The sequence below is a fragment of the Heterodontus francisci genome, chromosome 25 (assembly GCF_036365525.1).
Source record: "Heterodontus francisci isolate sHetFra1 chromosome 25, sHetFra1.hap1, whole genome shotgun sequence".
In the NCBI taxonomy this organism is placed as follows: domain Eukaryota; kingdom Metazoa; phylum Chordata; class Chondrichthyes; order Heterodontiformes; family Heterodontidae; genus Heterodontus; species Heterodontus francisci.
The window spans coordinates 61,383,859-61,449,489 of record NC_090395.1 but is presented as its reverse complement, the minus strand read 5'-3'; the positions used below and the strand labels follow the sequence as shown (position 1 = coordinate 61,449,489).

At 42.5% G+C, this 65,631-nt stretch overlaps 1 protein-coding gene across 2 annotated transcripts; it reads right to left on the bottom strand.

Annotated features, from left to right (window-relative positions):
- Positions 1-19,353: 19,353 nt before the first annotated feature.
- On the bottom strand, positions 19,354-38,957 carry prelp (proline/arginine-rich end leucine-rich repeat protein). 2 transcript variants are annotated; one of them, XM_068057308.1, is made up of 4 exons: positions 38,461-38,957; positions 24,596-25,656; positions 22,577-22,765; positions 19,354-22,431 (listed from the first exon to the last, which is right to left on the bottom strand). In XM_068057308.1, the coding sequence occupies exons 2-3, from the start codon at positions 25,635-25,637 to the stop codon at positions 22,590-22,592; spliced, it is 1,218 nt and encodes a 405-aa protein (XP_067913409.1). In that variant the 5' UTR covers positions 25,638-25,656; positions 38,461-38,957; the 3' UTR covers positions 19,354-22,431; positions 22,577-22,589. The 2 variants fall into 2 exon arrangements, with proteins under 2 accessions (XP_067913409.1, XP_067913408.1); XM_068057307.1 differs by having other exon boundaries at positions 19,354-22,765; positions 38,461-38,956.
- Between the last annotated feature and the right edge of the window lie 26,674 nt (positions 38,958-65,631).

Below are 65,631 nucleotides of genomic sequence, written 5' to 3'. Positions count from 1 at the left end.
CGTGGGAACGGGTGTCCAACGTCATTGCACCGGCGCTGACATCATTTTTAAAGGGCTGCCAGCCCTTCAATGTTATTTAAATTTTTAAAGAAACCTGAAAGTAAAAAAGTGAACACAGTTAGCGTGACCTTCTCCCATCCCTCCCAATGACCTTAAAATTTATTACTGACCTTCTCCCCTGCCCCAAATTTAATAAGCTATGAACTTTACCCCTTCCCACCGACCCCTAGACCAATGTCATGCAGGCCCCCACCTGCCAAGAATGAGGCACACATTATTTCGCCACATGAACATTAAAACTTAAAATTGTTGCTGGGAAGAAAAGAGGGCCTATCACAAGGAATTGCCAGGCCCCTCGCCGGAAAGACCTTTGTAGCATACTTGCAGACAGTGTTGGAACAAAGGACCCAGTCCTTGCTTCTCCAATACACAGAAGACTTGGTCAGACCAGTTTAGTCATGTGACTAACTGGCAGTTGGAGGTTTTTGAATTTGAACTTGCCACAGAGTTTTTAAAACTCAGAAAGCTGTTTGCTCCTGGACTTTCCTGTCTGCTCCCATCACTTTCTCACAGAACTGAAGACACATGAAACCCAAGAGAGAAAAGTCACCTACAGTGAATAAGGTTTAAGAAGAATACTGGACCCTAATGTAAAGCAAGACTACTTACAAAAGGACTACAGTGAGCACGAAGCACAGTAAAAAGAAACTCTTCTGATTTTGCCTCAAACCGCTCTACTTTATTTTTCTTCTACTCTTTTCTGTCTCTATTTGTATGTGCTTATCGCGTATGCCTGCTAGCTTGGGGTGCTGCATGTATCCGTAGTTAGAGTTAGAGTTTAAGTTTAAGATTAAGTTTTAATAAATTTCACTTTTCTTCTCTAAACCTAAGAAGGCCAGTTTGTGCCTATTTCTTTGCCTTATAATTGGAAAACAGTGAACAAGGATTCACCAAGGGGAGCTCAAAACACAGTGTGTTTAAAAATTAAACCCTGTTACAATAAGACTAGGTGAAGACAGTAAAGACCCCTAGACACCTTTCTCACCTGGTCTTAACATCAATCAAAAATGTTTCACTGCGCTCAACCCATCCTGCCCTGAAAACTTATCTCCTCCCCCCTCCCTACCAGTGTCCTGCATCGGATCTCCAGACGGAGATCCGAAGGCGTGGGAGTCCTGGCAACTGGCCACAATATTGGAGCGAGATGGCCGATGGGAGCAGGTGAGTTATTAATTCATTACTTTGCATGAATTAACATATTTAAATTCTGCTCCTGTCGCCGAGCAGTGGGGGTGGGGGTAGGTGCCACAATCCCTCGCCGCTGCCAGCAATATGGGGTCAGGCCTTCCCAGCATCGAGGCCCATAGTGGGCCTCTCCGGGAGGCATCTACCGGGCCCTACGGCCACAACCCCTGACGTTGCGGTTCGGTAAAACGCAGCCCTATGATTCTATTCTGTGAACTTGACATTGACAAAATGGGCACTGCTTTGGCCTCAGTTCTGGCTTGAATGTACAAGGAAACTCCACACCTATAATTCATCCCTGACCACAAATAGTAAGTACAAGCCTCAGCAGCATTATGTTCTTCAGTACATTCAGTCCATCCATGTATGCACTGAACCTTCTTAGCCTTAGATCCTTCAACCCCATTCTTAACCAGTCAACTGGAACAGTCCCAAACTCATCATGGTTTGAATGCAAAATATATTGGTGCATAAAGGTCCACTTTGCATCACACGAGTTAATGATAACTAAATAAAATTTACCCCAGTTCCCCCATCTAAATTCGTGTATATGAGAATTGAGGCTAATTAGCGGAGAAAAAAATGACATATAGCTAAAAGCCAACCACTGATCCGGGTGTAAATTTAGCTATAATAATGTTTTATATCAATGAAGAACTAGAAGATAGATCTTTATCTGTTGGGGATTTGTATCATGTTCAACACAATGTGCATTAATGACCATATTAAAAGCAAGCTGACCATGAAAAATATTTAAATGTGGAAATTGGCTCATTAGTTTAGTTTAGTTTAGAGATACAGCACTGAAACAGGCCCTTCGGCCCACCGAGTCTGTGCCGACCATCAACCACCCATTTATACTAATCCTACACTAATCCCATATTCCTACCACATCCCCACCTGTCCCTATATTTCCCTACCACTTACCTATACTAGGGGCAATTTATAATGGCCAATTTACCTACCAACCTGCAAGTCTTTTGGCTTGTGGGAGGAAACCGGAGCACCCGGAGAAAACCCACGCAGACACAGGGAGAACTTGCAAACTCCACACAGGCAGTACCCAGAATTGAACCCGGGTCGCTGGAGCTGTGAGGCTGCGGTGCTAACCACTGCGCCACTGTGCTGCCCATTAATAATACAAAATGTGCATTAGGCCAAAATCTGATAGGCAGATATTTATGATTTTATTCCTGATTTGTTCATCTGAATTTGTGAATGAGGGGGTGAGGAGAAATTGAGCCCCTGATCTATTTTGCTATATGAATAACAAATTGACATATTAAAGCTTAATTTTGCAGTTACTGGAATGGATCAAAAAACAGAATTTAATGTACAGTTAGTTGGTTTAGAAGGGAATGCCACAACAATAATTAGTAGAAGATTTTATTGTGGTGAAATTTTAATAAATATGAGTGCTCATAACTATTAATTTGAGTGGCCCAAACAATTACATAGAATTTGTAGTAGACACATGCTATTCGGCCTATGCCAGAGTTTAATGCATCACACAATCTACCTCCTAGTCTATTTTCTTCACTTTGCCCTATCAAAATGCCAATGATTGCAACGTTATCTAAATGGAGACATAAATTATGGGTTTGTTAGGTATACAGAGGTTTTGAAGTTAGGCTAGGAAAGTTAAGGATTTAATCACCATGTGCTGTGCTTATTCACTTCAGTCTCAATTAGGATTAAAAGAAATGAATACTATTCAATTAGTTATAAATAAATAACTGTGGCATGAATTTTAATTAAACATTCAGACTTGTCCTTTTAAGATCTAAATTGTTGAAGAGCTAGCAGTCATTGCTAAGAACACATTCAATGTGTGTTATATATGTTGACTCATACTGTTACATAAAATTAGTTACACCCTTGAATCCCAATGAAAATAGAGGGCAGAAGGAGGTCAGAACTTTTTGGGAGAACTGGGAATTTAAGCAGATTCACCCCCCAATATATATCCCATAGTGTCTTCAGACTGGTTCTGCCACCAGTTTGTTAGTTAAAATTTATCTCTCTAAACTGTTCTTTGTAGCAGTTTATTACATACTTTTAATTAAATGGAGGAGGTAAAATGATGCCATAAAGTATAAGCAAAGATCGACCAACTTATAACCAACAGTTGGTCACCATGTGAGATTCACAGCCAACGAATCTCTACATGTTATCTTCTTGGCCTTGTTTTAGTTGGTAATGGCTTTCACAGCAGATCTCGACAACCACTGTGCCTCATATCACTGAAGTGTGATCACACTGAAGGGTTAATGTGTGTGAGACAATCACTAGCAAAATATTGAGTGATAACCCAGAATTTTTTAACCAGGAAGTAAAATGTCAGTTCCAATAATAAAAGGAATTTAATTTCATTTAATTTTCTAGATGAGTAAATGAGCCAAACTGTTCTTAAAACAGAGGAGTCCAACCATTGACATTAAATAAAATGTGCTAGTGGATCATCTATTCTTCTTTGGCCGCCTTATCTCGAGAGACAATGGGTAAGCGCCTGGAGGTGGTCAGTGGTGTGTGGAGCAGCGCCTGGAGTGGCTATAAAGGCCAATTCTAGAGTGACAGGCTCTTCCACAGGTGCTGCAGAAAAATTTGGGCTCTCCCCTTGCGCTTTTGTCTTTTTTCCTGCCAACTGCTAAGTCTCTTCGACTCGCCACACTTTAGCCCCGCCTTTATGGCTGCCCGCCAGCTCTGGCGAACGCTGGCAACTGACTCCCACGACTTGTGATCAATGTCACAGGACTTCATGTCGCGTTTGCAGACGTCTTTAAAGCGGAGACATGGATGGCCGGTGGGTTTGATACCAGTGGTGAGCTCGCTTTACAATGTGTCTTTGGGGATCCTGCCATCTTCCCTGCGGCTCACATGGCCAAGCCATCCCAAGCGCCGCTGACTCAGTAGTGTGTATAAACTGGGGATGTTGGCCGCCTCGAAAACTTCTGTGTTGGAGATACGGTCCTGCCACCTGATGCCAAGTATTCTCCGGAGGCAGCGAAGATGGAATGAATTGAGACATCGCTCTTGGCTGACATACGTTGTCCAGGCCTCGCTGCCATAGAGCAAGGTACTGAGGACACAGGCTTGATACACTCGGACTTTTGTGTTCCGTATCAGTGCGCCATTTTCCCACACTCTCTTGGCCAGTCTGTACATAGCAGTGGAAGCCTTTCCCATGCGCTTGTTGATTTCTGCATCTAGAGACAGGTTACTGGTGATAGTTGAGCCTAGGTAGGTGAACTCTTGAACCACTTCCAGAGCGTGGTCGCCAGTATTGATGGATGGAGCATTTCTGACATCCTGTCCCATGATGTTCGTTTTCTTGAGGATGATGGTTAGGCCTCTATGGCATTGAAATATTAGGTGGTTTTATCAGAGCAGCAGCAGTGTACCATATAATGCACAATGCATTACTCTGATGCAAAGGAAGTACCAATAAAGATACTATGTAGAAAGAAAAATGGCTTGTATTTATATAGATCCATTCCATAGGACATCACAAAGCACCTCACAGCCAATAAAGCACTTTCGAATTGCAGGCACTGCTGTAAAATAGAATACACAGCAGCCAATTTGAAAACTCACATAAGCTGCAATGTGATAAATGACCAAAACAATCTGTTTTAGTGATATTGTTTGGGAGAGATATGTTTGCTAGGACACCATGTGAATTCCGTGCTCCTTTCTGAAATAGTGCCAAGGGATCTTTAGTGTTCACCTGAAAGGGCAGCCGCTACCCAAATAACTCTACGCCAAGAAGATACCGTGGAGTGTTACTTTAGCTGTGAACCTCATATTTAGCGTCTCATGCGAAAGCACCCTTTGCATACTGCACTGAAGTGTCACCCTAGATTTTGTGTTCAAGTGTCTGGAGTGAGACTTGAATCCACTATATTCTGACATGCTGCTAGCACTTCGCCACTTCTGACACTTATATTTATAACAAGATGATATAAAACCCTTTAATGATATATATTGTTGACTAACCGACAACCGCTGGTTTATTTCTGTACCTCTACATGTCCCCTTAAAGTCACAAAGTGTAATTGCTGTAAATAAATTGAAAGTCAATTAGAATGCACGAGGGAAGTTGGCAGGTTGCCAGTTGCTTCTCAATTTCCAGCTCCAGGCCCATCTGTAAACTTCCTTCACCAGCAGCAAATAACTTCCACATTACCTCAACATGGAATGATTGTTCTTTTCTTTAACATACTTGATATTCTGAAGTGTGATAGCTGAAGTACAATGGACATCTTCAATTTCTCACTATTTTGCAGAGGAGGCTTTTTTTAAGGTATGGCCTAGCCTTTAAAATCAATAATGAAGGTAAACATCTGCCCACAATTCCTGATCTTCAAAAGAAGCTGAGTTCCTTCTGAAGAAACTGCAGTACAGAAAGATGAGAGCAGATCGTGTGGCAAGCAGGTTGGATAGGGATGTGACAGAATAGCATCGCCCACATGGGCTGGTGGTGTTCATGGTAAAAGGAGTAACTATGTGGGCTTTTTAAATCAACACCAACTTGGGTTGTTGGACTGCTTCACTAAAGGCATGATTTATGGGAATTTGGCCATAGGGCAAGACAGTTTGGAATGAACTTGGGAAAATACGCAAGGAATATAATGCCCTTTCTGTTCAATTCTGCAAGATTCACTTGATTTCACAGCGAAACTTCTACTGATACGAACATACATGCAAACATACGAATTAGGAGCAGAAGTTGACCATTCGGCCCCTCGAGCCTGCTCTGCCATTCAATAAGATCATGGCTGATCTGCTTGTGTTTCTAATTCCACACTCCCATCTACCCCGATGACCCTTGATTCCCTTTCCCAACAAGAATCAATCTACCTCCGCCTTAAAAATGATCAATGACCCCGCATCCACCTTCTGAGGCTGAGAGTTCCAAAGTTGCACAAATAATTCTCCTCATCTCTATTCTAAAAGGGTGACTCCTAATTTTAAAACAGTGCACACTGACCCACAAGAGGAAACATCCTCTCCACACCCACCTTGTCAAAACCGTTCAGGATCTTTTCAACTTCAATCAAGTCTCCCCTCACTCTTCTAAACTCCAGTGTGTTCTGCAGTGTGTACTCTATCTCCCAAAGTAGACATCTGCCAATGACTTGTAAAGTTCAAGGTCTTTTTGTTAAACTGTGTTTATTATTAGTATATCTCCCAAGCCATTGTTCACTGTATCCTGGTCTTGTAAAGAGAACAGTCTATTTCAGAGCAGAATGCAATAAGGAGCCAAGGAGCAGAACAGTTGGCAAAGTTGGAGCTGGAGCTTTGATGGCATAAGATATAAAGCAGACATCTAGCAGACGGAAAGTTGGAGATAGACTGAAGCATTCTTAGGGCTGATGTTGGGAGTAGAAGCATGACTGAGATTGAGGTCAGAAGTGGAGATCTTCGTGGGATTGAGGTCAAGAGTGTCGGCATTCCAAGTATTGATGCTGGGTATAGAGGTATTTCTGGTTTTGAGGCCTGACGTGGAGGTGTTTCGGGGGATCCATGGAGGTGGGCAGTTGATTTGCATAATTAAAGGCCCTAATAAGGGCCATTTTATGGTGCTGCTGGAATTTTGCCGATGGCGGGACAGCCCCTCTGCCACGTGCGGAAGCCGCCAGCTTCATGGAGGTGGCCTCCCTGCAGCAGCCTGGGGCACCGTTGGAGTCAGAGGCTCCATGGCGCAAAGAGGGGGCCACAGGCAGGAAACGCAGCCCCAGTGGCCCCAACAATCCTCCCTGAGGGATTTCCGCTCTGGCCCTCAGCCCCTTGAATATTTTATTTTTAATCCACTTAACTGGGCGCTCTTTGCCACCCTCTGATTGGGCCAGCAGCATCAGGAGCCAGTCCGCTGTCCTTAATCAGATGGTGGGTAAGCAGGTGGCCAGGAGGACTCTTGTGGTAATGTTGCTGAGCCTGACCCACTGCCAACAAGTGCAGGCTCAGCAACTGCATTTTGGCCCAATGTCGTGGTTCCAAAGCCCCCAGTAAAATGCAGCCATAGAGTCATTACTGCACAGAAGGCGGCCATTTGGCCTATTGGGTCCATGCTGGCTCTCTGTAGAGCAATCCAGTCAGTCGGTCTCATTCTCCCACCTCATCCCCACATGTTTAAGCCCTGAAGTGCCTGTCCAATTCCGTGATGAGATTTTGAAGTACCAATGGATGGTGTTTGATAAAGCTCATGTGAAGCACCTTGAGACATTTTATTATGTTAACGGCACTATATAACTGCAAGTTGCTGTTGGAATGTGCATGCTCCGCCCATTAGTACTTGGTGTTGAGTGTCCTAACCGCTCCATAAACCTCACAAGTTTTTCGATGATTAATGCTCCTTCTGGCTCCAGAAAGTCAATCCTCCCACGCCCGCTGCCTCCCTGAATAAACGTTCTGAGTGTTCTACATTTAGTGCAGTGTGTTTATTGCCCATGATCTAGGTTTTAATATTCATTCCTGGCATCAATGACAAGGTAAGAATTTATTGTTGATCCATAATTGACCTGAAAAGGTGCTGATACAACTGAGCCCCTTCAGAGTGAACCATCTTGGTTTGGACTGGAGTCACAGACCAGGTGAGCACAGCAGGTTTCCCTCCCGAAAGGACATTGATGAGCCACTTGGGTTTCTATAGCATTTACAAGAGCTTCCTGGACACTTTTACTGATATCAGTGGGATTTGAATTCACAGATTACTAGTCCAGTAACATAACCACTGCACTACCATACCACAGAATTGCAGAATCACAGAACTGTTACAGTGCAGAAGGTGAACATACAGCCCATCGTGTCCGCACAGGCTCTCTGAAAGAGAAATTTGCTCAGTTCCATTTCCCTGCCTTCTCCCCCTAATGCTGCACATTCTTCCTTTTCATATAACTGTCTAATTCCCTTTAGAATGCTTCAATTGAACCTGCCTCCACCACACTCTCAGGCAGCACATTCCAGACCTCAACCAGTCTCTGCATGAAAATGTTTTTCCTCATGACACTTTTGCTTCTTTTACCAAATACTTTAATTCTGTGCCCTTTCATTCTCAATCTTTTCATGAGTAGGAACAATTTCTCTCTATCTACTCTGTCCAGACCCCTCATGATTTTAAATACCTCTATCAAATCACCTCTCAACTTTCTCTTCTCCAAGGAAAACAGTCCTAACTTCTCCAATCTATCTTCATAACTGAAGTTCCTCATCCCTGGAACCATTCTCATGAATCTTTACTGCACTCTCTCCCATGTCCTCACGTCTTTCCTAAAGTGCGACGCCCAGAACTCGATGCAATACTCCAGCTGATGCCCAACTAGTGTCTCATACAAGTTCAACATAACATCCTTGTTCTTGTACTCTATGCCCCTATTAATAAAGCCCAGGATACTGTATGCTTTATTAACCTCTCTCTCAACCTGTCCTGCCACCTTCAATGACTTATGCACATATACACCTAGGTCCCTCTGTTCCTGCACCCTCTTCAGAATTGTACCCTTTATTTTATATTGTCTCTCTGTGTTCTTCATACCAAAATGAATCACTTCACATTTCTCTGCTTTGAATTTCATCTGCCACCTGTCTGCCCATTCCACCAACTTGTCTGTCTTTTTGGAGTTCTACACTATCCTCCTCACAGTTCACAATGCTTCCAGGTTTCATATTATCTGCAAACTTTGAAATTGTGCCCTGTACACCAAGGTCTAGATCATTAGTATATATCAGGAAAAGCAAGGTTCCCAACACTGACCCCTGGGGAACTCCACTATAAGCCTTCCTCCAGCCCGAAAAACATCTATTAACCACTACTCTTTGTTTCTTGTCACTCAGCCAATTCTGTCTCCATGTTGCTACCGTCCCTTTTATTCCATGAGCTATAACCTTGCTTACAAGTCTGTTGTGTGGCACTGTATTAAACACCTTTTGAAAGTCCATGTAGACCACATCAACAGCATTGCCCTCATCAACCCTCTCTGTTACCTCCTCAAATAACTCCATGATTTTCCCTTAAGAAATCCATGCTGGCTTTCCTTAAAATCACCCGCATTTGTACCCTCAATGTACAATACAAAATAATAACATAAACCAGGGATGTAAAGTAGTACCCCCTTGTGATCTGAATTAGACGCTCCTGTCTTTCTCCCCCTGCCCATCATGTCCTGCTACATGTTGGCCTTCCTCGGACTCAGAAGTGAGGCACCCCTAATTGCATTCAGGGAAGTGCATTGCACAGAATACTCACACAGAGAGACCCGGGTGCACGTCAGGATGTTTTATTTTGCTGCCTGGTTGAGCTACCTCATTCAGGATAGCTGATAGATGACAGCAAAAATAGTGATAGCTGTGGGAAATATCACGCATCAAAGTCCCAGGTGTGTATGTCTCAAAAAGCACGAGGGTAGCAAGTGTGTCGTTTTGAGGCTTCAAATTATTCTTTCCATGGTGGATGAGATACCCCTTCCCCCCACCCCCAATCCAGACTATGCAGACTTCAGCCAGACCTGCAGTGGGCAGATATCCAGATACATTCCGAGTGGCAGGTGCACTTACTGTTAGTAAATCCTGCGCTGACCCTCGACACATTTCAGAACTCATGCTGACATGTGCCCTGTTGTAGATTTTTGGGACCATTATGTTAGGCTTCAATATCTCTGGACCAAATATGAACATACATACAAACATATGACCATAGGAATTCAGAGCAGGAGTAGGCCACTCTGCCCCTCACGCCTGCTCTGCCATTCAATAAGATCATGGCTGATCTGATTGTAACCTCAACTCCACATTTCCACCTACCCCCGATAACCTTTCACCCCCTTACTTATCAAGAATCTATCTACCTCTGCCTTAAAAATATTTAATGACACTGCTTCCACTGTCATTTGAGGAAGAGAGTTCCAAAGACTCACGACCCTCTGAGAGGAAAAATTTCTTCTCATCTCTGTGTTAAGTGGACGACTCCTTATTTTTAAATAGTGACCCCTAGTTCTCGAGTCTCCTGAAAGGAGAAACATCCTTTCCACATCCACCATGTCAAGATCCCTTAAGATCTTACATGTGTTACGACCAGGTGAGGAAGGTATCTAGTGTTCCCTCTCAGCCTTCACCTGGTCTTACCGTAACAAGGGTTTATTTTTAAACACACCATGTTTTTAGCTCCCCCTTGGTGAATCCTTGTTCACTGCTTTCCAATTATAAGGCAAAGAAACCAGCACAAACAGGCTTTCTTAGGTTTAAAGAAGAAAGGTTGAAATTTATTAAACTTAAACTTAAACTCTAATTTGGTTAATGCCTACAGATCCACGACGCACCCACACTAGCATGAATACGCGATACACACATGCAGATAGATATAGAAAAGAGCTGAAGAAATAAAGCGGAAACGTTTGAGGCAATATCTGAAGAGGGTTTTTGTTACAGTTCTTCAAGCTCACTGTAGAGTCCTTGGTTGTAGGTAGATCTTGCTTTTTGTTGGGGCCCAGTATTCTTCTTAAACCTTTTTCACTGTAGGAGACTTTTCTCTCTTGGGGTTCATGTGTCTTCAGTGGATTTGGAGTTCCATGAGAAAGAGATGGGAGCACCAGACAGGAGAGGTCTTCTTCAGTCCAGGAGCATTTTGCAGTCTCTCTGTTCAAAAACTCTTTGTACAATTTAGAAAAACCAGGTTGCCAAGCAGGCTAGTCACGTGACCATGGTCTGACCATGTCTGTTTGTGGATTCGGCCATCCCAGCAGTCATCCTGAAATTTGAGCTCCCTCACCTTCAATGCCTGGTGTTCAAAGTCCATTGTGGGTTAAATTGGATAAAGGAAGTAACTCCTTAGTCTCCACAAGCACTGTCTGTTAATATGCAAATGTCTTTCCAGCCAAGAGCCTTGTGGTTTATTTTTTTAAAATGTCCTTTCTTCACTTCAGCAACAGTTTTCAAATCAATGTTCATGACAAAATTAATGTACCTCATTCTTGGCAGGTGGGGGTCTGCATGACACATGTTTCAATCAAGTCGCCTCTTACTCTTCTTAACTCCAGCAGATACTAACCTAGCCTGTCCAACCTTTCCTCATAAGACAACCCTCCCATTCCAGGTATTAGTGTAGTAAACCTTTTCTGAACTCTTTCCAAAGCATTTACATCCTTCCTTAAATAAGGAGACCAATACAGTACACAGTACTCCAGATGTGGTCTCAAAAATGCCCTGTAAAACTGAAGCATAACCTCCCTACATCTGTATTCAATTCCCCTCGCAATAAACAATAACATTCTATTGGCATTCCTAATTATTTGCTGAACCTGCATAATAACCTTTTGCAATTCATGTACTAGGACACCTAGATTCCTCTGCATCTCCGAGCTCTGTAATCTCTCACCATTTAGATAATATTTTATTCTTCCTGCCAAAATGCACTTTCACATTTTCCCCATTTGCCAGATCTTTTCTCACTCACTTAACCTATCTATATCCCTTTGTAGCCTCCTTATGTCCTCTTCACAGCTTACTTTCCTACCTATCTTTGAGTCATCAGCAAATTTAGCAACCGTACCTTCAGTCCCTTCATCTAAGTCATTTAGATAAATTGCAAAAAGTTGAGGCCTCAGCACTGATCCCTGCGGCACACCACTCGTTACATCTTGCCAACCGGAAAATGACCCATTTATGCTTACTCTCTGTTTCCTGTTAGCTAGCCAATTATGTTACCCTTACACCATGAGCTTTTATTTTCCGCAATTACCTTTGATGTGTCACCTTATCAAATGCCTTCTGGAAATCTAAGTATAGTACATTCACTGGTTCCCCTTTATCCATAGCATGTTACTTCTTCAAAGAACTCCAATAAATTAGTTAAACATGATTTCCCTTTCACAAAACCATGTTGACTCTGCCTGATTACCTTGAATTTTTCTAAATGCTATAACGTCTTTAATAATAGCCTCTAATATTTTCCCTAAGACAGAATTTAGGCTAACTGGCCTGTAGTTTCCTGCTTTCTGTCTCCCTCCCTTTTTGAATAAATAGGGTTAAAATCAGGCATGGTTCCTCCTTCCAGCTGTTTTACAGTGAATCCTGCTGGAAATACATGTGTGTTGATGTCAGGTGAGAATAAGGACTGGCTTATGATAACCATCCACCTTCCATCATATGCCGAATGACAAATTAGGTGAGATACCAACAGGTAGTCAGCACCATAGAACCATACTCCATCTCAAGTCAGCACCTTCAGGAGAGAAGGAGAGAAAATTTGAAGCAAATATTCAAAGATCAGTTTAAGAAGATGGTCACCTGTACAATCCTGTTCACTGTTTTTTCTCCACTATCACCAGTCCTTCCAAAATTATTTTTCATAGTGTACAGCAGGAGCCACAATTCTTTAATATCAACAGACTGAGGTTTGGCTCCTGTCATGCAGGCATGATGAAATACATCCACTTAATAGCCTTGTTTTCTTCAGAAGTACTGGCAGGCTACCTAGAATGTGTAAAGTTTTGGAAAAATATGGAAGCTTAAAAGTCACCAATTGTTTGGCCCATTGTGGCTATTTCATTTCCATGCTGTTAATGAAGACAGCTATTTCTCAAATATCTTTGCACCTATAACTCAAATTTATTTATTACTTAAGTGTTAAATTTGTTACAATCCCACCCATAGATTTAACCATTCTTGTATTACCTTTGATTACAACCTTTTGTTCCCTCCATTGATTAACATACTTTTAGAATGAATTTATAGTTTTAGCTTTCACTCTGCCAAATAACATACTGATCTATAATAATGATATAACAAATCATTCACATTGTATATTTAATTGTTGCACAAAAAAACACCCTCAAATTTTCTGCTGTTGTTTCCTGAAGGTGTGATTCACGCTGAAATCCAGTTACAGGAATGTGAGACTAGGAAGCTGATATGTTTACACTGGGTTGCTGGATGTATTATAGATCTGATTTATCTCAAAGCAATGCAGATATCACACTTGTATTGAATCAGCAACTGGTTGATTTACAGCATTTTAAACTATCTCAGCTCTTACAAGCTATCAGTACAATGTTTTCTCCAGAATGGTTACTGTTTAGTAGAACCTTTTATCTCTGTCTCTTCTTAGTTTCAGTTTCAACTTCTTAAGCTCCACCCATTGGCTTAAATCAAGCACAGTGAACACAGATCAGTGGACAGACTAATACAATCAAACCCAGAACAATCAAACACTACATAGAGGAAGTTAAGACTTATGGGGCTGGATTTTGTTCTCCCCCAGGTGTCAGGGTCTGTGGCGGGGCGGTGGGGGGTGGGGGCTGAAGATGCCTCCAGGACAGAGCCGCCATGCACCCCAACACCGGGAGGGCTCAGCCTGATATTACCAGTGGCGGCGAGGCCTTGTGGCGGTCCCTTGCCGCTCAGTGACGGGAACGCCATTTGAATACTTAAATAAATTTAAATTAATGATACTCACACCACCGTTGATCTCCTGCTGCAATCTTTGGCCTGGTGGCTGGCATTCCCATGGCTATGGAACCCCATCAGGGGAAATTAGGCACCACACTAGGGCGGGGGGAGAAGATAATTTTATTAGTGCAGGGGAGGGGGGGGGCGGTCAAAGTAATGTCATGGGTGTAGGGGATTATGGGAAGGTTACAGTTTGTGCAGTTTGGGGGGGAAGGTCAGATAGACAAGGTAAGTATTTTGGGGGAAGGAAAGGGCAAATAATTAATTTTATTGCTTTGCGGGGAGGGGATAGGAGAGGGGGAGAGGGGCAGAAGAATGTAATCATCTTTTAAAATTTACTGTACCTTTAAATATTTAAACTTCCTGGTAGGGCTGACAGTCCTTTAAATATAGCGTCAGCACCTGCGCACAGGCATCGGTGACAGGCACAGACTTTCAGCCCATGGAATCGACGACAAGATGTCTGAATGGATCAAGAATTGGCTTAATAACAGAAGCCAAGGTGGGGAAAATAAAAAAATGGTCTGTCTGGGAAAAAGTCATCAATGGTATTCCACAGATTTCTTCTGGGATCCTTGTCATTTGTAATATTTGTAAATGACATGCAACAAAGTGTTTGTAGTTGTATTATTACATTTACTGATACATAGAACTTATTGGGTAATGTGCAGAGAGGAGACTGAAAGCTTAGGTATGGAACAAAGCACAATTGCTCTTTCAAGCAGCCAGCACAAGCACAATGGGCCAAATGGCTTCCTTCTGTGCTGGCTGTTTCTGGGATTATCTTCTGGGAAATTGGACCAATTATGGAGTACGGTATGGAATATGGATTTTAATGTGGATAAATATAGGGTAAGTAGATACAAGATAGGTAACAGTAAACATGGGCATATCATTGAAATGGTCTCCATTGATAGAGGCTGAAACAGAAAAGGATTTAGGAGAGATCATTGATCATATTGCCAAGAAAACCTGCTATGCCAAAGGAGGATTTTCATTAATTCATTGACTGGACACACAAACATTAAACTTTTAATGAAACAAAAAGAGCTGGAATCCTACATTTAACTTTTAAAAAAAGTTGGCAGCTAAGATGGCGATGGCAATTTGCATGTGAACACATTGCGCATTCCATGGCATCAAAGACGAGACACGTGTCTGATGAACCTGTAGCCAAAACAATGGCTTGCTCTATTGATTGAACTACTGGAGAAGCCTTTCATTGGCAAGACATTCAAAGCCATCCTGGGCCATCAACATTGAAAGGGCCAATCCTTCCAGATGTAAACATTAACATCCTGAGGCCTTAGAGACTAAAATTCCTAAACTTGAATCTCAATAGAAGGTTCCAGAGAATACACTGAGGCAGTCATGTGACCATCTGTCCATCACTGAGAAAGCTGGGAGTTTCCCTTGGAAAAGGCAGACAAGCCAGTGACTCAAACTGGGCAGAAGCCAGAAGGCCTGTCTCTCTCTCTCTCCAGAAGGCCTGGTGGGGCCTGCAAAGCCTTGCTGCCAGTTACTAAATTGAAGGCCAAGACATTAGGGAAAGAAAGCCAACTTCAATTCTGCCTCCAAGAAAACCCTGAACCAGGTGGGCCAGCCACAAAGTGCTCTTCTACCAGCCAAAGACTTCAAGAACACAACTTCAGCCGGAAGACAACGGAATCACCCAGCTTTTATTCTGAACTCTAATCCAACCACAAATCTACTCCTCATCACCCTGTAATCTGTTTGTGTGTGTGTGTGATTCTCGTGTGAATGTGTTTGTGAATGTGCAGTGTAATTTTATTATTTTATTTCGTTCGGGTTTAGATTGTTAAGTATAATAAATTCACCTTATTCTTGTTTAAACTCAAGAAAACCTGATGGATTGGTTTATTCATGATCACAACAAAGGTCAAAGGTAAAACAATCGCTGAAGTGGTAAGCACATCCACTGTTTAAACAGGAATAAACCTTGTTGCGGTCAAATAAGAGGAAGGACAATAGGGGAGGATTGTAACCCCTCCTCGCCTGATCATAACAATATCCTGAAAGCTTTTGTCAACCTGATGCAATTGTCAATGTTGAAAATTGGATTTTGGGAGCATCTGGAAGACATTAGATCACAACAATTCATACTAACATTTTCCAGATCATTGGTGAGGTCAAATTCAGAATATGACATGTCATATTGGTCATCCTACCTCGAAGAGGATATAGCTGCATTAAGAAAATATTCTGAGAAGAGTGGTTGGACTGATTCCAGCCCTTAAGGAACCAAGACACGAAGGAAAGCTCAAGTGATGAAACTAATTTTTGATAGAGGAAAGAAGATCAAGTGGAGAGGTAATAGAGTCTTCTAAAGGTATAGATAACGCTGAAGTAAATATGCTATTTCACTTGGAAAATTAACATAGCACTAAAGAATTCACAAGCCTTGGGCAAGTTTAGAGGTTGGAAAAAGTTATTAGCTTACACAGGTTGGTGGATCAGACTCCTAGCAAAGGAAATTAACTCAAGGTTAATCAACACCTTTAGAAAGGAGTAGACCAAGATCTGTTGAGAACGGAGATTGAGGAAAATAAAGATATTAACAACATGGATTGGCTTTCCCAGAAGAGAAGTCACTGGCCCTAAAAGTAGTGAATCAGGTGGTGTTTGGGAGAGGATGGGACAAGTTTATGACAGAATAATCATACATGGAGACTTGGCGAGTTGACTCATCTGTTCTTGTTTCAGACTTTCTAATATTCAGCCCATTCATTATGAATGGGTGGTAAGTCTAACCCTACAATAGGCATCTTCCAACATGCCACTGTGGTAACCATTCTTCATGTATGAGTCTTGACAGGGGGCATCTGTAGACTATTGCATCATGGGAGCATCCCAGTTGACCCCAATTGTGTCTCGTCTTCATTTATGTCCTCATATGCATACTGTGCAGCAGAGGTCAGTACATAGCAATCAGAAGAGGGCACCCTCACTGATTTTTCCTTCCTACCCTAAAGTTTCTTAGACCAATTCTCCCACTCCAACTACGGTCCCTGCTGAGATGAACTAATTCAGCATAGACAAGGGAGTGAACCTGAGATCTTTCCACCGTGTATGGCTGTGTTGCACAACACTTAAAGCTGATGGATTACAAAGCATCTAGATTGATTATGCAATACAAGCCTTAGGTCTAAAAATTGTGGATTCAAGCCCTGCATAGGAGTTAGAACTTACAATCTTAATGATGCAGTGTTGTATTATTGGCAGTGCAGTCTTTTAAATGCAATGCTAAATTGATGCCTGTTCCAGTGGTCTGGGTGAATACTATTTCAAAAAAAGAATAGGGTTTTCTCCTGAGTTCTGCCTCAACAAATACGACCAAAAAAAAGTAGAATAACTGGTCATTTGCCTCATTGCTGTTTATTGGATCTTGATGTGCACTAAACACCTGGTGCAATTGTTTATATGTCATTCAGCTTGAGTCGGAGCCTTCAGAAAGGAAGAAAAATAAAAATTGTTGCACAACAGAATGTTCTTAGTGGCATTCATGCAACATCTGTTCTTTTTTAAAGCACTGGAATTCAGACCTGGGTTTGTAATAACTGGCAGACAATATATTCGGAGTAGCTTTTATTGAACTCAAGGTGCAGCAGTATACTTACTAACAATTCAGTTTTTCTTCAGATGGGGTGACGTCCATAAGGCCAGACCTGTCTCCAATTACAATTATACGTTGTCCCTCTTGAATCACTGTCCTGAAAAAGCACCCCATCGCAGCAAAAGACTTGACAGTGTATAACAAAATAGGGAAGGAAAAACCCAGCTGTCTCCAAATCATGCAAGTTCTCAAGAACATCTCTTTCTAGCTATCCTTACCGCTTTATAAAGTGATGAATGTTTGTCTGCATGGCCTGGTCTTAAGACAACAGTCCAGTAAGTCTAGATATATAAATCATCGGTGTATTTTCAGGAAACTAGAAATATCAAAGATTGCAGTTGTTGGTGATATGTGTTTTGCATCTGCTAAGGGTTGATTTAATTCACTGTGGCACACTTACGTGTGTGAAAGACCTGACATTGTTCAATTTTCACTGCGGATAGAAATTGTACCAGTTTTAAAATGGACGTATTGAGTGGGGCAGTGGGTAAAACACTCCGATATTGACCCCTGAGTTTGAGGATTCCGGTCTTGACTGAAACACACAATTTCTTCTTGGAGGACAAAACTGACCAAGTTCAGTCTATGGACCACCATAAAATACTAGGCATCATTTCCTTCCCACATCACTCAGTTACATTTCCTAGCATCACTACCAATAAGTCTTACTTCAAACATAATGCAAACTAAATAATTTTGATTAACGCTCTGAAGCATTGCACTAATACTGCTTGGGTTAGCAAGTAACATTCATATTTGAAGCTTTTAATTTCAAGGCAATAAAGAATCATTTCCAGTGACTCTCTATTAAAAATATTTAATGTATTGAAATAACATTCATTTATTGATGTGTAGGACAGCATCTTCACTGTTCTTTGAATCAAAAAGTACAGATCCTTTTCATTGATCTGTCATATCTGGGATTTAAATTTTAACATAAACCTATATATTTTCCTCTGGCCATTTTATAAAGCTGCAAAATGATTACAGCTTTATTAAAACGCGTTGGCAAAGATAGTTCTTTTTGGGTCAAAGGATTAAGGAAACATATGATTATTTTTGTGAAGTGTGGCGCATGTTAAAATTGGTCAGTATCATGACTGCTTGAACTACCAAATGGATTTGTTATCTTTAAAGAAAGAAAAAAAATACTTGCAATAAATATACCCTGTTTTGTCTTCAGGATATCACAAAACAGTTCACAGCCAATTAATTATTGTGACTTGCAGTCACTGTTATCTGGGCAAGCACGGCAACCGACTTCCACACAGCAAAATCCCACAAACCGCAATGATAGAAATAATCAGTTAACTTGCTTTTCATTCCAATGGTTGAGGGATGAATATTGACCAGCACGTTGGGAGAACTGCGCTACTCTTTGTTGAATAGTGTTATGACATCTCTCACATTTACCTGAACTGACATTTTGTGCTCAAGTACCTTCTACAAGACTGGTGAAAGATGAATTTGACGGAACATGTCCTTTTTTATATCTAGCAATTCCTATATTCCTACAAGAATACAAACATGATGACGTGTATAAAGGAGAATTTTGTATTAGTAAAAACCCAATAGCCCTATGGAAAAAAATCTTATAATAGTTAGAATCTATTCTGCAGAAACATATTAAATTTTTTACAAGCCAGTAAGAATTCTCTAGGATGTACAATATACTTATTGGATTGTGCATGATTTATCTATTGGCCTTTACTAGATTTTGTATGAGATGTTTTGTTAAAGATAATTGATCCAATGACTGAGATGTTGTTAATACGCATAAAACAACCATTTAAAATATTGAAATGATAAGTATTGGCAGCATTCTCGTATTGCTCAGGATCCCAGCTCACCTTTCAGGTTAAAATGTAAATGCTGCAGTAAAGTTTCTTTATTACTGAGAACTGCAGTGAGATACGTTTCCTGTTCTCCTTTCCATCGGTTCCACTGCATATGTTTAAATGGCTCCAAAACTGATCTCTTTTTGATCATTTTCCACATGGACCACACAAAACAAAAAGTTTCAAAAGATCCTTTACTGCTGAAGAACTGTAATTCCATTTATTTATTTTTATTAAACGTGAAGTAAGCAATGCCTACAAGATTTGCTTTTGTGCAAGAAATGCATTAAACTGCACTGCAGTAAGTTACAGATCTCTGCAAATAAATGGATAAAACAAAGCAAATGAAAACAATTTGCATATCAATGTCTATGAGGGAGGGGCTTAAAGCTGCAATTTATTATAGTAAAATACGTTGGCTAAAATTATTGCTACAAAAATTGCTTAATAAAATTTGCATGCAAGAAATCTGTGAAAATCTTTGAAAGTCATTATATAATCAATATTTAAGAGAGAAGTTTAAAAATAATAAATCTTCAAAACCAAGATGACAATAGTAGTACTGTATCATTTTATAAAGCAAAGCACTGAGAATGGATATTTGTGAACAGAAGACTTGATGGAAATTGAACAATATTCTGACAGGCACTCTTCAGCTTCTAAAACTTTTAGTTTTTTTAGGTTAATAGTCTATGTATTTTTAATTGACTTATAGGCAAGACAGAAATATGTGACATTAAAATAAAACCTTTTCTGCTATAAAATATTGCAGCTTTAAAGACCTTTGTGATATACTAATTAGGGATGAATGGATTTCCATGTGAATTTCTTGGCATTAACATCACTAAACTCCTCACCATCAACTTCCTGGGGGTTATCATTGACCAGAAATTAAACTTGACCAACCACATAAATGCCATGGCTACCAGAGCAGGCCAAAGGCAGGGTACTTTGCAATGAATGGCTTATCTCCTAATTTCTTAAAGCCTCTAGACCACACACAAGGCACAATCAGAATTGTGATGGAATACTCTTCACTTGCCTGGATGTGTGCAGCTACAACAACACTCAAGAAGTTCAACACCATCCAGGACAAAATAATCTGCTTGATTGGAGGCCCATCCCACACTTTAAATATTTACTCTCACCATTGGCATGCTACAGTATACAATGCAGAAACTCGCTGACACTTCCTTGGCAGCACCTTCCAAACCCGTAACTTCCACCACTTAGAAGGACAAGACAGCAGGTGCATGGAAACACCACCACCTCCAAGTTCCCCCTCCAAATCACATACCATTCCAACTTGGACATATATTGCCATTCCTTCATCATTATTGGGTTTAAATCTTGAAACTCCTTTCCTAACAGAGTTTTGGAGGTACCTCCACCATATTGACTGCAGCATTTCAATAAGAAGGATTGCTACAACCTTCTCAACGGCAACTACAGCTGGGCAATAAATACTGACCTAGCTACCAATACTCAAATCTCAAGAATAAACTTTTAATAAATTGAACCAGACCAGAGTTGTGTTATGGGTGCAAGCAGAATTCAGGAACTTTGGTTGTGAGCACAATATCTAAACCAACATACATCAAACAAATGTTATTAAATTATGCATTGCTGACCGTAGAAGTTACAGGAAGATAAATATTTGCAACTAAACAAATACAGTCTCCTGTATCCTGGAAAGACACAGATCTCATGTCCCAATAATATTTCCTGAAGCGTCATACTGGATCCCTCTGATAGTGCCTCTTAGCCTAAAATGAATGCAGGGCAGCTCATTCCTGGATATGAATCATTGAAAAAATATATGCAAATAAGGAAATGTTTCCTATTTTAATTATTTTCTTTCCCTACACAATTTAGAAGTAGATTTCTCTTCTGGAATTTGCAAACTTTTGAGTTTGTGAAAAAAAAATACACAACGTGTACAAAGAGACAAGTGATACGCCCTCACTAATGGCCTGGTGATATGCCTTAGGGCATTGTGAAGGCTGAAATGTAGTTTGTGAAGATTGCACTAGGGTTAGAAAACAGTGCTTTCTGTAGGGCTTATGCTACCTCTGATCTGCCTCAGGAGGCTGACGGAAGCAACCGCATGTGGATAGACAGACTTTAAATAAATTGGAGCAATTGAGAAGAATGCAAAATAGATCCAATTTAACATGTTTGAATTACTGCAAACACTAATTTCCTCTTTCCTCTCTGGATCTCATACTAATGAATTTTGTAAGTGATAATTATCTTGTCTATTAGTTTTACATCAATGACGCCAGCTGCTGAAAAGGGAAAAAAATGATTATTTAATCATTTCAAAGTCAGCACAAATTCAACAGCCTGTGGGCTGATGACCGTCAACTGCGCATGAAATGATAAGCCTGTGTACTGAACAAAACTGCACAGTGTAAACAATTAATAATGACAAAAAACCTTTAGCAGGACAAAAGAAACCAGAAGTAGCTGCTAATGATGCATCTTTGCTTCTAAAACCTTCATTTCCTTACATTAATATTCTATGTAATTGGTAATGGATTTACAAGCAAATCAGAAGCCTGTCGACAGTCACAGCACAATCTTGTTTGGTTCAATTCACATGGAAGCCCGTTCATCCCTTAATTTTTAAATTGAAAAGTAAGGACAAATAGGCAACAAATGAAAAGAGAAAATAGGAATAGATCCTCATAGTTCCAGCAGTGATTTCCAGACCATTCTACAGCGACTTCACCACAGAAAATGGCAGTTTAGCTTCTACTAAAACAAGAAACTAGATTAGAATAACATGATGTAATAGCAAATGCATTCCTCTGGTCTGTATCACAGCAGGAACAAATACCAAGGTCGTGGTCTGAGCATAGTCTTTGTACCACAAACGCACTTAAAAAAATAATCAGACCCAACACACTCCATGATTGGAGTACTTGAGAATCAGAAAGGAGACCACCAGGAATTGCTAATGTGTTTTGTAGGTACACAATTCATAATAGTTTCAATATTTCTCCCCCCCCCCTAAATTTTAATTAACTTTTTTTTAACCTATTTTTCTTTGTCTCTTCCAGGAGATTGCATGATCTGAGGATGGGTTGCTGGTGCATGTCGGCTGAACTATGTCTAAATGCGACAGACTGAACAAATCATCTGGTCTTGTCTTTCTTTTTCATATGGTGGAGCAAAACGTTGCATAAACTATTGTTGATTTAATGCGTGTGTGGTGATTCCACGTGGTTCAGTTCAGGCCTTTCGTGGCCAAATTGAAATGATGTTATTCTGAAAAGGGAAAAAAAAACTGTTTCTGCAGTATTTTGTGTATGACCATTTAACACAATCATAGCTATAATCTGACAGAAAGATAGCTGGACTAATAGCCCCCTTTAAAAGTGGGCACTGTTTAAAGAGGGGAAAAAGAACTTGCATGGATCTAGCTTTCAAACCACTACTGCCTGCAGGAGTCTGAAACACATCATTATGTCCATTGGTATTGGGGGCACCAGTGAATTCCCATCCAGCCGTAGATATCGAAGGCGTGGTATCATATCCATGTCGTGGGCATGTAAAGCAATGTTATCGATGGGACATGGGCAGATTTCAGTTCCATTGATTTCTATGAGGGGAGAAAAAGAAAAAGTAACTTTAAGCTGTGAGATCCAAATATATATATCTGTAATATATTTTTAAAAACCATGTGCCCACATGCACTTCCTGCATCAACCTTTTGCAAAAGATCCTATGCCCATTTATAGGGTGGCAAATGTTTATGTAAACCAGTCACACTGCAATTGCATCCTTTTGCCGGTGGTGGCACTATAGCACCTCAGTTTTGTGCCCCCCTGGAACTCATTCTGTACTACAGAGAAGCATCTGCTGCAAAAAACTGTACTTCTCTGGTTACAAAATTGCTTTAAGCTTTGTGAAATTATTATATAAAAATAAGGAATTGTATGACTTTAAAATGCAGACTGAATTACGTCTGTATGCCCTGCTCAAATTTTCCTCACCCTCTGACCCCTTTTCACTTGAAGACTAATCTTGGCCTTTCTCCCTGTGTGCAATGACACAGGAGGTTGATTAATACATGAATTAATTTGCATCATTAAAAATCATTCAGATTTACATCTTCAGATATAAATTGAGGTTATTTTACAAGGTCTCCCGATTTTTTAAGTAGTACTTTAGGGTCTCAATGTAGGAGGGCTCCAATTTCAAGGTAAATATAAGATTTGTGGGACATTTTAGCAAGATATAGTGGTTTGTGGCATTATTAACTAACACTGTAGGCAGAAATGAGTTATGTTATACTTTATGGATGAAAAAGCAACCAGAACTCATGGCTTTGCTGAAAAATTGGCCAGAGTTTTACGCCTCCCAAAAGAGCGGACTGGTGGAGGTGGTGGGGGGGGGGGGGGGTGGTGGAGCGGTGCATAAAATAGAGTGGGAGGCTGGGGGGCCATTCCCGACCCGCTCCTGCCTCCGCTGCCAATTTATGCAAGGCGGCTGGAGCGAGAAATTGCCCGCCTGCCCCAGGCCAATCAAGACCCTTAAGTGGCCAATTAACCTGCCGCCACGGGGATTTTACGTTTGGCTGGTGGGCATCTGGGGCTTCACAAAACCCACCTGATAAAACTAGGTGGCCTTCTGGTGGGCTGGGGGTCCCTCCTGATTGGGCACCCTGTGCCCCACAGAGGGCCACCCCCGAAGCCCCAATCACCCCAACGCACAACATGCCCCCTTTCCCCCAACCGACCCCTCCTTGCCTTGCCAGGGCCCAGCCAATTGCCCCCGGCAAGGGGCTGAAAACATACCTCTTTTCCAGGGCCATCTGTCATCTTCCTCCAGCAGCTGGGCATGGTCCCAACAGTGGCCACCGCTCTCGGTGGCGCTGATGGCACTAAAAGCTGCCAGCTCACTGATTGACTAGTAGCTCCATTAGATGGGAATTCCTGTCTCAACGAGGTGTAAGTCCCGCCCAAGACCAATTAAGGGCCTGGGGACCGTAAAATCTCGTCTAGATCCCCAGGCCTGATGAAGGCCGGATTGCCACCGACTCTTCGGCCGGTGGATGGGATCCCCCCAGCCCACCGTAAAATCCAGCCCATTATCAGCACTCTTGTTTAATATAATTAATCAATATCAACTATAGAGAATTTAATGGTACCCATCTTTTCTATACAATCAACTCCTGATAATTCCCATCTTGCATTAAAATAATTGATTTGACAAGTAGACAGCAAGATGGTAAATTAGTGGTAAAATATTTTGAATGATCAGATAATTTGAATTAAGAGCTAAAAGGGAGTCTATTTTTCTCTCCAATGAGAAGTTGATCATCAATAGTTTAACATTAAATATCTTTGAATAAATTCTTTGTATTTCAGAATAGTTTGCTGTACTCTGTAAAAGTTCAACAATATACAAATAAGGTACGATAACTTACTTTCAATATGGTTGTGGCTGAGATACAGGTGTTCCAGCTTTGTGTTAAAGGTCGGTATAGAATTGAGTTTGTTGTTGGACAGGTGGAGATCCAGGAGAGTTGATACATTAAAAAGACCGTTAGGGATACCTTTGTCTGTCAACTGGTTGAAATTCAGCCTTAAAAATGCCAAGTGGTGTAAATTCCTGAAATAGTTATTAGGTATTTCCTTGATATGATTCTTATCTAAGAAGAGTTGGAATATATGCTGAGGTACAGTTGGAGGCATTTTCTTCAAGGAATTGTGAGCCAAATTGAGTTGCATTAGGCTTTTGAGACCTTTAAAAGTATTTTTGTTGAAGCCACTATCAGATAGCTTGTTATGGTGGAGGTCAAGCAAGGTGAGGTTCTCCATTTTGCTAAAGCTGCCTGCTGGGATTTTGCTGATTTTGTTCCTAGACAACCGAAGTTGCTCTAGGCTAGACGGAAGATTTGGGGGAACTCCATCCAACCTGTTTCTATCCATGTATAAGAAGAGAAGTTTGTTCAGAATGGTAAAAACATCCTTATCAAGTTTCTGGTTGGAAATCCTGTTGTTGTCCAAATTGACCCATCTGAGTTCAGTCGCATTCCTGAAAGCCTGTTCTGGTAGAGCTTCTATGAAGTTATTTTGAAGGTAGAGATAATGGATTCTGGATGGAATGATGGGGACCAGTCTTAGATTGCGGCTGTCACAGTAGAGTGCATTGGGGTAATCAGGAGGGCAGCGACACTCTCTTGGGCAGTCTGGGAACATTGACATTGGACCTGGGGGTAGGGGTGGTGGAAGCGTTGTAACATGATTTGGCTCTGTAGGTTCAATGACAATTGGTCTTGCCGGCTTTGGGGGTTTGGGAGGCTTGGGAGGTTTGGGAATTTTGGGAGGTTTGGGAAGTTTGGGAGGTTTGGGAAGTTTGGGAAGTTTGGGAGGTTTGGAAGGCTTGGGTTTAGGTTGACGGCGCTGACAATGGACTATTGTGGTCAGAATAAGAAAAATGGAAAGTATGTATCCGAGATGGGTCATGATCCAGTTCAACTTGTCCCTGTAAAAATAGCACAGTTGCCAATTTTTTTTTGTATCCAACACAATGATTAGATAAAAGCAGTCAAACAATAGAAACATGAACCAATAAAACAAACCTATAAGCAAACAAGAGATAAACTTAAGAAACGCAATTCTATAGGAAGATCCATGGGTAGGAAAAATAACAATCTACGCCAAGCGCCATTCAATACAAGAGCCTGATTTTTTTTTTTAATGGCTTTTCTGTAGGAAGCATTTTCTATTCCAAGCATCCAGTACAGGGTCAATCACTCCCAGTTCAGGTGTACCACAGTTGGGTGCAGAACTCCTTCTACACTGCCCCAATAATGTGCCTTAGTCCTGTTCTCAGTCTCGGTTAGTGAAGGAGTATATTGCTCAGATGTCGTGTAGCCTATCTATAGTGTCACAGGATGGGATTCTTTTTAAGCTTAGAAATTACTCTGTGATATTATAATTCGAAAACTAGTAGGCATTTATTAAATTCCTCCCTCTAGTATTTTAACAGAAGTGTTACCCTGTTGGTTTTCATTGGGATTAACAGCTATGTTAAAATGGTGGATAGAGGAACTTCATACAAATGTGTGGTCCCCTCATGCAGTAGTATTGTACATAATAACATCCAGGCTTTACTTTTAAACAGTTGAGAAGCCCTGCAAAATATGCAAAGAACAAATCAGTAATGCTGAAGAAGTGTAGGAGTACGGCACAAACATCTCACACACCTAAAAAAATATCCAGCAGAAACTGCAGCCCCAAATCCAAATTATTGGGTACTGTTCAGCAGTTGTGGCGTAATGACAGATTTTTCAGTATTGCTTTCCAAATGATCTCACTCCTTCACCAACTTAGACTGATTAATTCCTCCTGGATACGCTGAAGGGCTGTGTCCACACTGAAGGATTCCATTTCCTGCAGCTCATAGCAGTAGAATTGAATCAGTCGTGGTTAGAGGAGAAATAAGAGTATCTGGTGCATTACTTAGATCTTTCGAAACAGCTGAAGTCATTCCATGCATAGAATAAAACTGGGATTTATATTAACATGGTGCACACTATGTCATCCCTTGGCAGTGTATTGCTGGCATCTTCTGCATCCTACTGTTTTGCTGAGAACAGGCCAACAAAGGTGGAGCAACACCATAAATCAAATACTGCAGATACTGAAAATCTGAAATAAAAACAGAAAATGCTAATAACACTGTATGGCTTAGAATTATATTGGGTGGTGCCATTACCCATTGCGTGATCAGGGGAGCCAAAAAGTCCATTTCGATGGCAGCTAGTTCACCTCTAGGTGGCAGGTTATGAAGCAAATATTGTACATTTCAATACGAGAACTAACAACAGCTGAAACAAGATGTTAATGTTTGTTTTCTTGCCAGAATGATGTCAGTAGCATGTGTAGACTAGGCGGTAGAATGGCCACACCTTTTCTGCCCACTGTGGGGCTCCTGGCGCTGGGCCAAAATGGCGGGGGGATTCCTCGCCCAGCTGGAGCACCCCCCCCCCCCCCCACTCCAACTCACCCCCAGAACGATTCTACGGCATGGGGCAATTAACAGCCCGGCGCTGGGATCCCCGACCCTTTAAAGACAGGGATCCTGCCTCCAAGAGCTGCTGGCCAATCAGAGGGCTGGCAGCTCAGTAGTATCAGCAGCGCCACCAGGAGCGGTGACCATTGCCAGTACTGCAAGAGGCCTTGGGCAGCAGGCCCAGCACTGGAGCCCAGATCCAAGGTGAGTGAGGGGTGGGGGGGGGCGTCACTGAGGCTAGAGCTGTAGGCCCCCATGAGCTATGGGGGGAATGGTGGACATTTGGCACAGGGGGAGGGGGGGGGTTTCAGGTCGGTGCAGGTTTTCCTGGCAGGGGCCCTCCATGAGCCACAGATTGCCCACAGAGGAGGGCCCCCCAGCCCCCAGCCCCCAGGGAGGTCACCTCATTTTCTGTTAATAGGCTAATTAAAGGGCCTCAATTGGCCTCTGGGTGTGAAGGCTGTTGTCGGCCTATCCCGCCCCCAATATGATTGTGTTACGAGGGCAAGGTGAGAGTCCCCCGACACCCCCGCCTCCTGTTGCAATTCTATGGGCCCTCTGCCTCCAAACCTGTCTCGGGGGCCCCATAAAATTCAGTCCGTGTGTGTCTAATAGTACAGTATACCCAGACTGGCTGGCTCAACAGTGTGTTACTTGCTTCATTTCAATCAACCTTCATGGTTGGGTAGTTAGGCTAATTGGAGCCAATATTTAGACAGAAATGAACTGCACTACATTGTACTGGACTCTAACTATTATTGTCATCATTTGAAATTCTCAACATGTTCTATTGATGAATAAGTGACAACATTTGCCCTTCAACCACTCCTAAAAGAAATTATCCAGTCATTTATTTCATTGCTGTTGGTGGGAGCTTGCTGTGAATAAATTGGCTGCTGCATTTCCTACATTACAACAGTGACTACACTTGAAAAGTACTTCCTTGGCTGCAAAGCACTTTAGACATCCAGTGGTCATGAAAGGCGCTATAAAAATGCAAGTCATTCTTTATGCAATGAATTGTTACAACAATATTTTATACCTGTGATTAAAAGTTTCAATTAAATTAGACACCTAACAACATCTTGCTTTGAAAGAGCAAATCACACAGGTGAGCAGCTGAATGCTAGCTTTTCAGCCTGTTGTATTCTGCTGCTTTCTGTTCTTTATTTGCCTCAGTTGAATACTATAACCCTCCAAATCATGGTACCCTGGAATTAGCATAACATTACTTTCCCACAGTAATGTTCAGACAATAGTACCGAGGGATTTGCTTTGTAAATAACCTTCCCATCATTTGTCGGTTGTTTATCGGAATTTTGTCTTAATAGAGCTTTTCCTCAGCTGAATTAGTAGACTTGGAGGAAATTAGTAATGTTTTTGCTGTTAGCTTTTACAAGCAACTAACATAGAAATGCTGTTAAAATATATTGAATTAAATGAATGTCGTGCAACAATTAAAGTGGGGAAGTTAATTTGAAAGTTTATTATGGATAAATATTACAGGATGTGACGTGTAAAATAATGTAGTGCTTTCTTTACTATTTAACTACACTTTGGTTTACAAACACTGTGGTGAGGCACTTTGAAAAATCAATTCATTATTTATTTACACATGCATTTATTTAACATTTAAAGCCAGAATATATAATATTGCAACCCATCTTTATATATGATCCACTTTTGAACATTTATATATCTAAGTTTCAATTAAATATTTGTAATTATTAAATCTAAATTTCATAGAATTATGAAAATAAATAAATAGCATGTTAGACCACAGAAAAAGGCCATTCAACCCATTATACCTGTACTGGATCTTTGAAAGAGCTATCCAATTAGCCCCACTCTTCTGACTGCAAAAGTTTTCCCCTTGAATTTAATCACATTTGGATTAAAATGGCTGTTTAAAGGGTTTAAATTTTCTTTACAATAAAATTATTTCTAACCCGAGGCACAATTGCATTCAAAGAGAAGGGGAGGTGGGCGAGGCGGGGAGCGGGGGGTTTGGGGGAGGTGGGGGGGTGGTATCAAGGGTCAGTTCCAGAACTTGGAACAGTGGGAAGAGAAGGGCAAAAACTATGACAAATAAATGTGGGGAAGGGGAATCAAGACCCCTTCCCCATCGCCACTCTGCACCCACCGTTGGATGCGCCGGATTTTGTCTTGCCCTTGGAGATGGGAACAGAGGGGTGGGGTTGGAGGGAAGCAAAATGGCAAGGGGTGCCATTCCCAACTTTGCCCAGGCCCCTTGCCATTTTGTCCAAGGCAGGGAAGGCTGAGGATAGCCTTTCCGCCCCAAGACAATTGAGGCCCTTAAGTGGCCAATTAATGGCCACTTAAGGGTCTCTTCCCACCTCCATTCCAATTTTATGGAAGACAGAGGGGCTCGCCGCCATGTGGAGATGCTGCCAGGTAAAGCCTGACAGCCTCCTAGTAGCGTCAGTGGGGAGGAAGGCAGGTGGTTTCTCCTTTGGGGGCAATCTAGGACGCCCGGAGATTGAATGGTCCCAGTGACTCCGATCCCACTTACCTGTCCCTGGGTCTCTGATGTCCTCAGTACTGTAGGACCTCCTGCAGTACCAGCAGTGGTCGCTGCAGAGCTGCCAGCCTTCAATTAAAAGGACGGCATCCCCAATGGCAGGCAGTTAATTGTCTGGCCGCCATGAAATAGCAATGAGGGCTGAAAGAGGGCTGAGACAGGATCACAGACCACCAACCAGAATCATTTAAACCATTGAGTGCCTCCTTTTATAAAGGGGCACAAACAATAAGCTACAAGTTATAATAAAACTAATGGAAAAAATTATCAATTTGTAGTTTTGTTTCATCTATCCACTATGCACTCCAATCCCTTTGGAGCCCACCAATTTTAAATTTACTAAATCTAGACTTGTGAACTTGTTTTTACTAATTACTGTAGCATGAAAGCTGGACAGCTGCTGTCAGCATTAATTAATATACAACAGGTCATCTTTGTGCATTAATAAATGAGAGAATGGCAGAGCAATCACTCACTTATCTGCTTTACATCTACAGCTGCTGTTGATCAGTTGTGCCCACCAAACCTATTACTTGCTGTTGCCTCCAATGCTATTGAAAATACTATGATACACAAAATGAAGGATGCAGTACATGAGTGACTGTATTTTGAATGCTGTGCTGCTACCATAATGGTAGATTATGAAACAGAAAGAAAATGCAGGGGTGTCAGCTGATTCCTTCAGTTCTGCTTTTGTCTGACTACTATGTACCTCCCAAAAACCAACCAGTGTGGCTCAATGAAAGGGCGCGACATCCAGAGAGCTAGCTTCTAAAGGAAAAGAAAGAAAAATCTTGCATTTATGTAACATCTTTCACAACCTCAGGACTTCACAAAGTGCTTACAGTCAGACAGGATCACAGACCACCAACCAGAATCATTTAAACCATTGAGTGCCTCCTTTTATAAAGGGGCACAAACAATAAGCTACAAGTTATAATAAAACTAATGGAAAAAATTATCAATTTGTAGTTTTGTTTCATCTATCCACTATGCACTCCAATCCCTTTGGAGCCCACCAATTTTAAATTTACTAAATCTAGACTTGTGAACTTGTTTTTACTAATTACTGTAGCATGAAAGCTGGACAGCTGCTGTCAGCATTAATTAATATACAACAGGTCATCTTTGTGCATTAATAAATGAGAGAATGGCAGAGCAATCACTCACTTATCTGCTTTACATCTACAGCTGCTGTTGATCAGTTGTGTCCATCAAACCTATTACTTGCTGTTGCCTCCAATGCTATTGAAAATACTATGATACACAAAATGAAGGATGCAGTACATGAGTGACTGTATTTTGAATGCTGTGCTGCTACCATAATGGTAGATTATGAAACAGAAAGAAAATGCAGGGGTGTCAGCTGATTCCTTCAGTTCTGCTTTTGTCTGACTACTATGTACCTCCCAAAAACCAACCAGTGTGGCTCAATGAAAGGGCGCGACATCCAGAGAGCTAGCTTCTAAAGGAAAAGAAAGAAAAATCTTGCATTTATGTAACATCTTTCACAACCTCAGGACTTCACAAAGTGCTTACAGTCAACAAAGTACTATCTTTTAAGTGTAGTCACTCCTGTAATATAGGGACATGCCATGCCAATTTATGCTCAGCAAGGCCCCACAAACAAAAATGAGGTAATAACCAGATAATCTATTTTAGTGATGTTGGTTGAGGGACGAATATTGGCCAGGACAACCCTTGCTCTTGTTTAAAATAACACCATGGGATCGTCTACATCCACTTGAAGGAAAAAGACTTAGCATTTATTTAAAAAATAAAATATTGCTCCATTGCCAAGTTCACCATATGCCAAGCGAAATGAAGAGATGAAGACAGCTTGACATTTGAAAACTTTCCAAATCCTTTGTAAGAAGTCATCAGTTATTTTAGATGATAAAATAGGATTCAAACCGCATCATAACTGTACAGTCATCCCAAAACTTAAATCAACACTCTCGGACCCAGTCAACATTCAATGCCAAACCATTATAAAATGATTTTAGTCCATTTGCTCCATGTCCCTCAACACCAGGTCCAAAACATGACCAAAGCTCTTGGCAACACAGAGACCTCTGACAGCAGAGCTGAAATATTGGATCTGGAGCATATTAGTGCTGTCTATTTACATTGTCATGGCTTCCGAACCTTAAACTGAGACATGTTGAGGCATTTTGGATGGTAAGACTATTGAGAAAAGAAATGTTTGTGAATAATTCTATAAAAGGGCAACTTCCTATTGATTCTTTGTGTCCAATTGATCAAAACTCCTGCTTTCCAACACTAGATTGTGGTAATTTTGCCTGTCATTTCTTGAGTTGAAATTGCTTCAAACTACCCTGCAATGTAAGAGATATGCTCTGTCTACAGTAGTTGACTTTACTCCATCATACAAAATTCCAACATTCAGAAGAAAAATCCACAGTTTGTGATTGTTTGCAGGATGGACTGTAAGATCAATCAAAAAAGATGAGGGGTACGATAGTTTGTGGTTATGTTACTGTAGTAGTAATCCAGAGATCTGGACATGAGTTCAAATCCCACTGTAGCAGCCGGAGAATTTAAATTCAGTTAAGTAAATTAATCTGGAATAAAAGAACTAAAAAAGAAGTTAGTATCAGTATTGGTGACCATGGATTGTCATAAAAACCTGAATATCCCTTAGGGAAGGAAATCTGCCTTCCTTACCTGGTCTGGCCTACATGTGACTCCAGACCCACAGCAACTGTGGTTGACTTTTAACTGCCCTCTAAAATTGCCTAGCAAATCATTCAGTTGTATAGGAATGGGAAATGAGTGCTGACCTTGCCAGTGACATCCACATCCAATGAATAAAAACATTTTTTTAAATGCGGCATGGCTTCCAATCAGAATGTAGAGCATTGGACATTGTATAGCATTGTGGCAATGGAGATTGCCACAAAAAAATGTGGACTGCAATATTTGTGGAATATTCCTTTGCAGAAATGGCAAACCTTCTTAACCTCAACCCCTCTGGGTCATTGCAAACTATGGCCCGGATTTTATTCAGTCAATGGGGGTCCTGGCAGTGGGCTGGAAGCCAGTGGGGAAGACCCCGCCTCAGCTCTCCATTGGGCCCCTGTTGTTATCTTAAGCGAACAGCTAATTAAGGAACGAGCTGCCGCCTCCAGAACTGCTGGCCAATCGGAGGGTTGGCAGCTCTGCAGTACCATTAGCGCCACTGGGAGTGGTGGCCACTGCTGGTACTGCAGGAGGCCCTGCAGTACCAAAGTCTCGAGGAGACCCCGGGAGAGGTGAGTGGGGTTGGGGTTGCCGGGGGCATTCAGGGAGGCCCCGGCGATAGGGATGGGGGTGGGTTGGTGGGGGGTGGCCCTGAATTGCTCCCAAACGAGGGACCCTCCCCCCAACTCCCGACCCCGCTAGAAGGCTGCCAGGCTTTACCCCTCTGCCTTCAATAAAATTGAAGTGGAGGCAGAAATTGGCCACTTACGGGCCTCAATTGGGCTGGGGCGGGAAGGCCGCCCTCAACCTGCACCCCCCACCCCCCAGACAAAATGGCAAGGGACCTGAGCAACGTCGTGAACAGTGCCTCGGCCATTTCCGACCCCCCGGCCCCCACACCCCCCGCCACGCCACGCCCCGCCTCCGTGCCTGTCTCCAAGGGCAGAATAAAATCCTGCCCTATGAGAACCTGAACAACTGTAAAGCCATGGCACAAAGGACATAGTGCAAAGCCATTGGCTGGGCTTTTGTCACACATACACACACACATACACATATAGTGAGTGGAAAAAATTAGAAATACTGCCCTACATCTATAAATAATGGAATAAGTGAAGGGATTAAAGGTGCAGTCATGTGCATAACACAGCCTAATTAGGAAATAAGTATGCATTACCCATTAGAAAGTAATTGGCTGGAAGTTATTGGCAAAATTTGTAAATATAGTATAGCATGACATAATACTTTCCATTTTCATGTATAAGATTTTATTAACGGTGCAACGTGGTTTATAACTCATGCTGTGCATATTCTGGACGTGATGCTACTATATCATATTTCTAAACCAAAAAAGGCATTTCTACATTTAGCATTTTGCTTCTCATTTCTTTGAAAAAAACTTACATTTTAGAAAGGGTTTTATTTAAACAAGTTATATATTAACAGAAGTGTTATAAACAGGGAAGGGCTCTGGGATTTGATTCTTTTTTTCACTGTACAGGTTGATTATAACTTGCTCAAAGTTTGCCTCTTGTAAGTTACACAAATGTCCCAATTGGGAAAATAAATATGAGACCCCTTGGAGGAGGGGGTTTTCTTTTTATGATCCTTCATGGAATGTGGGCCAACATTTATTGTCCATCTCTAATTGCCCTCGAGAAGGTGGTGGTGAGGCGCTTTCTTGAGCTGCTGCTGTCCATGTGGTACAGGTACTCCCACTGTGCTGTTCGGGAGGGAGTTCCAGGATTTTGACCCAGCGATGGTGAAGGAACAGCGATGTATTTCCATGTCAGGATGGTGTGTGACTTTGAGGGGAACTTGCAGGTGGTGATGTTTCTCTTGCGTCCGTTGGTCTTGTTCTTCTAGGTGGTAGAGGTCGCAGGTTTGGAAGGTGCTGTTGAAGGAGCCTTGGCAGGTTGCCGCAGTGCATCTTGTAGATGGTACTCTCTGCTGCCACTGTGTGCTGGTGGGGGAGGGAGGGAATGCTTAATATGGTGGATATGGTGTCAAACAAGCAGGCTGCTTGTCCTGGATGGTGTTGAGCTTCTTGAGTGTTGTTGGACTGCACTCAGTCAGGCAAGTGAAGAGTATTCCATCACACTCCTGACTGGTGTCTTGTAGATGATGGAAAGGCTTTGGGAAGTCAGGAAGTAGGTTAGTCACCACAGAATACCCATCCCGTGACCTGCTCGTGCAGGCAAGGTATTTATGAGGCTGGTCCAGTTAAGTTTCTGGCCAATGGTGACCCCACCACAGGATGTCGATGGAGGGGGAATTAGATGGTAATGTCATTGAATGTCAAGGGGAGGTGGTTGGACTCTGTCTTGTTGGAGATGGTCATTACCTGTGTAAACCGTGGCGCGGAGTCAACTCCCCCTTGTCCCCTTTATTCCCTATACCCGCTTGATCCTGGCCGTCACGTGGGACTGAAGTCCTCTTAATTCAGGCTCAGGCTGGGTGTTTGGGATATCAGGTTACAAGAGAGCTACCCTCCAGCTTAATCCACAGCTACAGTTAATGGCTTAGTACAAATAGGAAGAAACTCAGTTCTTTCTTTAACTATTAATTTACTTTATTCATGTTGTTGTACAATGTAAGAATAAGGCTTAAACACTTAGTTAGACAAAAGCATGCAACTCCAACTGAGTTATACAGTTAATAACAAAACTAGCTAGAATTCATAAGCACCCACTAGGTTCCTCTGACCTTTCCCTGACCGAGTCACAGAAAACTTAAGGATAATACTCGAAAAAGGGAGAGTTAATGCTGGCCAGGTGTTCCGTTCTCTCTCTCTTCTACGTCGTCGCCGTGATGCTCACGCAGTGTCTTCCAATTCCACGATTGTTGATCTCCGGAGTTTACGCTGGCTCTTTGCCCACAAAGCTCTCTTCTTATCCTCCCTCTTATCTCTCCAAATCTGAGCTGTGTCTTTCCGGTTGGTTTAAGCCTGCTCACCTCGTTCACATCTTCTCTTAATTGGCCCAGGCCCAAAGATCCTGGTATCACACCGTGTCCAAATAAGGCCTTTTTCCTGTGATCAATCCTTTGTCTTGTCTCAAAGTAATTAGTTCAAACTGGTTTTTACCAGCACAGGCCAGTATCCAAGCTCCAGGTTACTACAGGTCAAACAATCCCAGCAGTTTGTAACTGATTCTGTATTTCTTGCAGCCCCTGGCCAACACCTGGCACTTGTGCGGCACAAATGTTACTTGTCACTTATCAGCCTCAGCCTAAATGTTGTCCAGGTCTTACTGCATGTGTACACAGGCTGCTTCATTATTTGAGTAGTTACAAGTGGTACTGAACACAACAATCATCAGTGAACATCCTCACTTCTGACTTTAAGATGGAGAAAAAGAACATTGATGAAGCAGCTGCAGATGGCTAGGCCTTGTAGACATTGTACTGCAGTGATGTTCTGGGACTGAGATGATTGGCCTCTAAAAGCTATCTCCCTTTGTGCTAGGGTTTCCCCCAATTCCCACTGACTTCAATTTTACTAGGGCTCCTTGATGTCACACTCAGTCAAATGCTGCCTTGATATCAAAGGCAGTTACTCTCACCTCACATTTGGAATTCAGCTCTTTTGTCCATGAGTTTCACACCAGATGGGTTTGACAATAGAGTGTAACTTCAGTGCGGTGTTTAACCAGGTTCACAAAATGCTTAAAGATTCATAGTTCAATTAAATGTTTAGACTGTACAAATAAATCAGTCAACATTTTTTAAACATTTAACTTCCAATTTCTGGGAGTGAAGCTCAATGCCTATATGTGATCATGCCTTCAATTACAATTCTCTCCTGCACTATAGAACAGCCAGGGAGTGTAAACAAAGTACTGTTTGGCTGGAACCCATACAGCAGCCTCAGACCACTGGCCATATGTAAGTGGTGCTCCCTGATGGTTCAGATGATAATGTCAATGTTCAATGTGGAACTGAGCCATTACAAGCTGGGAAGAACCAAGACTTGATTACTCATTCGGTGCTGAGTTAGTTTCTCTGGGTTAGGATAGTGGTGGTGACTTAGCTTCCCTTGGGGTTGGGAATTGAATCATATTGGCCAGGGTTCTGGCTTCTGGTTGTTATCCAGATACCCCTGATGGAAAGTGCAAATGTGTGCACAATTAGGCAGCAGTATTGTAACCAGCCATGATCAACTTTCTAAACTCACAACTACATTAGTAGTTCCTGCATTGTAGTCATGCATGCACTAGCGGATGTGTATCCCAGTCACATACGCACCAGTGAAAGTGTATCCCAGTCACACGCAAACGAGTGGACGTGTATCCCAGTCACATACGCACTAGCGAACGTGTATCTCAGTCACACACGAACGAGTGGCCGTGCATCCCAGTCACACACGCACTAGCAGACGTGTATACCAGTCACGTGCACTAATTGTCCTGCACCAGGTTTCAATCATGCATCCTGTGAGGGAGCGGGGGGCAGGAGATGGGGGTTTAAAAGTCCCACTCCTTTGCTGTGGAGAATAGGTTACCATAAGTTTCAGAGGACTGTGGCCTCCCGTGAGACAACTTACCAAAATAAAAACAAGAAATGCTGGAAATACTCAGCAGGTCTGGCGGCATCTGTGGAGAGAGAAGCAGAGTTAACGTTTCAGCCTTCTCACTGACCTGAAACATTAACTCTGCTTCTCTCTCCACAGATGCTGCCAGACCTGCTGAGTATTTCCAGCATTTCCTTTTTTTATTTCAGATTTCCAGCACCCACAGGATTTTGCTTTTATTTTAGACAACTTACCAAAATGTTTTTCAGTGCTTTTAGAAGGGGATTGGAGTGGAGCTGAGAGGAGATGGAGAAGCAGAAAAAAAGAAAACTGAGGGGATAAAATTGTTAAATGAAACTTTTTTTTCAAAGAATCGTAAAGGAATTCAATGAGGTCTCCTAAACTGAGAAAGGCAACAAAATCAGTGTTCCCAAAGGAACAGTCTATAAAGAAATAACATTGTTCAGTAAAGTAACCTTAACACAACAGGCTGCTGTACAGCTGAGTCTGCAGTTGTTCACAACACAAAATTAGGCTAAAACACATGTGCTATAGATTCCTTAAGTTTCGATAACTCAAACCATTTCAATTGTCTGAAGCACTGCAGAATTCTGCAGCATCCTGATTTGTTTATTTTTGTCATTTGAAGGTTCGCAAGTGCGTGGAGCCAAAGATATTCGAAAGCTTTAAGCGACACTTAGCAGCTGCAACTTACAAGTGCTAGGGAAGAATGAGTTAAGTAAGAGTATATAAGATATGCAGTTCAAATTTGAACTCAGATCCAATTGGCTTGAGTACTACTTTCAAAAGAAAAACAGGAAGACTCCTCAAAAATTAATTTACTGTAAGTATTTGACAAGGGAGAAGTGACAGAATTGAATTCATTTGTTGGGTTCTGAATAAGTTTTTTCTGGTCCGCAAAACTGTGAGCTAGCTCCTAAAGTTTGACTTAACAGAAGAAAACATGTAAACCGACCAGGCAATTTAATGTCTGTAAACACATTCAGGCGTCTTAGCTTGAATGGTGATATTCCCGAGCTTGGCCCCTGCTCAAGGCAAACGGCAAACTCATTAGTAACTAATTACAATAAATTGTTACATGAACAAATCTCCAGTTACAATAGGTTTTTCATATGGTTGGTAACACTGAATGCCAAGTTTTTAGATCCATCACAATGAAAGTTAAACTTCAGTAAGAAAAGTATCTTAACTATTATCCAAGTTTAAGCAAATGCTTAAACATAACTCTATGACAATCTATCAAACTAGAAGTAAAAATGCTTTGTTAAAAAAAACGTACACTGACAAACATGTATTTAGAGTGAAGTTGCTCTTTTGAAACATTCAAGCCCATTAAACTAAACGTCTCCAGAAATCTCTGATGTTTTCTTAATATATCCCACCAAAAATGTCAGTAACTATCATAAAACCACTAACATTTGATGCTTGGAGAGTTTTTTTGTCCTTTTAAATCAACACTGTAGAATGTTAAACTTGCAGCAAAATGTATGCTTACCACGACCCTCCAGAATCTGTCTGCTTCTTCCTAAATGCAGCCTCAACTGATAGTGCCGTATGTTTTTATTATGTTTCAGTTTGTTTCTCGTCCCTCAGACTCCATCGGCGCAACAATACATCCTTTATCTCCCAGCCAACTCCTTAAGATTGAATCCACACCCCCAAATCCTCAAGCACCAATTCCCATATTTAATAACGTTTACCTCAGTGAAATAAATGCATTCTTTCATCACTGCATTCCCCACATTCTTTCCAATATTTATGCATCATTTCACCCAGAGTCATTCTGGCAGCTACCCATGGCCCCAAGGTATCAGGGTGAGGGATACGCAATTCTGTGGAGGCTTATTAAGGGAAAGTGGAAATAGCCTCCGAGGTTTTCTTTCTGGGCAGGGAGACGTTTCAGAAGACTAACTTTCTTGAAAAGTAGGACACTCGTCAACAGAAGTTATCAAGCTATTGGGCACTTCTTCAGATTTTCTCATTGGGGACAAAACAAATAGCTTCACTTTTCTTCAGCTTTTCATTGCTTTGACACTTTGGTGTTTGGCAATAAGATTTTTTTTTGCTTTTGTACATCGGGTTCTGCCAGCATTCATTTTAATCAACATCTGGAGAAAACCAATTTACGTGCGCAAAGATCTTTGGAACACCAGACAGTGACTCAAACTGATAAGGCATTGGAATTTAGTGCCATTGTACCTAGAGGAATGTGTTTCCTGGCTCCACTAAAAAGACATAAACATTAATAATAACTGTGTGTTCACCCCTGCCTTCCCTCCAGAGTAAAGCCCTACAGTTTCACTTTTTTTTTTAAAGTGTGCATTTGGCACAGAGCAGCACTAGAAGTGAATCTGCCATATTTTTATCTGGCTTCAGAAAAAATTCAGTAACTAAAACAGGCGCCTCAGTGTAATCGCATCACTTTGATCATAATGACCACACAGGGTCCCCATCCCACCCCACTGTCAAACATCCTGATACACTGCTGCATTCATAGAAACATAGAAAAATAGGAGCAGGAGTAGGCCATTCAGCCCTTCGAGCCTGCTCTGCCATTCAATACGATCATGGCTGATCATCCAAACTCAGTAACCTATTCCCGCTTTCTCCCCATATCCCTTGATCCCATTAGCCCTAAGAACTATATCTCACACTTTCTTGAATATATTTAATGATTTGGCCTCAACTGCTTTCCTTGTTAGAGAATTCCACAGGTTCACCACACTCTGGGTGAAGAAATCTCTCCTCATCTCAGTCCTAGATGGCTTACCCCTTATCCTTAGACTGTGACCCCTGGTCCTGGACTCCCCAGCCATCGGGAACATCCTGCATCTAGTCTGTCCAGTCCTGTTAGAATTTTGTAGGGTTCTATGAGATCCCTTCTCATTCTTCTAAACTCTAGTGAATACAAGCCTAATCGACCCAATCTCTCTTCATACGTCAGTCCTGCCATCCCAGGAATCAGTCTGGTGAATCTTCGCTGCACTCCCTCCAAAGCAAGAACATCCTTCCTCAGCTAAGGGACATAATACTCCAGATGTGGTCTCACCAAGGCCTTGTATAATTGTGGCAAGACATCCTTGCTCCTGTACTCGAATCCTCTCGCTATGAAGGCCAACATACCATTTGCCTTCTTAAATGCCTGCTGCACTTGCATGCTTACTTTCAGCGACTGGTGCGCAAGGACCCTCAGGTCTCACTGCACCTCCCCCTTTCCCAATCTATCGCCAATCAGATAATAATCTGCCTTTCTGTTTTTGCCACCAAAGTGGATAACCTCACATTTATCCACATTATACTCCATCTGCCATGTATTTTCCCACTCTCTCAACCTGTCCAAATCACACTGGAGCTTCTCTGCATCCTCCTCACAGCTCACACTCCCACCCAGCTTTGTGTCGTCTGCAAACTTGGATATATTACATTTAATTCCCTCATCTATATCATTAATATATATTGTGAATAGCTGAGGTCCTAGCACTGATTCCTGCGGTACCCCACTAATCACTGCCTGCCACTCGGAAAAAGACCCGTTTATTCCTACTCTTTGTTTCCTGTCTGCCAACTAGTTCTCTATCCATGTCAGTACCTTACCTCCAATCCCATGTGCTTTAATTTTGCACGCTAATCTCTTATGTGGGACCTATCGAAAGCCTTCTGAAAGTCCAAATACATCACATCCACTGGTTCTCTCTTATCTTCACAAAGGAGGACACAAATTACCTCCCAGAAATGTCCTCCTTTGTGAAGACAGAACCCTCTACTAGTTACATCCTCAAAAATTTCCAGTAGATTTGTCAAGCATGATTTCCCTTTCGTAAATCCATGTTGACTTTGTCCGATCCTGTCATTGTTTTCCAAGTGCTCTGCTATTACATCTTTTATAATGGACTTTAGCATTTTCCCCACTACTCATGTCAGGCTAACGGTCTATAATTCCCTGTTTTCTCTCTATCTCCTTTTTTAAATAGTGGGGTTACATTAGCTATCCTCCAGTCCATTGGAACTGTTCCAGAGTCTGTAGAGTTTTGGAAAATGACCAGCAATGCATCTACTATTTCTAAGGCCACTTCCTTAAGTACTCTGGGATGTAGATTATCACGCCCTGGGGATTTATCGGTCTTCATCCCATCAATTTCCCTAACACCATTTCCCTACTAATACTGATTTCATACAGTTCCTCCTTCTCACTAGACCCTGTGTTCCCCAATATTTCTGGGAGGTAATTTGTGTCCTCCTTTGTGAAGACAGAACCAAAGTATGTATTTAATTGGTCTGCCATTTCTTTGTTCCCCATTATAAATTCCCCCATCTCTGACTGTAAGGGACCCACATTTGTCTTCATTAATCTTTTTCTCTTCACATATCTATAGAAACTTTTTCAGTCAGTTTTTTATGTTCTCTGCAAGCTTACTCTCATACTCTATTTTCCCCTTCTTAATCAATTCCTTTGTCCTCCTTTGCTGAATTCTAAACTGCTCCCAATCCTCAGGTTTTCTGCTTGTTCTGGCCATTTTATATTTCTCCTCCTTGGATCTAATACTATCCCTAATTTATTTTGTAAGCCACGGTTGAGCCACCCTTCCTGTTTTATTTTTGCGCCAGACAGGAATGAACAATTGTTGTAATTCATCCATGTGCTCTTTAAATGCTAGCCATTGCCTATCCACTGTCAACCCTTTAAGTAACGTTCCCCAATCTATCATAGCCAACCCACGCCTCATACCTTCATAGTTTCCTATATTTAGATTCTGGACCCTAGTCTCGGAATCAACTCTTTCACTCTCCATCTTAATGAAGAATTCTATCATGTTATTGTCGCTCTTCCCCAAGGGACCCCGCACAACAAGATTGTTAATTAATCCTTTCTCATTACACAATACCCAGTCTAGGAAGGAGGTGGAGAAGCGTTGTTAGTAGTGCTTGGAGTAGAATAAGGCCCCTAGCGTAATTAGTATTTTTCATTCAAAATGGTGACGGAGGGCTGACCAAAGGCACCATCTTGATTTGAAATTTATTGCAACTACAGTAGCTGTAATAGTTAGTGAATACTTAATAATGGTCTTAAATACGGATTCCTCATCTATTTTCCTTTCTTCAAGGGAGGGTCAAATTTCTTAAAAAGGGCCTGCTGTCATTGTGGGGCCAGCTGGAATAACTGGTACAGCTGTGTACAACGGTAAACCCATTTTTGTCAACTAACAGCAGATCAACCAATCATTCAATGGGTGTGTCATTGGTCTCTTCCAGTAATGTGAAACTGGTTCATTGATAATCGTTTTCCATTGACAAAGAAAAGCAGGCATGGTAATTCTCTCTGAGCCTGTTTTGTGCAACTGTTGCAGACCAATCTCACACCCGATAATTTAATCATGAGTTTTCACTTCCATACTTTGATAGGGCTCTGAACAGCCAAGCAGAGAAGCTAGGCAAATCTCCAAACTGAACACAACATTAAGCACTATGTGCAATATGGAAATAGCTTTGTCGGTTCACTAAGGTAACACCAGCTTGGTCCAGTTGGCAGCACTCTTGCCTCTGAGCCAGAAATCTGTAGATTCAAGCCATAATCCAGGATGTGATTCTGACATTTCAGCTTCATACTGAATGCAATATTGCTGGAGGTATTGTCATTCAGGTGAGAAATAAAACTCAAGCCATACCTTCCTGTTCCAATGGTTCTATTTAAAGAAAAGCACTGTTTTATCCCAAAACAGAGTAACTGTTGAAAATGGTCTTAATGACTGGGTTTCCATCTATTTTCATCTTTAGGGCGGCACAGTGGCGCAGTGGTTAGCACTGCAGCCTCACAGCTCCAGCGACGCGGGTTCAATTCTGGGTACTGCCTGTGTGGAGTTTGCAAGTTCTCCCTGTGTCTGCGTGGGTTTCCTCCGGGTGCTCCGGTTTCCTCCCACATGCCAAAGACTTGCAGGTTGATAGGTAAATTGGCCATTATAAATTGCCCCTAGTATAGGTAGGTGGTAGGGAAAATTGAAGCGGCAGCGGCCACCATGGAGCCCGACGCCGGGCCGGATCTTCCTGGTGGCAGAGAGGTTCCGTGCAGCACCTCCACCCCTCTGTGACAGAACCCTGCTTTAAATATTTACAATACCTCTCTGCATAAATTTAAATGTAATTCCCCGTGATCTTACCTTCAGTTCCAAATCTTGAGCATGCCACTGAGGTGGGGAAGGGGTCAACTCTGCATTATTTTAAACTGTTTGCAGGACTGGCAGCCTTTGAAAAATGGCACTCGCACCTGCTTCTGCATCAGGTGACACCGTGACCGGCGTCGACAATACTGCCCCTGCCACTTGATTTGGGGGGGGACGTGGTGAGGCGGCCGCCATCAGTATGTTAAGTGGCCGCCCGCCACAGAATTGCGGGGTGGCTGCCATTTTATGTACCCACTGCCGTTCCCAGCACTGGGACAACAACATCTAGCCCCGTGTATGTCAGAACTATTACATTTCTTGTGACATAATGATTGACACTATTAGTTCCCCACAGCCAGCAACAGCCCTCCCGAGATTCTGCCATTTTTACTTCTCCATATGTTCTTCTCAAATATGCTGAACTACAAGAATTTATTACAAAAACTCTATTTTACAGGCTCTCGATGGTAAAATCAATTCCATTGAGTCATCTGTTTCAGTGCATTTTTTGGGAGAGTTTATTAGAAAAAGTTTCTACGAATGTTATATTTCTAGTCAAGATTTTTACGGCATCTATTTCTCATTTTATACTCTTTGCACTGTCAGATCATTGTGTTGTAAATGAGCACATCAGGCAGGATGATAAAGAAAGACTGAAGAAGAAAGTAACAGGAACTTTTAAAGCAAGGCCTGTAATGAGTAACAGATGAAACAAACTTCACATTCTGCCAGAAGAACATGATATCTTGCATCAAACTGAACCATGTACTGGGAGAAGTGTACTGCGATTGTAATTATCCTATGACAAAGTCAGATGCTAAGATCAAAGGTAGAAAATAATAAAGGGTTTGATTCACAGGCCACCAGAGCAGCCTTCAGGTAGGGCATCCCAGACTAATATCTCAGGTGCTAAAATTCCATTGAGTTTAACCAGGTTGCAAAAGGAGTTCTATAATTGACTGTCAATTCTTATCCCGCAGTGCATATGGATTTTAGTTGTAGAAAACTGATTTTGTCTTGGGAGCCTTCTAGCCCTTTCACATTAGCTCGCACACCCTCTGGATGTCCCTTGCCTTCAAAAAGCATTTTACTGCCAGTATCAGTTATTCTAGATTGCAAAGCTGGAACTCATCGAACAGCAATTACAGCCAACATGTGCTCAAATTATGATGGCGTGAATCCAATGACAACAATGTCGCTCATATGTGCAGCACCCAGACATGGGTTTGAAGGCAGCAACACGTACAGAATATAAGGGTTTTCCTGAAATGTCTCCAAGGGTATTTTAATAGTGTAGGTAAAAGGTAAATCAGATGTCAGTAGAAAGTAGGAATGTCAGAGAGAACTTTTCCCCTTCAAAGTGCATCAGGCATGTGGAATAAAATAGCCACTTAAACAGCCAGTATAAATGGGTTGGAAAGACAAATGAGGGAGATTTTCTTGGTTTTGCACCTGGGGAATGCTCAATTCCCAGGCTCAAGGCAGAGAAGACCCATGACACTGAGTAAAAGCAAAATACTGTGGATGCTGGAAATCTGAAATAAAAACAGAAAGTGCTGGAATTACTCAGCAGGTCTGGCAGCATCTGTGAAGAGAGGAACAGAGTTAACATTTCAGGTCTGTGGCGAAAGGTCATTCATTATACTGAATCTCTTTTTTTTTTTAAAACATCGCCCAGGGATATCCTGGGTATTTCCCAGGCCTAATGGGGCTCCTGTCTCAATTTCCTATTGGCTCACTGGACGGGTGAGTCCATTTTGAGGAGTGTCCAAATGAAGTGGTCATGAGGCCTTTGTGCAAGGCCGAGAATCCCAAAATAGTCAAGTGGAACTTTTATTTTCAAAACAGCGTCTGCAGGAAGACATAGGCAGAAGGAGCCTGCTGATTTTGGACAGCTGCCAGAAGATCCTGAAGCAGGCCTCCAGCAGTGGCTGAATTTCCGACATGAAGGCATGCTTTTGCCTTCGGTATGCCAGGCCTAAGGTGATGATCTGAACCTGTATTTACAGCCATATTCAGTTCAGATCAGGTAGAGTGTGGAAACTCATGGCCCATAAGGAGTGTTTCAGGAGAGAGAAGAGACCAGGATACGATGAGAAATTTGATATTGGAGGCTGAACCATCAAAAAGGAACTGTCTTCTGTTCCTAGTGGCTTTTTTCTAATTTTTTTAATGGGCTCGTTTGATTGAGACATCACTGGCAAAGCCAGCATCTGTAACCCAAACCTGATTGTCCATGAGAAAATGGTGGTGAGCAGCCTTCCTGAACTGCTGCAATCATGTGGTTAAGGTGTTACCACAGTGCTGTTGCCGAGGGACTTCCAGGGTTTTAACCCAGCGACAGTGAAGGAGCGTCAATATATTTCCAAGTGAGGATGGTGTGCAACTTGGAGGAGAACATGCATGTTGTGATTATATAACTGGATTAGTAATGAAGAATCAAGGATTAATGAGCCAGAGATATGAGTTTAAATCCCACCATGGCAGCTGGGGATTTTAAATTCAGTTAATTAAATAAAATCTGGAATAAAAAGCTAGTATCAGAAATGGTGACCATGAAACAACTGAATTGTCATAAAAATCCATCTGATTCACTAATGTCCTTGAGGGAAGGAAACCTGCTATCCTTACCTGGTCTGGCTTTTTTTAACTCCAGACCCACAGCAATGTGATCGACTCTTAACTTCCACCAAAATGGACCAGCAAGCTATTCAGTTGTTACAAACCGCTACAAAAAACAAGAATAAAACTGAAAGGAACACCCGGCTTCAACCTAGGCACCGGACATGATAAAGGCACACTCAGTCCAGTCAACCCTGTAAAATCCTCCTCACTGGGGACTTGTGCCAAAATTGGGAGAATTATCCCCAAGACTAGTGAAGCAACAGTCTGATATAGTCATACTCACAGTATCATATATTTCAACTAAAGTCACAGATACCTCCATCGCGATCCCTGGGTATCTCCTGTCCCTTTGGGAGAACAGACCCACTAGTGGTGGTGGTGCAGTGGTATATATTTGGAGAGAGTGGACCTGGAAGTCCTCAACATTAACTGTGGATCCCATGAAGTCTCATGGTATCAGGTCAAACATGGACAAAGAAATCTCCTGCTGATTACCACCTATCTCCAGCCCTCAGCTGATGAATCTGTACTCCTCCCTGTTGAACACAACTTGGAAGAAGCACTGACTGTATTAAGGGCACAGAATATAATCTGGGCAGGGGACTTCAATATTCATCACCAAGAGTGGCTCAGTAGCACCACTATTGACCAAGCAGCTCGAATTCTGAAGGACATAACTCCCAGACTGGGCTTGCGGTAGGTGGTGAGCGAACTAACATGAGGGAAAAGTCTATTTGATCTTGTTTTCACAAATCTACCTGTTGCAGATGCATTTGTCCATGACCGTCTTGGTAGGAATGACCTCTGTACAGTTGTCAAGAAAACACGATATGCCAAATGAGGGATATTTAATTAATTGGTTGGAAACTTAAATTAAACTTTTCATGAAAAAACTCCTGCAGTTAACTTTTAAAAAACCAGCAGCCAAGATGGCCACTACAATATGCATCTGAAACACCTTCTCACATTCCAAAGACCCACCCAGAGACAGAGGTCTAGGCAGTATGGACCCAGAACAATGGCTTGCTCTAAGTGATTGAATTACCTAAGATTGCTTCATGAGCATAGCATTCAAGGCAATCCTAACGCCTTGAATTTGAAAGAGTGAACTCTTCCAAGTGTAAATATTGGCATCCTGGGGACTGGGGAGCCAATTCTGAACCTTGAATATTATTATAAGGTTCCAGTGAATACACGGAGGCTGTCATGTGACCGTCTGTCCATCTCTGTGAAAGCCAAAAAGTTTCCTTGAACAAAGACAGACAGGCAGTAACTCAGACTGCGCAGCTGCAGGAAGGCTGTGGGCCTCTCTCTCTCCAGATAACACAGGTTTGAACCCCATCAGCATCTGTGGACCCTCCAAACCTAAAGATTGCTACAGACAGGGACCAGGGAAAGAGAGCCACCTACAAATCTGCCTCCAAGAAAGCCTTGAGCCAAGCAGGCCAGCCACAAAGTGCACTTTGACCAGCCAAGGACTCCAAGAATACAACTTCATCGGGAAGACCACTGAATCATCCAACTTCACAGACAGTGTATTTAATTTCCATTTATTCGGGACTCTAATCCAACCGCAAAGCCTACTTTTCCCTCTGTAATCTATTTGTGTTTGCGTGGGTCTCGTGTGAATGTGTGCGTGAAAGTGTAGCGTAAATTAATTATTTTTAGATCGTTTTTAGATTGTTAAATATAATAAACTCACTTTGTTCGTGTTTAAGCTCAAGAAAACCTGTCCGATTGATTCTTTCACACTCACATTAAAGGGCAAAGGTAAAACACTCACTGAGGTGGTAAGCACAACCACTGTTTAAAAGGAATAAACCCTATTGTGGTCAAATAAGAGGAAGGACAAGAGGGGAGTCTGGGATCCCCTCCTCACCTGGCCGTAACAACAGTCCTCATGGAGATGAAGTCCCATTTTCACACTGTGGGCGCCCTCCATTTTGTTGTGTGGCACTACCAACGTGCTAAATGGGATAGATTGAGAACGGAACTGGAAGCTCAAAAACCAGGCATCCTTCAGGTGCTGTGGACCACCAGCAGCAACAGAATTGTATTCACTCTCATGTGTAACCTCATAGCCAAGCATATCCCTCACTCTACCATTACCAACAAGCCAGGAGACCATTACTGGTTCAATGCAGAATGTAGGAGAGACTGCCAGAAGCAACACCAGGAGTATCTCAAAATGAAGTGCCAATCTAGTGAATCTACAACACCGAAATACATTCATGCTAAACAGCGGAAGTAGCATGACATTGAAAGAGGTAAATGATCCAATTACCAATGGATTAGATCAAAGCTCTACAGCCCTGCCACATCAAATTGTGAGTGGTGGTGGACAATTAAACAATTAACAGGAGGACAAGGCCCCACGAACATCTCCATCCTGTATAATGAGGGAGCCGAGAATGTCAGTGCAAAGAAAAACTAAAATGTTTGTAACTATCTTCAGTCAGAAGTGGTGAGTGGATGAGCCATCTCAGCCTCCTCCTGAGGTCCCCAGCATCACGCAAGCCAGTCTTCAGCTAATTCGATTCACTCCATGTGATATCAAGAAACAGCTGAAGGCACTGGATACAGCAAAGGCTATGGGTCCTGAAAACATCCCGGCAGTAGTATTGAAGACTTGTGCTGCAGAACTAGCCACACCTCTAGCCAAGCTGTTCCAGAACAGCTGCAACACTGGCATCTGCCCTACAGAGTGGAAAACTACCCACAAAAGCAGGACAAATCCAATCCGGTCAATTGCCACCCCCATCAGTCTACGCTCAATCATCAGCTAAGTGATGGAAGGTGTCTTTGACAGTGCTAACAAGCTGCACTTACTCAGCAATAACCTGTTCAGCAATGCCCAGTTTGGGTTCTGCCAGGACCACTCAGCTCCAGACCTCATCATAGCCTTGATCCAAACATAGACAAAGAAACTGAATTCCAGAGGTGAGGTGAGATTGACTGAGCTTGACATCAAGGCAACTTTTTAGTGTGTGTGGCAGAAAGGAGCCCTAATAAAATTGAAGTCAATGGGAATCATAGGGAAAACTCTCCGCTGGTTGGAGTCATATGTAGCACAAAAGAAGACGGTTGTAGCAGTTGGAGGCCAATCATCTCAGCCCCAGCTCTTTGTTGCAAGAACTCCTCAGGTAGTGTCCTAGGACCAATGATCTTCAGCTGCTTCATCAATGATCTTCCCTCCATTATAAGGTCAGAAGTGGAGTGTTCGCTGATGATTGCACAGTGTTAAAAAGTCTCATCTTTTCTACATTTTGAAGTCAGCTTGTGTTCAGTTTTAACCTGAGGCTTATCCAGGGAATCCATTGTGGTTTTCCTACCAGGTCAACCTGTAGCAAGAGGAGCCAGGGTCTGAAGCGGGTCTGAAAAATAAGTGTGTTTTTTTTTGGAAAAGCAAAATACTGCAGATGCTGGAAATCTAAAATGAAAACAGAAAATGCTGGAACTACTCAGCATGTCGGGCAGCATCTGTGGAGAAAGAAACAGAGTTAACGTTTCAGGTTTATGTTCTGATGAAGGGTCATTGACCTGAACCTTAATTCTGTTTCTCTCTCTACAGATGCTGCCAGACCGAGTATTTCCAGTTTTTCTTTTAGGTTCTTTGTGGGTCAGGAGGAGCAGAAGTACACTGCCAGGCTTCACATGGGTAACCCATGTCCTGGGCTTCTCTCTCCCTTCCTCCCGCCAATACCCTCCTGACCTCCCTCTGAATCATTTACATTAGTGTCACTGGCCTCCTGCTGCCTGAAATCTCACTCCTGCCTGTCAGCAGCTACCATTTTCCACCAGCTTCAGGCAGGGGACTGAAATGCAGATGAGGCCCAGGAGTTAAAATCTCCCAGTCCTCACGCAGCGGAGAGCCAGATGTTTGGCTGTCCACCTCAGCTCCCGCCCACATGACTCTCAATCGATTGTTAAAAATCAAGGCTTTAGTTCAGCATAATGAGGCAGAATGTTTTTCTCTCGCATGGCTGCATTTTTCTCTCTGTTCATTCCCAATATTAATCATATGTACCAGCATCCTGATAGTGAGGGTTCTACACTTTACATCTGGAAGTGCTCATTTGTCACACGGGAATGCTGATAATTTCTGGATGGTTGACATATACATATACACACATACAAAATAAGGCTTATTTGATATCTAAGTCATGCATTAACAAAAGATCAAAGACAGCATTATATTGGGTGGGGTGCTCATTGATTATTAAGCTGCAGAGATTTCTGTTGCTTCCCCGACAGCTGCACACCTGAAGAAAAATCTGTGCTTTTACTTTGAATTGAGCTGGTCACTTCCTGACAATGAAGCCAAAGAGCATTTGAAGGCCTCCAAAAACTGTCCACAAATGGGTCAACATTGAAGGAATTCTGTTTCAAGTCTCACAAACAGTTAGAAGTGTTTCCAGCCCAATGGGTCTCTCTGTTGAACTCTTACCTCAGTTCCAATTCGATCCTATGCAGTCCTGATTGCTGAGTAACTAAACACACCATCCAGTATGATGCTGAGCCCATATAGACCTGGAAAGGTCCACAAATTCAATCCTATGATCTTTGGTTAGTGAACTGATCTCAACCACGGCATAAATTTTGGCCATCATAGATTAGGAATTTAATGATCCTGTAAAGTAATTCTCGAATGTATTTTGGCCAACTGGACTGTACAAGTAAAACAAGATCCCAAAATATCTCTGCAAGATCATTGCACAAGATGTCCCAGTGAGAGGATCGATGTGAGGAACTCTGTGGTCATAAATCCAGCTCAAATGGTAGAATTAATCATAATTAGTTAAATTATGGGAGGAAAATGATTGGTCATTTAGTGTATTTGTAAGGCTATACTGTGAACAAGATGGTTACCACATTTGCCAATAAAATAACAGAGACTTCACTTCAACAGAATTCATAGGCTACAAAATGCTTTGGAGCATTCTCAAGATATGAAATAAATACAAGTACTCTCTTTCTTTCTTCCACTCTTTCTTTCTTATAGGGGATGAGTTAGATTTGCTCCCTCAGTTTCCTATCCTGGGCAATGGTAATTGGAGGCTACAGGGAAAGGAAGGAAGGTAGAAAATAGAATGTACAGGACTAGATCATAGGGAAGATGCAAAATGTTTATTCAGCGGCATAGTCCAGCCAACTTAAAATATGGGCTAATTTTCTCTGCTCCTCATTTATTTTGAAATCTTTATACAGGAATTAAGATTTTGCTACAGATAGCAAACATAGGAAATCTTTTCCAAATATTTTATTGTCTGTAAGACACCATTTCCTGTCCTGCAACTTCTGTGAAGACTGTGTTTCTTTCTAATGTATTGTAAATATAGAACAGTATGTTCTCATGTGAAGGCATTTAACATTAAACCTCAATGTTTTTCTAAACCTCCTTGGCTGTATCACGAGGCTCTGACCGGTTAGACTATGTTTTGGTGCCAACAGAACTTTTCTGAGAGGAGGTCTTATCCAATTATATTGTGAACAATCCTTTAATTTGTGCTGTATAATTGGGAGAGAGGTTAGAGCCTCCTGTCAGCAGTAAGTGTATTAACATGGGACACAACAATGTAAATAACTTAACTCAGAATGAAATTAGATGACCCTTCACCATTAGAGAGTCTTAATGAGTCTTAAATATATTACATTCTCTTCTCTTTTCTTAACTTTTTATAAGGAAGAGATTATTCAAAGCAAAAATATTCTGAAGAGATACAAAGAAATCCTGGGAGTGCTGGAAATCTGAAATAAAAGCAGCAAATGTTGGAAATGAACAGCTGGTCTGTCAGTAACTGGAAAAGTTTGGGATGGGATTCTTTGCTTAAATCATTCGAACGCTACATTACACAATATCCTAATTAGACAATTAGAATCAGCCCACAAAAAAAGGAATATTTTTAGAAAGATGCATTTAGTGCATTAAGGGGCTGACATTCTGTCTTCATTCAATTTAACAGAAAACATAAGTAAGATGAAATGGTCATGTGCCACTAATAGATTATTTGTCCAGGTTTAGTGCAAGTCAGCAGGGTTTCTATCACTGCAAAAAGGAAAAATGAACATTAACACGAAGTTAAGGGAAAAGCCAATTTCTGTTTGTTGAGGACATTATTGTTGAACTGGTGCAGCATTTCATAGTTCGACAGTCAAATCAATTTACTCCAGGTCAGACCTGCCATTAGGGAATTTAATGAAAGAGAGGATTTGAAAGTATCATCACAGCGGTGGAAGAAGTGGATAAGATGGAGTTTTATTTTTCCCTGAGGGCGTGGGTTTATGATGAATTAACAGACCAACAGATATACGAGGATAATTATGTAGTGTTACAGCTACTGGACCTGAAGTCAGTCACAGCAAATACTTGTCACTGTTTTTACACTATTCGAGCGCAATCGACTGCAGGCGTGGGTTCTTCTTTAGAAGGTGCTCTGCATAGTGTAAATTAACTGACCTATGATAAATTAACAGTATCATAAACCCATCAACATGAGGGTCTGCATATGTGAAATCAGCTCTAGGAGGTGCTATTTCCCATATATCAGGACTCTTGGGTATCTGTGTCAAGTACACCCTCTGTCCCCAGCACCATTCCAGTTCCCTGGAAGATATAATTAGTGACTTTCGTGAAGAGGCACCAGATGCAATGCAGGTTGCAAGTGAGAAGATGCAAGTTGTTGCGACTGCAGGGGAAGATAGAAGATCTGGGTAGACTGAGAGCCTACGCTGTGTGTTTGTTATCAGTCTTCAGCCAATTCGATTCACTCCACGTGATATCAAGAAACGACTGAAGGCACTGAATACTGCAAAGGCTATGGGCCCTGACAACATTCTGGAAATGGTACTGAAGACCTGTGCTCCAGAACTTGCTGCACCCCTAGCCAAGCTGTTGCAGTACAGTTACAACACTGGTATCTACCCTGCAATGTGGAAAATTGCCCGGGTATGTCCAGTACACAACAAGCAGGACAAGTCCAATCCGACCAATTATTGCCCCATCAGTCTACAATCAATCATCAGTAAAGTGATGGAAGGTGGCATCGACAGCGCTATCAAGCGGCACTTGCTTAGCAAGAACCCGCTCACTGACGCTCAGTTTGGGTTCCGCCAGGGCCACTCAGCTCCAGATCTCATTACAGCCTTGGTTCAAACATAGATAAAAGAGCTGAACTCAAGAGGCGAGATGAGATTGACTGCCCTTGACATCAAGGCAGCATTTGACTGAGTATGGCATCAAGGAGCCCTAGCAAAACTGGGGTCAATGGGAATCAGGGGGAAATCTCTCCGCAGGTTGGAGTCGTACCTAGCACAATGGAAGATGGTTGTGGTTGTTGGAGGTCAATCATCTGAGCTCCAGGACATCACTGCAGGGTAGTGTCCTAGGCCCAACCATCTTCAGCTGCTTCATCAATGACCTTCCTTCAATCATAAGGTCAGAAGTGGGGATGTTCGCTGATGATTGCACAATGTTCAGCACCATTCGCAATTCATCCGATACTGAAGCAGTCCGTATAGAAATGCAGCAAGACCTGAACAATATCCAAGCTTGGGCTGATAAGTGGCAAGTAACATTCGTGCCATGCAAGTGCCAGACAATGACCATCTCCAACAAGAGAGAATCTAACCATCTCCTTGTGACATTCAATGGCTTTACAATCGCTGAATCCCCCACTATCAACATCCTGGGGGTTACCATTGACCAGAAACTGAACTGGAGTAGTCATATAAATACTGTGGCTACAAGAGCAGGTCAGAGGCTAGGAATCCTGCAGCAAGTAACTCACCTCCTGACTCCCCAAAGCCTGTCCACCATCCAGAAGGCACACATCAGGAGTGTGATGGAATACTCTCCACTTGCCTGGATGGGTGCAGTTCCAACAACATTCAAGAAGCTTGACACCATCCAGGACAAAGCAGCCCACTTGATTGGCACACCATCCACAAACATTCACACCCTCCATCACTGTGCACAGTGGCAGCAGTGTGTACCACCTACAAGGTGCACTGCAGGAACGCACCAAGGCTCCACCAAACCCGTGACCTCTACCAGTTAGAAGGACAAGGACAGCAGATACATGGGAACGCCACCAACAGCAAGTTCCCCACGTAGTCACACACCATCCTGACTTGGGACTATATTACCGTTCCTTCACTGTCGCTGGGTCAGAATCCTGGAACTCCCTTCCTAACAGCACTGTGGGTGTACCTACCCCACATGGACTGCAGTGGCTCAAGAAGGCAGCTCACCACCACCTTCTCAAGGGCAATTAGTGATGAGCAATAATGCTGGTCTAGCCAGCGATGCCCACATTCCAGGAACAAATAAAAAAAAAATGACCTACCATCTTCAACAGAACCTTCAATTAAGAGAGAAATCTACAATCATCTCAGGCTTGCAACTATCTGGACTTTAAGTCTCAAGAGAATTCAACAGGTTTATCATAATTCTTTTCCTCCACAAAAACCTACCTACCTCTTCCCTTTCTCTATATGTTTCTTTTTGTGGGTGTGAGTGAGTGTGAGTGTGTGTGAGTGAGTGAGTGCAAGTGGGTCAGTTACTAGAGGACACAGATTTAAGATGATTGGCAACATAAGGCAAAAAAATTATGCAGTGAGCTGTTATGATCTGGAGAGCACTACCTGAAAGGGTAGTGGAAGCAGATTCCAAGTAACTTCCAAATGGGAACTCAGTACAGACTTGAATGGAAAAACGTAGAGTAGGATTAATTAGAAAGCTCTACTAAAGAACCAGCAAAGGCAAGATGGGCAAAATGACCTCCTTCTGTGCTGCATCATTCTATGATTCTATTATTATTTGGGAAGAGCAAGAAAACAATGTCCACCCACATTGAATATATCTGATTTATTTAATTCCATAACCTATGACAGAATGGGATATACAAACACACTGGCAGAAGGCAAGACAGAACGGTTCAAGGAGGCAACTATGTCCAATGCATCTTCAGACAGGTTCCTCAAAAGATTGAAGAAGTGCCCGACAACATGTGGGCTGGGATTTTATCCGGGCGATGGGAGTCTCAATGTCTGGCAAAAGTGACGCCGAGAGCCCCGCGTCACCTCTTCTATTGGGAGGCCTGTTGAATCAAGTGCCAATTAGGCACTTAACTGGATAGTGGTGAGCCTTCCACGGGATCAAGGACCCCGGTGATGGATGTCCCCCCCCCCCCCCCCCGCCACCCAAGAGCTGCCGGCCAAGCAGAGGCCAGCAGCTCTTTAATTGGGCAACACCACTGCGGAGGTGGTGGCTGCTGCTGATGGAGCCCCCACCCGAGGCCGAGGAGTGGTTCTGGACCCAGGCCACCGGTAAGTCAGGGCAGGAGGGGTCTTATGAGGGAGGGGTCTGTAGAGGGGTCGGTAGCAAGGGCAGGCGGGTGGCTCTCAGTAGCCACCTTCCCTTTCTGATGCTAGGTCCCTCAATCAGGCATTGTGCCTTTTAACGAGGGACCGACCTCTCCCCCCCCCCACCCCCCCCAACCATGGAGCCAGCAAGTAGCCGACACGGTTTTTCTTGCCGTGTTTCCCGTGCAGCGACTGGCCTGCCCGCCGCTCAGCTAATTGTGGTGGCGGCAGGATAAGGCCCTTAATTGGGCATTAATTGTCCAGTTGAGGGCCTCAATTGGCAGAGGGGCAGGAAGGCTGTTTACAGGCCTTCCCGCCCCGGACTTAATTTTGGCGGAGGCGGGAAGTTGGTGGGGTCCCTGCCACTATCCCAACCAATTATACGTTTCCCCACCTCCAAACCCACCACAGGGGAAAGGATAAAATTCCCCCCATGGTTCCAGCACTTGCAAAAACATCACCTGACCCAATCATAGGTGTTTAAGGCCAAGAGCTTCCCAACAGGACTGTACCACTCAACTTGAACCTGTCACCAAAGATTTTGCTACTGTCATGCAGGGAGCACAAAGACACATCTTTATTAAGAGGAAACAAAGATATAAGGTTTAAGACCACATTACCTATGTAAACGCCATAAATAAAAATGGATCTTTTATTTCTCCTTTGTGTGGCTAAGGTAGGGACATGGAAAGGTAATGAGCCAGATTTTATTCCAGCGATGGGGGTACTAGTGGTGGGCCGGAAGGCAGGGGAGAACCCGCCTTAGCCAGCAGACAGACCCCTGTTGTAATTGAACGGCAGGCATCCAATTAACTGCCCATCACCGGGAACGTGACCCTTTAAGGAACGAGCTCCCGCCTCCAGAGCTACCGGCCACTGCCAGTAATGCAAGAGGCCTGCAGAGAAGATGTTGGAGACCCTGGGACAGGTGTGTGAGCCAGTTAGGCAGGCCCAAGCGATGGGGTGGCTGGGTCTTGCTGCGGGAGGGGGATTACCCCCAAAGTAGGGACAGCCCCAACCCCGCCAGCACTCACCTGGCAGTGTTTCCATGCTGCTTAACTGCCTCAATTGGCCTGGGGTGGGAAGGCTATCCTTGGCCTTCCCCTCCCCAGAGAAAATGGCAGGGGGCCCGGACAACGTCAGGAATGGCATCGCTTGCAATTTTGTTTGCTCCCTCCCCCACCCACCCCGCCTTCATTCCCGTCTCCAAGGCCAGGATAAAATCCTGCCCAATGGTTACTCTGAGGGAACCGGGATATGGCAGTTGAATTTCAGTAGACAATGTATAGTATATTTTGGGGTGCCAGCGTTGGGGAGGTCTTTGGGAATTGTTACTTTAGCATCTCTATGATGTGCTTCACAGAAATTCAGATGCTGGCCTGGGGCTGATTGCATCACGGCTCTCTTTTTCTGTGGAGATTTCTATTCGGTTGCCCTTGAAGTAGGCCTTGCCTCAGTGTGGCCTCCTTATGTGGTCCATAAGATAGGTTCACTATGAACCAGGCATGTGTGGGAGGGGGATTGATTTTTCAACTTGCATTCACTGTCAACAAGGCCCTTACCAACTATTGGAGCATTAGAAAATGAGGGCTTTGGAATGATGGTCAACTGAAGAAGTCACTGGTTCACAAGAGAATTCTATTTAGGCCAGGTGAGAGGGAGGCTGATGGGAGAGGCAGGTTCCAACTCTAAGAAAGCAATAGAGATGGTAAGAGCAATTGACGGTATACATTTTCAGATTAAGTTGCTCAGTAATAAATGGAACTATTCATTTATCAAGCAAAAAGGGGTGTGCGCCAAAGGTAAACAGTGCCGGCTCGGCTCAGTTGATGGTATTCTCACTGCTGAGTCATGTGGGTTGAAGTCCCAATTCCGGACGTCAACCTATTATGTTCCTTGCATGTGCACTGCGAATCTTATCTCCTCTCTGCAGAGCAGGCAGTTTATTAGCAGTCAAGTGGACTGAGATGGGAAGGAGGTGTAATATGTGCTTAAAGTACTAATGGCCTGCTTCTTGGTCGACAATCAGCTTTGCCATGTATGAATTGCAAACGCAGCAGTATTTGACTATTACAAGATGTTGTTTTGAAGGCTGCGGAGCATTTCCACCTACATTTCCACAACAACAAATTAAAAATTGCAGCTGTTGATAATTTTCTTTTGAGATCTTTCTCTCGTCATATTACTGTCTGTCTCCTGCCAACCGTGATCACAGATCTGTCCTCAGTAGAAAGAACACAAATGTATGAAAAGAACCTTGATAACTTAGGAATCTATTCTCTTCTGGTTTTCTTAATAACAAGTAGAGTCATGGGTGGAATCATTTTTCTATTGCAAGAGGACCACTGTTTTGCCTCTGACCTTCTAACCCTGTTAACAACTGGCAGTGGATTTTAATAGTCAATAGAGCTTATGAAGTGAAACAATTTGTACTCGGAGCCTTCGCTGTTTCAGGGTGGAGATTCAGGGTCTGGTCCAATAGAGGTTAGGCTTTAATGATCAGCTGCAGTAAATTAATAAAAACTGAAAATAGAATCACTGTCTCAAACAGAATGGAAGAAATTATAAGGTTGCACATTCATTGTTTGCAGATAATTTTGTTAAAAGTAACCTGGTAGTGATTGGATAATAAACTCCCTGTTTTAGAAGAAAAGCAGAGAAAGAAATAAGGAGTGATTGGAGATCAAGCTGCTTGCAGTTCTGGAAGGTAGGCAACAGCTTGATTCTGGCTAGTTAATGGGATTATTTTTCCAGCCCCAAACCACAACTCATCCAACATCTAAAACATGTAAGGAAGAGCAAGAAAGATCAAACTTCTCACATTTTATGAATCAATTAAAAATACATTTACCACTAATCCATTTCATAGAATCTTATGTTATGAAAGTGCTTCTGTTTTTTGGTAAAAATATTTTTTGAGGAATTCCTAGTCTCACTGAAGAAATGTTGCACCTGTTTTTTTTCCAAGAGGGTCATCAAGAGGACATTGAAAGAACTGTTTTGGCAACAATGTTTACTGGTTGTCACATGACTCAAGTTAAACATAGAACAGAAACCCTGGTAACTGGGAAAGATATATACAGAAAGGTGACAGTCATGTGCCCAGTGACAGGAAAAGTCTGGGAGCAGCAGAGTGCACCTAAGAGAGCAGCAAACTCACAAGATTTTGGTTGTAGTGTCAGTGTTTACCTTCCGGAATGAGATAAAGTTACAGCCTCCTGCTGAAGAAATGTCAAGGAGGAAGAGACAAGATTCTTGCTGAATGTTTAAAGAAAAGCCTGCTAAATTATTTCTCAACACTGCCTGTAAAGAACTGTTCTAAAAGATCTGTGACCTGTCTATCTGTACTCAGAGGCCAGACTGTATGCCAGTTTTGGAACATAACATATCTCATCTGATATTTTCTTCAAAGATGAGCAAGTATTCATCCCAAGTGTTTTTTTGTCTGTAACAGAGCTCTGAATATAAATCTTGTTTTATTTTACTGGTCAACCAGTGTATGTGTGTGAGAGGCTAAGGTAAAAAGGGAACTTTAAAAATTTCAATCTGTGTGTTTATGTTTTACTTCATTACTGGTTAAGGCTTGTTTTATAAGAAACTGATTTTTTGTTGTTCATTGAAGAAACCTGGTTCGTGTGTTTGATTCTTGGAAAAATTGAGTATATGATTGACCGTATCGGTAAGTGGGAAAATTTAAATATATGATGTGACCTATGGAGAAGTGGAACTAGAATAAACAGTGCACTCCTTCTGCCTCAGTCATAAGACATACAGCACAGAAAGAGGCCATTCATCACATCATGGCTGTGTCAGCTCTTTGGAAGGCCTATCCAATTGGTCCCACTTCCCTGCTCTTTCCCCTGTGCCCAACAATTTTTTTCTTTTTCAAGTATCTGTCCAACTAGCTTTTGCAAGTTAATATTGAATCTACTTCCACCGTTGATCATGATTATTGCTACGCGCTGTTTAAACCTATTTCTCCTCCCTCCCCCCACCCACCCCCAACTTGTTTTTTTTTAACCAGTCATCTTAAATCTTGTCTTCTGGTTATCAACCCTCCTGCCATTGGAAACCTTATCTACTCTATCAAAACTCTACAGAATTTTGTATACATCTATTAAATCTCCCTTCTCTGCTCTGAGGAGAACAATCCCAGAATCTCCAGTAACTCCATATAACTAAACCTTCTTGTAACATTCTCGTAAATCTTCTCTGCACCCACTCCAACGGTGCATTGAGTTGAAATTTCAAAGTATTTCTTCAAGAATGCTGTAATGATTATTTTCCTTTATATCCCAGAAGGTAATTACTATTAATTATTTAATGGAATGTCATGCAGGCCCCCACCTGCCAAGAATGAGGCACCTTAACTTTGCCACATGGACATTAAACTTAAAATTGTTGCTGGGCAGATAAGCGGGAATTGCAGGGCCCCTCGCCGGAAAGGCATTTTTTGCATACTAGCAGACAATGTTGGAACAAAGAAACCAGTCCTTGCTCCCCCAATACACAAACAGACCTGATCAGACCAGTTTAGTCACATGAATAACTGGCTGTTGGATTTTTTGAATTTGAACTTGCGACAGAGAATTTGAACTCAGAAAGATCTTTGCTCCTGGACTGAGAACATCTTTCTCCTGTCCGCACCCATCTCTTTCTCACGGAACCGAAGATCCATTGAAGACACATTGAACCCCAAGAGAGAAAAGTCTTCTGCAGTAAACAAGGTTTAAGAATACAGGGCCCCAACGGAAAGCAAGAATTACCTACAAAAGGACTACAGTGAGCTCGAAGCACAGTAACAAGAAACTCTTCTGATATTGCCTCAAACCTCTCCACTTTATTTTTCTTCTGTCTCTATTTGCAAATGCGTATTGCGTATGCATGCTAGTGTAGGGCGTGGCGTGTATTCATAGGCCTTAACCGAATTAAAGTTTAAGTTTTAATAAATTTTACTTTTCTTCTTTAAACCTAAGAAAGCCTGTTTATGCTCATTTCTTTGCCTTATAATTGGAAAGTGGTGAACAAGGATTCACTAAGGGGAGCTCAAAACACAGTGTGTTTGAAAATTAAACCCTGTTACAATAACACCAGGTGAAGGCTGAGAAAGACGCCTAGACACCTTTATCACTTGGTCATAACAGAAATTTGGGGGCTCATCTGGGATTTTACCCACAGACAAATTGGAAGTGGGAAGACAAGTTGTTCCCAATCAAAAAAGAGCAAGATTAATACAGGTTTTCTTGTGGTTGTGTGTGATTAAATACTAACATGCCTGCAACTGAAGTGAGTAGCTCTCAAGTCAGGGTGAAGTAACTTGGGATAAGTTAAAAGCACTATCTATGGAGGAGCTAATAAAAATGGCTATGCAGTGTGGGAATCACAGTATGTGGCAAGGCCAGGAAGTCTGAACTCCTAAGGCTAGTGGTCAACCATTTTTCCCTTGAATCTGAAGACGCAGAAACAGGGTTAGAAGCAGAATCCGACTGGGTATTGTTAGCAAAGATACAATTGGAACAGAGGAAACTTGAATTTAAGGAAAGAGAGAGGGAGAAAGAGAGAGTCTTCCAGAAGGAACGTGAAGAAACAGAAAGACAGGAGAGAGAAAGAGAGAGGCAGGAGAGAGAATGAGAGAGAGAGAGAGAGGGAGAGAAAGAATATTCCAGAAAGAATGCGAAGACAGAGAGTTGAGGCGGTTTGAGTTAACTAGGGAGGCAACAGAGTAACCCCAGTGAAAGCATGGCCAATATGGAGGAGCAGAATTCAGGGCTGGGTACAAAATTGCTAACACTCGCTCAATTAATTTCAAAATTCAATGAGGAAGATGTGGAAGCGTTTTTTTTGTGTCTTTTGAGAAACTGGCAAGGCAGCTAAAATGGTCACTTTTAATACAACGCAAGATAACTAGAAAAGCCCATGAGGTTTATTCCTTGTTGCCAGATGAGAGTTCATCAAATTATGAACTGACCAAAAATGCTATCCTCGGGGCATATGAATTAGCACCCGAAGCCGACCTCCAAAACTTTAGAACCCTCAAAAAGTAAGCTAATCAAACTTATCTGGAGTTTGAAAGAAGTAAGCAGCTGGTTTATGACCAGTGGCTGAGGGCTTTAAAAATACAACTCAGCTATGAAACTCTCAGAGAAGTAATTCTGTTAGAAGAATTTAAAAACTCTCTCCCATTCTCAATAAAGACCCATGTAGAGCAGCAGCAGGTTCAGGGAGCCCGGCAAGCGGCTGTTCTGGCTGATGAGTTTGCTTTAATTTATAAGTTGATTTCCCAGGGGAGAACCTTTCCTAATCACCCCCACAAATCCGAAAAGGACAAAGGGTGGGAAGGTGATCTCTGCCCAGGCAGTCCTGAGAGAGGAAGGAAAGCAGGAGACACAGGGGGTCCACTTCCAGCCAAAAAGAAAGGTACTCTGAGCAAGAGCGAGACCCGAAGACCTGTGTGCTTCCATTGTTATAAGGCAGGGCATTTAACAGCCGACTGCTGGAAACTAAAGGGGAAACCAGTAGGGTTAATCAGGGTACACCCACTCAGTGAAGACGGGGACCTGATGCAAAGCACAGCAGAACAAGCTGTGACCTTAACTGCAGTAAGAGTGCAACCCAGGAAGCTTACTACGGCCAGTGCAGGAATTAATTAATAGGATTCCTGAAGGTTATCAGGGTTTTGTGTCTGAAGGGAAAGTAACCCCATACCCCTCAAGTGGGACAAGCAAGCCCATAGTAATTCTTAGGGACACAGGGGCCACTAGATCCCTTATACTGGGAAAAGGCCTGACCTTTCCCCCAGAGAGTGCAATGAACACCAAAATGATGGTGCATGGTATTGGAGGGCAGTGTATGCCTGTACCTGTATACCGAGTGCACCTGGAGAGCGACTTAGTTTCGGGATCAGTGACTGTAGGGATTGACCCTAGTAATGATCTGGTGGGGGTGAAGAGTAGCCCCCCCCCCAGGAGTGAAAGAAAGAACGCAGGAGGTCAGAGAGATAGGGTAGTGGCAGGAGACGGTCCCCTGCAGTTTCCCTGAATGTGTAGTGGATCAAGCCATGATTAAACCAGCTCCCCCAGAGGAGACTGCATTGGCATTGCAGGCAGATGACCATGAGGTCTGCCTGTCCAAAACTTTCTTTGGAAAGTTAGGAGAGCTAGGGAATGAATTAAATGGATTCTCCCTAGCTGAGGCTCAGCGAGCCGACCCAGTATTGCAAGAGTTAGCACAGGCTGCCCAGTCTGAAAGTGAAGCAGAGGGAGTCCCTGACTGCTACTATTTAAAGAATGATGAGGAAATGGAGTTCTCCTCACAGACCTGAGGGCAAGGAGTGGACAGTACTTCACCAGTTAGTGGTGCCACAGAGGTACCAAGGAGAAATATTAAGAAGGGCCCATGAGACTACAGAGGCTGTAGATGTCGGTATACAAAAGGCCAAAGCCCACATAAGACAGCAGTTTGACTGGTCAAAACTCTACAAAGATGTGGTGGAGTACTGCAGGAGTTGCCAGGTTGAGGGGAAACCTCAACCTACAGTGAAACCTGCACCCCTAAGTCCTGTCCGGGTGTTAGGAGGACCCTCCAGCAGAGGGTTGGTGAACTGTAAGGGACACCAACTGAGAACAAAGGAGGACAGGCAGGCACACGGCTGGCAAAAGTTTAGAAAGAGAAGGGGAAAAAGTGACCAAGAGGGCAGGTTAAAGGAAGTCCGGGAGGAATCCCTGATGAGAACCCGTACTGCCCGGTAAGCCAACCCCGGAAAATGTGAAAAGTTAGACCCCACATCCTCCAATGTAAATGCAGACACAAGAAGCACCCCACCAGAGTTGCAGAAACAAAGAGAGATCACTAGAGGGCACAGAAACCATGAGTGTGATGCCTCACCTAGTCAAAGTGCCACAGGAGAGTGCAGTCAAGCCTGCACACATGCCTGCAGGCAGGAATGTCCCAGAGAACAAAGGGGGAATTAACAAAGAATCCTTCTCCATAGTCAGAGGAAAAAGGAAACACCCATCCCCTGAAGGCAAAAGCCTTTGCATGACTCAGCAAAGCACTGAGAGTGTGTTCAGGATAGTCCCACCCACTACTGGCTCTTCTGAAAAACAATTACCTCAGCAGGAACAAAGACCCTAGGCAGTCATGGCAATGGGAAAACTGAAGAAAAGCTTCCCCAAAGAACCACATGATTACTGGGATGAAAAAAAAGGAGAAATTAAAGCAGCACTGGCACCCAGAAAAGACAATTCTAATAGGGCGGCACAGTGGCGCAGTGGTTAGCACCGCAGCCTCACAGCTCCAGGGACCCGGGTTCGATTCCGGGTACTGCCTGTGTGGAGTTTGCAAGTTCTCCCTGTGTCTGCGTGGGTTTTCTCCGGGTGCTCCGGTTTCCTCCCACAAGCCAAAAGACTTGCAGGTTGATAGGTAAATTGGCCATTATAAATTGTCACTAGTATAGGTAGGTGGTAGGGAAATATAGGGACAGGTGGGGATGTTTGGTAGGAATATGGGATTAGTGTAGGATTAATATAAATGGGTGGTTGATGTTCGGCACAGACTCGGTGGGCCGAAGGGCCTGTTTCAGTGCTGTATCTCTAATCTCTAATCTAATCTAATAGGCTTTAAGATTGATGAATGAATGGAAATGAATGGAGAAATGCATGTTTTTTCTTTCTGTATCTTACATTTCTTTCAAACCTTTTAAATGAAATGCGCCATGTTTTTCAAATCACATTTCATTCCTCTGGATGTGGAGGTGTCATGCAGGCCCCCACCTGCCAAGAATGAGGCACCTTAATTTTGCCACATGGACATTAAACTTAAAATTGTTGCTGGGAAGAAAAGAGGGTCCAGCACAAGGAATTGCCAGGCCCCTCACCAGAAAGGCATTTTTTGCATTTTAGCAGACAGTGTTGGTACAAAGAAACCAGTCCCTGCTCCCCCAATACACAAACAGACCTGATCAGACCAGTTTAGTCACATGACTAACTGGCTGTTGGATTTTTTGAATTTGAACTCGCGACAGAGAATTTGAACTCAGAAAGCTGTTTGCTCCTGGACTGAGAACATCTCTCTCCTGTCTGCTCCCATCTCTTTTTCACGGAACCGAAGTCCCATTAAAGACACATGAACCCCAAGACAGAAAAGTCTCGTACAGTAAACAAGGTTTAAGAAGAATACTGGGCCCCAACGAAAAGCAAGAATTATCTGCAAGCAAGAACTACCTACAAAAGGACTACAGTGAGCTCAAAGCACAGTAACAAGAAACTCTTCTGAAATTTCCTCAAACCTCTCCACTTTATTTTTCTCCTGTTCTTTTCTGTCTCTATTTGCATGTACGTATTGCGTATGCATACTAGCGTGGGGCGCGGCATGTATTCATAACCAAATTATAGTTTAAGTTTTAATAATTTCACTTTTCTTCTTTGAACCTAAGAAAGCCTGTTTATGCTCATTTCTTTGCCCTATAATTGGAAAGTGGTGAACAAGGATCCACCAAGGGGGAGCTCAAAACATGGTGTGTTTGAAAATTAAATCCTATTACAATAAGACCAGGTGAAGGCTGAGAAAGACACCTAGACACCTTTCTCACCTGGTCATAACAGGAATATACCAAATTTGATTTTGCAATAAGTGTACATTTGGGTTGGGAGGTAGATTAGCACAGTGGTTCACAACACAAAAGTACTCGTAATTTGGTAGTAATTGAACTGGATTGCTCATCTCATTCAGAGAGGGCATAAAGTTGACTGGTGCATCACAGAATTGTTACAGCACAGGAGGTGCCCATTTGGCTCATTGTGCTGTACCAGCTTTCTAAAAGAGCAACTCCCTCAGTTCCATTCCCCTGCCTTCTCCCCATAACACTGCACATTCTTCCTTATATAACTGTCTAGTTCCTTTCAAATGCTTCAATTGAATGGAGTGGAAAATTTCACGTTGACCTAATAATTCATGCTCTTCTAAGATTGATGTCAAGAGACATTTGAGATGCAGTAAAGGATGCATAGCTCAGCATTATTCCATGACATTCCCTAACTTGGTACTGCTTAATGGTGGCACTGAATGCCAAAAATGTCTCCAGCATTGCCGTCTTTCACCTGGAGTATTGGAACAAAAAGTTTCCACACACTCAGACTATTGGTAATTAATGCTTTTGTATGTCTTGTTTTAGATAGCTTTCTTATAAAATTGACAATTGCAATTTATGTCGAGAAATATATTTGTCAATTTGTCTGCAGCTGAACACAACACACTCCGTTGAATCAACATGCCCCACCTAAGTAGTTCCACTGATGAGCACAAGTTGAGTTTAGGCACATAAGTTGCATCCAAGAGGTACCAGAAAGATTTATATATATATAGCTGCACATATGTCAGCTTCAGTTCTACAATTCAGGCAAACCAATTAATGTGCCACGAGGTCTTCAGCTGACACTTTCATTAGCACTTCAGATGCAGAGAGCATCTAACAATCCATGATATTTACCACCAAGTTTATGAACAGAGCCACACGGCACAGTTCA

Excerpts from the sequence above, each read along its gene's own strand:
- prelp (XM_068057308.1), bottom strand. The coding sequence starts at position 25,637 with ATGACCCATCTCGGATACATACTTTCCATTTTTCTTATTCTGACCACA. Across the intron at positions 22,766-24,595 it reads CAGCCACAACCATATTGAAA|AAATCAATGGAACTGAAATC; the intron begins GTAAGTTATCGT and ends CTCCCCTCATAG.